The 70,649-nt window shown below is 47.5% G+C and overlaps 3 protein-coding genes across 5 annotated transcripts in view; 1 reads left to right on the top strand and 2 right to left on the bottom strand.

The window, feature by feature from the left end:
• LOC149340290 (endothelin-converting enzyme 1-like) overlaps positions 1–20,947 on the top strand; it is a 21,142-nt gene extending 195 nt beyond the window's left edge. The window contains exons 1-9 of the mRNA XM_089550712.1: positions 1–80; positions 242–440; positions 3,092–3,810; positions 11,378–11,745; positions 13,852–14,218; positions 15,052–15,333; positions 16,471–16,730; positions 18,386–18,686; positions 20,207–20,947. The exon at positions 1–80 is cut by the window's left edge and continues 195 nt beyond it. Of these exons, the coding sequence (XP_089406838.1) occupies positions 365–440; positions 3,092–3,810; positions 11,378–11,745; positions 13,852–14,218; positions 15,052–15,333; positions 16,471–16,730; positions 18,386–18,686; positions 20,207–20,605 (2,772 nt within the window). The 5' untranslated portion in view covers positions 1–80; positions 242–364 and the 3' untranslated portion in view covers positions 20,606–20,947. The remainder of the gene's footprint in view (positions 81–241; positions 441–3,091; positions 3,811–11,377; positions 11,746–13,851; positions 14,219–15,051; positions 15,334–16,470; positions 16,731–18,385; positions 18,687–20,206) is intronic.
• Positions 20,948–23,430: 2,483 nt separating this feature from the next.
• Cog8 (conserved oligomeric Golgi complex subunit 8) lies at positions 23,431–44,268 on the bottom strand. Its single transcript, XM_089551098.1, has 13 exons — positions 44,129–44,268; positions 43,556–43,630; positions 42,815–42,939; positions 41,963–42,066; positions 39,472–39,646; positions 38,635–38,796; positions 36,380–36,431; positions 35,788–35,954; positions 34,733–34,932; positions 31,644–31,731; positions 28,864–29,045; positions 25,167–25,335; positions 23,431–23,805 (listed from the first exon to the last, which is right to left on the bottom strand). The coding sequence occupies exons 1-13, from the start codon at positions 44,217–44,219 to the stop codon at positions 23,431–23,433; spliced, it is 1,965 nt and encodes a 654-aa protein (XP_089407224.1). The 5' UTR covers positions 44,220–44,268.
• Positions 44,269–46,639: 2,371 nt separating this feature from the next.
• On the bottom strand, positions 46,640–62,225 carry deltaCOP (coatomer subunit delta). 3 transcript variants are annotated; one of them, XM_089549034.1, is made up of 12 exons: positions 62,133–62,225; positions 61,910–62,020; positions 61,334–61,373; positions 60,178–60,368; positions 58,561–58,773; positions 57,652–57,967; positions 55,015–55,096; positions 52,280–52,445; positions 51,531–51,678; positions 48,446–48,557; positions 47,769–47,979; positions 46,640–46,936 (listed from the first exon to the last, which is right to left on the bottom strand). In XM_089549034.1, exons 2-12 carry the CDS (start codon positions 61,910–61,912, stop codon positions 46,847–46,849), a joined length of 1,572 nt encoding a protein of 523 aa, XP_089405160.1. In that variant the 5' UTR covers positions 61,913–62,020; positions 62,133–62,225; the 3' UTR covers positions 46,640–46,846. The 3 variants fall into 3 exon arrangements, with proteins under 3 accessions (XP_089405160.1, XP_089405162.1, XP_089405161.1); XM_089549036.1 differs by having other exon boundaries at positions 47,769–47,976; XM_089549035.1 differs by lacking the exon at positions 62,133–62,225 and adding an exon at positions 62,077–62,100.
• Positions 62,226–70,649: the final 8,424 nt, after the last annotated feature.

Below are 70,649 nucleotides of genomic sequence, written 5' to 3'. Positions count from 1 at the left end.
AGCCAGGCACCTACTGTCAGCGTCCAGCCTGACCTTGGTTGGAGACAGAGGGGCTTCCAGGGCTCTGAACGACCCGAGAGGTAAGCCTTACGGAGACGAGTTGCTGATCTTACGACTGCTCTAGTTATATGCACTAGCGCGAGTCGTAGCCGCGTATGGTAACCGCCTTGGAGCGAGACAGCACGCAGAAGTAATCCCTCCGAGCGAGAGAGATTCATGCAGCCGCATTACTGCTCTGCAGGCGAACCTCGAAGCCTTCGCCGTACTGTTGCCACCAACATCAGCACGAGCTGTAGCCACGACCAGAGGCGAGGACGGCGTCCTCACGCTATTGCGAGGGTGCCATTGCTGCTAGGAGGCTGCAATGCCTGGCCCCGCCAAGAGCGACCCATCGGCCGAACATCCCCGAGCATCGGCCGATGAACGGACCCAACCTGCAGGTTTCGATTTTTTCGAAAAGCACGCACTATGTGCTGGCATGTTCTACGACAGGTTTTAGTGCGAAAGCACCACTCCATACGTAGCAACCCTGAGCAAGAATCTTGTCATCTTCTCTTGTCTTGTGCTCCGAACTAAATCGAGCTTACTCGGGTAAACCCGGGTAAGTTCGGAGCAGCGTCGCGTAAGCTGCAGGCAATGGGAGGAACCTCGGGTAAGTTCGGAGGAGCGTCGCGCCAGCTGTATGGGAGAAGGCTATCGCGCCACCTAGGTCACGTGACCTTGTGGCACCATCATCACAACCTGCTGTGGCAGGTGGTAGTTAAATTAGTCATTGGTGTCGAGAGGTTGCTCGGGAAGAGCAGCATGGGTCGCGCAATCCCTACCGGTGGCTGTGACAGAAACAGCCACCTGCCTGTGCAGTGGCGCATCGCTTAACCGCTGCGCCACTGCACTGGTAGTGGCGATCTATGAATTGTGAGTACAGAATGACCAGTTCTGCATATATGGGCATTAAACCACTAAAGCTGTCGCGTCATACCCTTAAAGCGGGGCTTAAATCTCTCATCCACTTGAAGAATGAACTGCTTTGGCACGTCTACTAGGTTTAACCACGTTAAATTCTCACCAATTTTTCTGCCTACGCGAAGCAAATGGTTGTGTGAACTTTCTGCACCCGTAAGCAGCAGCCCTGAGAACTGTTTTGACTGTTGTAACGTTTCTATAGTGTACAAGATAGATAGTTCTATAATAACACTCCTCTTCGAACCTCCTAGACAACTAGGATCACAACGAAGCCGCTTATTCGTGCCGTATTATAAGGATATACATTAGAATGTTCACATCTTATGTAGCATTGAGTTAGAGAAATCGGTTCATTTCGCCTGCTTTTCAGTGCGATGCGCCCTCGCATCAAAATGCATATCGAAGGAAAGCAACGGCATACCACTTTTTTGTGAATTCCCCGTCTTTAAGCAAGAACATAATGGAAATCATTCCGTCTGACGAATAAAGTACAGTTGCTGAAATCGGCATCGCAGTGCGAGGTCTAGCAGACATTTTGAAGTTTGATAGGTGTTTAGCAAGCAGTGTTTCTGTTGTGCGTGCCAACAAATTTTTTAAACCTCACTACAAAGCTACTTAATATGTCTAGATACAACGGCTAAAGTAAACTGCCTCATCATGCCGCATTTTCTCATCTCCAATCTCGCGTTTTATCGTATCCGCACCCGGAATTTTTTCTTGTGGACATGGATTTAGGCAAGTACAGTCGCGAGCAAAAAATATTAGCACAGATAATTGGTGATCAGAATTCATATATCTCACCATGCGGCGCTGCGGTACGCAGACCTGCCTAACAGGCCGTTTCCATGTTTGCAGCGTAGAGGGGGGGGGCATGAATTAAGCTCTATCCAGCGTGCACCGCCCGAGCGTTGAAGTGCCGACCCTACGTGACTGTGCTTGCGGCATTTGTTTTAGCTCGGTTATCATGAGCAAAGATGGCCTCTTTTTGTTACTGTTTTTTTTATGTCCGCGATGGTTTGTCAAAAGGAACTCGCGGTAACAATAGATGATAGCGCTGCTTTTAGCCAGTAATTTTGCTGGTCCGTGACAGTCCGCTGAACCCCCCTAATACTGTAGAATGGGAACGGCCCGGCAATCTCGTTATCAGCCTCTTCGCCATCCGCAGCGTCACGCGTTTTCATTCAGGCGCTCTGGTGTTCCGTCATGTGTGCTAATCTTTTTTACCCGCGACTGTACATTGTCTACGGTTCCACGAATATTTGTTAATAAACTTCCACAGACCTCCTTCATGCGCGAATTAGAACCCAGTGTGTGTGTGTGTGTGTGTGTGTGTGTGTGTGTGTGTGTGTGTGTGTGTGTGTGTGTGTGTGTGTGTGTGTGTGTGTGTGTGTGTGTGTGTGTGTGTGTGTGTGTGTGTGGTTTGGTTTATGGGGTTTAACGTCCCAAAGCGACTAAGGCTATGAGAGACGCCGTAGTGGAGGGCTCCGGAAATTTCGACCACCTGGGGTTCTTTAACGTGCACTGACATCGCACAGTACACGGGCCTCGAATTTCTCCTCCAAAGAAATTCAACCGCCGCGGCCGGGATCGAACCCGCGTCTTTCGGGACAGCAGCCGAGCACCATAGCCACTGAGCCACCGCGGCGGCTGTGTGTGTGTGTGTGTGTGTGTGTGTGTGTGTGTGTGTGTGTGTGTGTGTGTGTGTGTGTGTGTGTGTGTGTGTGTGTGTGTGTGTGTGTGTGTGTGTGTGTGTGTGTGTGTGTGTGTGTGCGTGTGTGTGTGTGTGTGTGCGCGCGCGTGTGTGTGTGCGTGTGTGCGTGCGCGCGTGTGTGCGCGCGCGTGTGTGTGTGTGGGGGGGGGGGATTTTCAAATGGTTCAAAAATGTAAAACTGGGAATTTTGCAAGAATAGAGCTGCGGATGGCACAGGGCAGGGCTGATTGACAGTTATTTCCAGACGCCTTTGTCCTGCAGCTGTCATCTAGCTGCTGATGATTGCGGTGAGAGAAAATTATACAAAAAGTCTGCAGCCGTAGATTATATACAGAGAGCCATTACAACGGTCCCGCACAACCGGTGCAGACACTCCAGCAAAGAGCTATCAGCCGCAGCCCTTTCTCTTCTCCACAGGGAACGCTGTGCCCGGCCACCAGCCGCAGCTCCATGGCGTCCGCCTGCCATCCGATCAGCTGCAGCAGCCGCCGCACCATGGTGCCCAGCAAGACTTCGATCAGCTTCAGCAGCCCTCCCACCACGGTGCCCGAAGAGCGCCCGAGCAGCATGCTGCCCGGGGAGAATCAGACAAGATTCAGCATTCCTCCCGCCACGGTTCCCGAAGAGTGTCTGAGCAACATGGCGGCCGGAGAGATTCAAATCAGCTTCAACAGCACTCCCACCACGGTGGCCGAAGAGTTCCTGAGCGACATGGTGTCCGGCGAGAATCCGATCAGCTTCAGCAGCCCTCCCAACACGGTGGCCGAGGAGTGCCTGAGCAGCCGTCCTACCATGGTGAACTCCATGTGTCCGAAGATCCCCAGCGGTCCTTACACCACGGTGTCCGGCGAGTGTCCAGCGAGGCTTCTCAGCACCAGCCCCAACGCTCCCGCTCCTTGCCGACCACACTAGATTCTTCAGCTCGTTCCGGAGTCGTAAACGACTCGCACGTGCGCCGGAGCAGCGTGGCCGCTTTCACGCCAGCCGCCCTAGAGGCTGCGCGTAGGGCTTCGCACTTGCACTCATCCGCTATGGAGCCTGAACGTCGCATACCGGTAGCGCCCGCGGTAGCCGCCGCAGCTATGGCCGTCCAGACACCGATGTCCAGACGTCGGTTATCGGAGCACAGTACCATGGTATGCTCGCAAGTTCTGTGTCGGCGATAGTGCCATGTAGCCGCGTAAATATGCATGCGTGTTGTGTTGTGTTGGGTTTATTGGCGCATAAGCAGCTAAGGCTATCATGCGCCAAGAACAAGGTATGAAAAAAATATGTTTGAGCAGAGTTTGAAAACAAAGTGGATAAAAACGGTGGTGTAAAGGGCCTAAAAGTTATTTTTGCAAACTAGCTGAAGAAAGACAAGAATTTTAAAAAATGTCTGATAGCAGAAACTTTTGAAGGTTGGGTTACCTCCGCAGACATCCTTGGCTCGGCAAGGATTTCGAGGCTCCCAACAGCTCAGATAAAGACCTCAGCCTCCTTCTCGTGATTGAGAAAGTGGCTGAGGTGTATGATTGTATGTAGCGAAGCACAGGGTGAGTAGATTAGAGTTGATGAAGAATACTGGCTTCCCTTAAAAAGCTAAAAACACACGGTATACTGACAAGTGCATCTTTGCCTAAAATCAATGCTGGATGAAAAGGAATGTGTTCTTTGTAAAAGGTAGTAAAATGTTTTTTTCTTAGTGATTCAAGTTCTGTACATGAGAATAATATGTGGTTTACTGTTAGTTCATCTCCGCACTTTTCACAAACAGGTTTGTCTTCTTTTGTAAGTAGGAAGTTGTGTGTGAGATGTGTGTGTCCAATACGGAGGCGGCATAAAATAACTTCGATGAAACGTTCTTGGTGGGAGCATGACTTCCATTCTTCTATAAATGGTTTTACTAAGTGGAGCTTATTATTACCTTCAATATTCCATTCAGACTGCCATTTATCTCTGAGCTTAAACTGTACTAACTTCATGCCATCTTTGTAGGGAATGTTAACTTTCTTTATTTCTTTGTTGCGAGCTTTTCCAGCACATTCATCTGCTTTCTCATTGCCAGCGATTCCAATGTGGCTGGGAACCCAGCAAAATTTTATGTCTTGTCCCTGTATTGTGGCGCTGGTTATGTTATGTATGATATCCCCGATTAGTGGCATCACTGCATTGTTATGGTGAAGTGAGGTTAGTATGCTCAGAGAATCAGTGTAAATGATACTGTTCTGAATGTTCTCATTCATTATTTTTTCTACAGCCAGTAAGACTGCGTAACACTCGGCGGTGAAAATGGATGCACACTCAGGTAGCCGTACTATTTTTTCCCAAGAATTCTGAACTACAGCACTTCCCACGTAGTGCGCCGATTTTGATCCATCGGTATAAAATGCTTCGTATTCTCTGTATTTTTCCTTGAGTGCTAAATATTCTTGTAATATCTGTTCATGTGGTGTATGTTTTTTCCGAAATTGTGTTAATGTGAAGTCGCACACAGATGGTAGGCAGTACCAAGGCGGGAGTGGATCAGGTTTTCGGGCAGTATTAGGTAATATGTTCATTATGTCTAGTTCTTGGCATTTCTCTTCAAAGCGGAGAAGAAGTGGTCTGATTGCTAGAGGTTTGTTGGTAAATATTATTCGAGATGGACACTTTGTAACGAGTGGGTAACAGATGTGTTTAGGCTGAGAACGGATCTTTAAAATGTATGAGCATGTGAGCATTGTTCGTCTGTCTGCAAGTGGTGGTTCATTGGTTTCTACGTAAAGGCTTTTTATGGGTGATGTCCTGTAAGCACCAGTTGAAAGACGCAAACCCATATTGTGCACAGGGTCCAGTCGCTTCAAGTACGACGGCCTTGCTGATCCATACACTATGCAGCCATAATCTAAAACGGAACGTACTACAGAGCGATAAATCTGTAGAAGGCATACCCGATCAGAACCCCAGTGTTTGCGTGAAAGGACTTTAAGTATGTTCAGTGATAGCGACGCTTTCTTCTTTAGTACGTTTATGTGAGGCAGGAAAGTAAGCTTTTTATCGAAGGTGATGCCTAGAAATTTGTGTTCCTTTTTTAAAGGCAGTGTGGTTTGGTTTAGGTGTAATGTGGGATCTGTGTGCAAGCCTCGTTTGAGTGAAAAAAGTAAGGCTACTGTTTTCTGTGGTGAGAACTGGAAACCATTCTTGTCTGCCCATGTTGCCAGTTTGTTGATTGTAAGTTGTACTTGTCTTTCACATGTAGATATATTGGAAGATGTGCACGCTATCTGAAGATCGTCGACATAGACTGAATATGTTATGGACCTTGGTATAATTTTGTTAAGAGAATTCATTTTTACAATAAAAAGAGTTGTGCTTAAAATACACCCTTGAGGCACTCCGTTTTCCTGAACAAAATCCCTTGAAAGGGTTGAGCCTAGACGAACATTAAATGAACGGTTAGTCAAAAAGTCTTTAATTGAGTTCAGTATTCTGCCACGGATGCCAAGCTCAGCTAAGTCCTGGAGGATCCCGAACCTCCAGGTAGTATCATATGCTTTTTCTAAATCAAAAAAGACGCTAAGACAGTGTTGCTTGTGTATAAAAGCTTCTCTGACAGTATTTTCAAGGCGGACTAGGTGGTCTGTAGTGCAGCATCCTTTTTTAAATCCACACTGATGGATATCAAGAAGTTCAGCAGATTGAAGAACAAAGGTTAGTCTTATATTTAGGACACTCTCGAAGGATTTGGCAAGGCAACTAGTCAGGGCTATGGGTCTATAACTGTTAGGAGAAGTTGGGGGTTTACTAGGCTTAAGAAGCGGTACAATAATAGCTTTCTTCCAGGCTTCCGGTATTTTCCCAGACATGAATATTGTGTTAAAGAATCTTAAAAGTGCGTCCACGGCTGGCTCGGAAAGATGCGCAAGCATTTCATAGTGTATTTCGTCGGGTCCTGGAGCAGTTTTTTTGCCGGCAGATAGTACTTTATTGATTTCTTGGAGGGTAATTAGACAATTGTATTTTTCATTTGTGCCTCCACTTGTTGGGAGCCTCTGTTTTTCAGCTGTGTTTTTGTATTTTAAAAAAGACTGTGTATAGTGAGATGAACTTGAAACTGCAGCGAAATGTTCCCCTAGTATGTCTGCCTGTTCTTCTATGCTTGTTTGTGTGCCGGGTGTTGTTAAAAAAGGAATTGTGAAGGGTGAAAAGTTTCCATTTAATTTGCGAACCTGCTCCCACATTTTTTTAGATGTCATCTGACTGTTAATGGATGAAACATAACTCTGCCATGATGCTTTCTCGGCACCCCGACGGACGTACCGAGCTTTGGCTCTTGCCTTCTTAAAATTAACGAGATTTTCATGTGTAGGATACCGGCGAAATTTACCCCAAGCTCTGTTTTGTAGTTTTTTTGCATCCCTGCACTCTTTTGTCCACCATATTTTATGTTTTCGTTGCACCACTCCTGACGATTGTGGAATAGCTGTGAGTGCGGCAGTTATGATACAATTAGTGAACCTTTCATTTATCTGGTCGATGGAGAGATTATCTAAAAGTATATTTTCTAAATTTGCCTTTGCTCTAAAAAGTGACCAGTCGGCGAGGTGAAGCTTCCAGCGCCGTGGCCTTGTCGGGATTATTTCCGGTGGGGATGTTAAAGTGATTAGTATAGGGAGGTGGTCACTGCCATATGGGTTGTCAATGACATCCCATTTAAAATCATTAAAAACAGAAGGTGAGCTAAAAGACAAATCTAAAAAGGTTATTTTCCCCGAGGCAGGGGAGCAGTAGGTGGCTTTTCCTGTATTTAAAAGACATACATTGTTTGTGAGGATAAAATCTTCGATTATTTGACCCCTAGAGTCACAGTGCTCGCTTCCCCAAAAAGGGGAGTGAGCGTTAAAGTCCCCAACTACTAGATATGGTTCTGGAAGTTCATTGATAAGTTCTTGTAAATCGTGGAGTGTTAATGTAGAATGTGGAGGAATATATACAGAACAGAGAGAAATTGTTTTATGGCTGACGACACTGACCGCAACAGCTTCAAGCTTCGTTTTGAGTGCGATTTCTCGAGCAGGGACGCCGCTTTGCACGACAATCGCGACGCCTCCAGAGAGTCTATTTGCCTGTTCACGATCTCGTCTAAAAGTTTTATAATGCTTCAGGATGTTCATATGTTGTGGACCTAGATTGGTTTCCTGGAGACATAAGGCTACGGGTGACATTGACCCTAAAATGTTTTTTATGTCATCGTAATTTCTCAATATTCCTCTACAGTTCCACTGAACTAGAAAAGCTATATTTATGTTTTGGGGTAGGAGCAACGAGAGGTTTACTTATGTTCTGGGGCCGTTATGGTAGCCCTGCCTTTTTTTCGCTCAAGAGAGCTGTTCCGCCGCTGTAGAGCAGGCGGGCTGGGAGTTTGGTCCATCACCTCGGAAGAGGTGCTGGACGACCGCGAAGAAGCCGCGGGTGTGTGGGTGTCAGGCCTCCCCCGACGGGGGGAAGTCCTGCGGGATGCTGACTTGTGGGCCGGCACTCCCTGGCTTGTAGTTGGCAGAGCAGCTTTCGCTGTCTCTGCCTGGGGCGTGGATGGCACTGCCACAGGCGCGGTGGAAGTGGCCGCGGCAGGTGCCGGAGCGCTGTGTGGTGCTACGCCCCCGCGCACCACATCAGCGAAGTTAGGTTTCGCTGTGAAGGAGAATGTGTTGGTAAGCGCAAAACGCCTCCTCGCTTCTTTGAATGAAATGTTTTCTTTGGTCTTAATGGTGATGATTTCTTTTTCCTTTTTCCAGGACGGACACGCCCTGGAGTATGCAGCGTGATCTCCTTCACAATTCGCGCAGCGTAGGGCTGCGTCGCATTCCTCAGAAGGGTGGTCCTTCGAAGCGCATTTCGCGCAGGTTTTGCGGCCGCGGCAGCTCTGCGAGCCATGGCCAAACTTCTGACAGTTAAAACAGCGGCGGGGATTGGGTATGTAGTGTCTGACGGTGATTTTCAGGTATCCAACATCGATTGTTTCGGGCAAACTGCTGGTGTTAAACGTGAGGACCATGTGTTTGGTGTCTATTTCTTTGTTGTCTTTGCGGATTTTGATTCTGTGCACGTCAATTACATTTTGATCAGAAAGTCCTTCAAGCATTTCGGTTTCTGTTAGGTGGATGAAGTCAGCCTCTGAGATAACGCCTTTAACTGTGTTAAGAGATCGGTGGGGAGTCACGGAGACAGAGATGTCCCCTATGGAAGCAATGTTTGAGAGTTTCGAGCATTGGATGCTCTCACGGAGTTCGAGGAGTAGGTCGCCGCTGGACATTTTGGATACCTTGTAGCCAGGCCCTAAGGTATCTGTTAAGCATTTAGTGACAAGAAATGGAGATATAATTCGTGCTTGTTTTTCTTCACAGTTGCTGTGTATTACGTGATACTTTGTGAAAGTTGGTTTCTTTTTCATGAAAAAGTCTGATGCTTCGGTCCGCCCTCTCTTGAGAGAGCGATCAAGTTTTGAAAGGGGGGGAGCCATAAAAAAATGTAGTTTTTCGGTCATGGTGCCAGCCACCCACCATGGAGTCCAACAAGGGGACGCGACAGGAACTTGAAAGAAAGTCCTGCCCACGCCAGCTGTACACCTTAACTATAACCTAATATGACTCAACACAGGGTAGTTGGTCACACACGGTTAACCCTCGCCGCCAGGAAAAAGAGGAAAAAACCAAGAAGGGAGGAGGATACAGGAGAGTTGTAAGAAAGGAGATAGGAAAGTGAAAGATGGAGAGGAGAACAGGAAAAGGCGACTGCCGATTTCCCCCGGTCGGGTCAGGCCGGAGGTGCCGTCTACAGGAAGCTGGGGCCAAAGTGGTGTGTTGCCTCCGCCGAGGGGCCTTAAGGGTCCAAACGCTCGGCATCGGCTCAACCACCAGGATCCCCTTTTCCCCGGACACGGCGATGCCACGCACGGCTAAGCGCGGATGCTCGGGTCCGTGGTGACGCATTGTTCACCATCATCCCCCTGCGGGGATGTCCCTGCGGATGCTCGGGTTAACCCCGTGGTGTCGCCACTCACCAACGTCTGCATGCTGCAGACGCCTCCTAAATATGCATGCTGCGTTGCAGGTTACACGTTACAAGTTACAAAAAATGCCAAAGCACAAACATGGTCTAGAGGACACGCTGAGGTCAGCTAGGTTGGCGTGTTTTGCAGCAAGCTGCTTGAATAGATACACAGGGTGCACGCGCCAGGTTTCCAGGTCATAAGGCCCGCTTTTTAATAGTATATTCCGGCATTTAAGACTGCTATGAAGCTATAGAAGTTTTCAGCGATGAAAATTTATACTTCTTCTATCCCCTGTTGTGATTTTTAAGGTTCGGGAAGGTTGTAAATGTCCCCTTTGCAAGACTCAAAAGCACACTGTGTCTTGGGGACTTTTTGACACAGCTCCGCATCACGCGCTCGGACAGACAGCCCAAGTTGTTGCCCTTGTGTTCTAGAGGCCAGATTCACAAAGGTAATTTTACTTGTAATGCTGCTCCTCTACTGAATAGTGTACCTGAGCTGGCCAATCATGACAGACGGTGCAAGAGTTTTAGGATGTACATTAGTTGTAGCAAAGCCGACGGACAGTCAGGAACTACCATTACGTGACAAACTTTTTGAATTTCGACAAGGTTTGTTCCCATGCGAAAAACGCGTCCGTCGTAATGAGGTGGTTGCTCAGGTCCAAGTAGAAGCGTATGTGCGTCCGATAATTCCGCAAACAGGCACTGTGGAGCCTACGCCGCCGTAATCATCCTTAACTCCTTCTTGTCGTGAACTATTGCGATATATTGTTTGGAGCTGATCACAAAATGATTGAGTGTCTGCGTGCAGTGTCCACTTTGCCCTTGGAAGATAATCGCCATCAAGGCGACCAATCTCAGAAACGAGGAGTCTTCTCATTGAGTCTCAAAGAATTGTTAGCTACATATTTTTCTTCGGGTCAGGTCGACGGCATCGCGAGTCGAAATACCGGTGTCGCCATCACCGGCCAATTTAGCAAGTAAAATGCGTGCGTCAACACCAATTTTTGTGCGCGGATCCGAGACGCTACGCTGCATTATTACACCGCGACTCACTTCAAAACGGTGACAACCTGCCCTTTTCGGTAAGGACGTCACTAGTTTGAATCGACTGGCGGGAACATTTTACATCCAACTTTTTCGCCAATAAATGACGGTTGATGCAGGAGAAAGGTCAACATGCCGGAAAGAGGCCGAGAATCAATTTTTACTGCTCCGCGGCGGTTGAATTTCGATGGAGGCGGAATTCTAGAGGCCCGTGTAATGTGCGATGTCAGTGCACGTTAAAGAACCTCAGGTGGTCGAAATTTCCGGAGCCCTTCACTACGGCGTTCCTCATAGCCTGTGTCGCTTTGGGACGTTGAACCCTAATATAAACCAAACCAATTTTTACTGCGAACAAAAACTGGACGGAGCTGTCTTCAGTGCCCCCTTAATCAACGTGCATTATATTCCTCGTTCCAACTTGCTGCAGGTTTTGTAAGGCTTCGACTGATTGAACCAGACTTCAGAAGTGATTTTGCTGCGAAACACAAGTGCACTTCACTTTCAGCAGTTTAGCGCATATTCGTGCAAGCGAAAACAATTGTCCACAGAGCCGAGATAAATGTGCCTTCCCGAAGCATATCTGCGGTTCCCGTTGACAGTATACGTCGGGAATCACCGCTTACGTGCCATGCTCTTTCTCAGCCGCAGCACCCGCTGGTTCCCCTGTGCAACTTCCTGGCGTCCGCGATGTGCGTGACGGCGGTGGTGGCCGTGCTCTTCTGGATTCTGGTCGCCTACCTGGACCGGCACAATAAGCACCCGACGGCTGCGTGCACGAGCCACGCGTGCCGCGAGTACGCACAGCACCTGCTCGCCTCGCTCAACCGCTCGGTGGACCCGTGCCACAGCTTCACGCACTTCGTGTGCGACGGCTGGCGGAAGCGGCACATGTTCGGCGTCCACGAGAAGACGTTCAGCGCTGCCACCGAGCGAATAACGCGCATCGTGCACACCATCGACGTGCCCCGCTCGGGGCAGGATGTGCTCCAGAGGGCAGCCATGTTGTTCAGGTGGGTGGAGAAAAAAAAATGACGGAAGATTTAACGTGGTTAGGCCAAATGCAAGTCAGGTGCGCTAGCACTTCGGTTTTCACTTCGGTTTCGGTTCGGGACTCGGTTTTCAAGGTCAGGCTTCAGATAAAGATCGGTGAAATCGTATACTTAGGCTCCGCCTTGAGGTTATGGTGCGATAGCGTGAATGGGTTAATGCCCACATATGCGGAACTGAAATGGAAAATTGGTTTTGAGGAAAGGAAATGACTCAGCAACTCTCTCATGACATTTTTGGACAGCCGAACCGTGCCGTGAGGGAAGGGATAAAAGAGGGAGTGAGAGAAGAAAGCAAGAAAGAGATGCCGTAGTGGAGGGCTCCCATGCGGAATTGGTCATTCATGGCCTCGGGCGGGTCCAAACCGCAACTAGCAGATTTCTTTAAATATATAATACGGATCAATTCATGTTGTTAGCAGACTATTATTCCCACCTTTGAAACAGGTGGCAGCTTTCCAAAGCTATGAAGTTTTCGAAATGTCACTATCAAAAAGGGAGAGGTGGGAAATTTCGCTGATATTTTGCTTCACGCACAGAAAGGTAACCCCTGAGGTTTTAACCAAGTTAGAAGCAGTGAGAAGAAATATGCAGCACAGTCTTTACATGCATGAGCCTTGGACTCCCAATGCTCAAAACAATCGCACGAGGGCTCGTTGCTACGAAACTATCCACTGATCCTTTCAGCACCCCAAAGACCAATGCCGCGTTCTTAAACGTTTTCGCGCCAATTTTTCATACACGGACAGACGCGAAGGCACTTGTTGTATGTCAAATTTTCTTGCAGATAAATCCTTACGTGAACGCAGCTTCGATGGTTCCCAGGCGACCACAGGAATATGTGATGGACTATGTCATAGACCTTGAGGAAATTCCGCTGTGACCACCGTGCCAAGTGTTACTGCTACTCCTCTCCCCTCCGCGAAATTGAACACCGAACAGAAGTGTTCCCCGGAGTTTCTTCAGAACTACCACCATTAGCGCCAGCACTGACTGTTGATATTAGTAAATAAACGTATATGACAAACGATGCACGACTCTAGTTTTAATTCGCAGCATATCAAAGCAATACCCGGGTAAATTGGCTCCTGCATAAACTGCAGCAGCTGGCCTGTGAATTGCTCTAAGAAACAACTTGGAAACTCTGAGATTAAATACGCTTTAGCGACGTATACGCGTTAAAACATTGAGTAAAAGATAAGTCAGCATGTACAGAACTCCGTGACATATCACAGTGACGAGCATCGCATCGCACTGATCACATGAGAATCCATAGAGTGACATCATTAACAGAACGTGCAGTAATTACTCAAACATAGCGCCCACTTTGTCAGTTATTTTTCTTGCGCCATATCAGACATCTCTCATCTATTAGGCACAAGGCTGCTTCATACGCTAAAGCACACTATGCTGTCTCTGGCAAGTCGCTAACGTGTTGTAAATGGTACGACATAAAACCCATTTACTTATCCCAAAAAAATTAACCGCCGCGGTGTCTTAGTGCTAACGACGTTCGACTGCTGAGCCCAAAGTCGTGGAATCGAATCCTGACCCCGGCGCCGCATTTATATAGAAGCGAAATGAAAATACACTCGAGTGCTGTGCGTTGTAGTGCACGTCAAAAAACCCCGGTTGGTCGAAATTGATCCGAAGCCCTGAATCACGGCGTCTAAACCATGTGCGGCTCTGGGACGTGAAACCATACACAACGTAACTTCTCCCTAAATTCGAAATTTTTTTGACCACGCTTGAGACCTTTCCAAGCCGACCTTGTGCCGAAACCTGCGTCAGTACTGGACTCTTTTATGTGCACGTCTGGACAGACAAGGGACCCGTCTTCTTTGTTCTAGCATTTAAAATAGGAATTCAATAAATCGATTTTCGAGGAAATGAAATGAGGAAACTGCCTCACTTCTCAGCGGCCACCTGAAGCGCGCCGTGGGGAAGAGGATGGTAGGAGTGAAAGAAGAGAGGTGCCGTGGTAGAAATAGAGAAATTAGGGATCTTTAACATGCACGGACATCGCACAGCGCATGGGCGCCTCGGCTAAAATACGCGTACACAACGCAGGACATGCACTGCCTTGCTGAGGAGTCGGACAGGCGAGTTCGCCGGGGTAAAGGCCGCGCTACGCGAGGCCGGAGTGATGTGGCCCCACCGCCCCAGTGCGACCGAGCGACGGGACCTGGTGCGCATGATGCTCCACTGCGACTACGCCCTGGGTTGGAGCGCTGTGTTCCGCGTCGACCACGAGCAGCAAGACAACGAGACCAAGGCGTACGTGCTCACCGACTCGGCCTTCAACTTCGTCGTGCGCAAGCACCACGAGAGGGGATCGGAGCCGCGGCGCCTCCACTACTTCACCGTGCTTCGGGACTCGTTTCGGGACACGGACGAAAGCGGAGTGGCGGGAGACGCCAACTTGGTCACCTTCGAGGTACACCGCGTGAAAAAAAAAAAAAAAAACATGGACGATTAATGCGATTCATGCAGCAAAGTATGCCTTAACATTATGTACCCCTCGGACGGAGGAGCCACTGCCGCTGAAGGGTTCAGACCATGCAAGCAGATGGAGCCATCCAGTCCATCAATCACTGGCTGGCATGCCGTATTCCGCTCTGCTCTCCCTATTCATACGCTGATTGGCGACGTCGGTGTCACTCTCGCCACACGTCACCTCCCACCCTCTTTTTTTCTACTTTTCCTTGTGCTCCTCTTCTAGGAAAGTGGAGAGGACATTTTCCTCTCTCCACTTCGCCTCCTGTCCACTGATGCCGACGCCGGAAACTTTTTGCGATAAAGGGTGGTCTAAGGCTAACGCAATAATGAAACATAAGAGCCGGAGCCTGCTAGGGTTTTCTGAAGAGGATAGGCACCACGACCTATTATAGCTTTTCGACAGCCTTTTTTTATGCCACAAGGAAGTCTCCGAATTAAAAAGTAAACATACGGAAGAAGATTCTCGTGAAAGGAGGGGTGAAGGCGTGAGTCAGGTGCTCACGGAGTGTTTTACTACGACATACAACACCAAACGCGACGCCCTTTGCCCCGGAGAAAGTCCCTCGTACAAATATAGCTACAAAAATGTGACTACGGAAGTATACCATAGAGTGTCCCCATTAAGATGCAGCGCGCACACACAGGAATCGTCGTTTGGCGAGGCGACCGCAGCCATATTCTTTGGGACAGCTTCAAGGCTCGAGGCATGTCTGAATGCCCCCTGCAATGCGTCGTTGCAGTACCGTGCAACTGTGGGCTCTGATCGCGCAGGACACGCTGGTGCTGGAGAGCAAGATGCTCGAACCGCTACTGGCCGAATTGCACACGACGGCGCCCCGGCTTTCCACAGTGCCAGCAGAGGTGGTGTACAACGCTGCGGCCAATCTGTCCATGCGCCGCTGGAGGGATGCGCTCGAGAACGAGGGCGTCAAGGTGCAGCAGCGTCTTAGCTTCCACGCGTGGCACCTGCCGTTCTTCGCCACTTTCATCGGCCTGTGGGCGCTCCACGGCGAGCAGGAAATGTACGCCTACGTGTCTTGGTGCACGGTTCAGGTAAGCGGCCAGCGTGATGTGCGACGCGATTATGTCTCCTGGTCGCAGCAGTGACGGAAGGACCTTTTGTTATTGGACTGACCTTTCGGTTTACAAATGCATGAGAGGCAAGCTTCACTCATCCTAACTTGTTTACGCACCTGCGCCTCTTAATGAGGTTAATGTATTCGGCATGTGAATTAATGTTGAAGGACGAACCGGTGATCTATAGGCGAAGCTAACTACAACTGTCACAGCCAGCTTGCTACTGAGTCGTCCTGCCTGAATGCACGCTGTTAGCTGCATATCCCCGGGAAATTCAGCCAGCAGCGAGGTCCGATGGAATGCCCGCTATTTTTCTGTGCTTCCAGTTAAATGCACAGAAGTATATCCGACGGATATCATCAGTAAGAAAGCATGAGGCTGGAAAGAAGAAAACGAAGCTGCAACGCTCGACTGTTGGTAGTGCGCGTTCGTCTAGAAAAATGTTCGCCTATCGTTTATTCCACCAGTCGCCTTCCAGCTAGGGATTTGTAGTGTCGCGTTAGTACGCAACAAGGAAGTGAAGTATAACTAATCGCATTTACCACCGTAATATACATGGCCAGTCTAACGCAGTTATTTTTTCTCTGTGTCCATTTCATTCTTATCAACGGGCCGAGTGGGCTGAGTGGGGTCAGCGACGGTGGCTGAACGTTTTTCACTGGCGAAAGGCGGAAATAAACAGTACTGGGCGGAATTTGATATGCGGGAAGTGCGGGATTCGATCTCCAATGGTGCCATAGTACCCAATGGCTTCTCTAGGTATTTAACCCCACCTTGTGGAGTCAAAAACACCTATGTGTCATGGCTCTCTCTGGCCAAAGATGCCCTTCAGGCATTAAAATTAACCATCGCTATCAACAACAACCAAGTGGAATTGTGTGATTCTAAAGTCTCTTTGCCTAGGCATCAGCTTTTCGAATTCCTGATGCTGGGCACAAGGTTATCAGCGTCAGACTGCATGAACGAACTGGTAGGAAGCCGAACAATGTCGCACCTTTTAATGCTCACATTTCAAAGAACCCCAATTTAACTTTCTGCTAAAACTAACAAGACATGCAAGGTGTTCGACTGCGGCCGACTACAGGTCGGTTTCCCAATACGACGCATGTGCAGGTAGCAGCGCTGTTCGCGAACGCCGACCTGATTGAGAACTTCTACGGCCACAAGCAGCGGGCGACGATCTACCACAACGCTTTCTGCCTAAGCCGCGCCTACATCGGCGCTGGCAAGCCGCTGCTGACTAGCTATGCACACGAGGTGCTGCCCAAATCGACACGCTCCAGCGCCGAGTCCCTCACTCTAGCGGTGCGCGCTGCCTTCATGAGACGCCTGTCCACCTGGGCCGACTACAATGACACCGTCGGCGTGTTTCGGTGAGCATCACGCAGACAGTCCATTCGAACTCATGCACTTCGGCACAATAGTCTGAAGCGATATGAGGCTATCTGCCGAGTCAGGGAAGTCCTTTTCCTGGCAGCTGGCACTATTATCATTGGCATCCCTGTGAAGCTAACAATGTGATGTGGGGGAAATGAAAAGAGAGCTATAGTGAAATATTAGTGTGGAGCACTACTCCAGTACCAACCACGAGCAAGGCTATTTATTGCCTTGCCTTGCGCTCTTGTGCCAATGGGAGGAGGCCACGTGACCTTGAGATATTTCTCGGGATAGGCAACCTGGGTCGCAAAAAGCCCCACCGGCGGCAGCACCTGCCATCGCAGGGCAGCGGAGCAAAGCCTAACTGCGGCACCACTTCGCCAGGAATGATATGAGGACTCTAAGCGGTCCATGAATGCTAAGAAGACAATGACGAATTCTGCCTACGTGAGCATCAACACACTATCGCTGTCGCGTCATACTCCTAAGGGGAACTCAAGTGTCCCCTCCATGAAAACATATATGCTTTAGCACGTCTACTCGGTTTAACCAGAGAAAACAGACACTGCTTCATGGAGCACATTTTGATCAGTAACACATGTATACCAGGAAAATGTTCATGATACTGTCACGAGGCAGGGAGCGCGTCAAAACAAGACGCACAAGAAAACCATTAATTCCCATGGGGAACAGAGCACGTGCCTAACCAGACACTTCGTTCGCGACGTCTCCTATCACACTATCCGTTACACGGCCTCTCGGTCGCAAAAACGCCGTCTCGGTGTAGATTAGGGCGTTTCAAGGCACGGCGAGTGGTAGCGCTTCATGCGCGAGGCGTGTACTATGCACATTGGGCTGGGCGGGAGGTGGTCTCTGGGAAGGTCAGAGTGATCTCGTATAGGTCCCCGCGGTGACCTGGCGCAGCGCACGGTACGGGTCAGCTTAATGGGAGATAACTTTTTTGGAGAGTATAAAGCGGTTAGATGGCGACAGAGGCAAAAACGAGAGATTCAAGGAAGAATGTGGCCCTGCGGTGGAGACGGTCATAGTTGTCCTGCTGTGAGGCCTGTGAGGCTATTGGGGTTGTAGAGAATATGGGAGAGCTATATCCCAGTCACGATGGTCTGATGAAACATACTGCGAGCATATCGGTGAGTGCCGTTGGGCTGCTCTATGAGACCTTTCGTGTAGAATACCGTCGACAGCTAACAAAAAAAGAAAGCAGTGGCCGTATCACGGCACCGAGCGGCATTATTAAGCGGATACTTGAATTTGTTTAAATCTGCTTACACTTAAAATTAAGCGGTTGCTGAAAACGGTGAAAAGCAACACGGCTGGACGAAAAACAATCTCAGGTCTTGTAGACCTCGCAGGTCACGATACACTGCATTAAAAAAAAATAGAAAAATTGTCGAGGCAAGGGACCATGAAAACCTATAGCTCTAAACGCTCTCCTCAATGGAGATTTTTTTTCGTGCTGCATTACATCATAACTTTATTTCCTTCTCTGGGTCTTTGCCCTAAAATTATGCGCGGGATTGTTAATCTTATGGCTTTCACAGGACATAGGTCTTGTGATGCTAAGTTCGAGTTGCTGTGATCTTTGGCCGCTCCCATATTAATGCTGTGGTTCACGTCCCCTCTCCTGCAGGCTGTGGGACTCAAACTGGATGGCTTTTAGCATCTTCGAGCCGAATCCCAAGACCAAGTTCGACGTCATCGTGGGCGAGATGGGCGACTCGTTCCTGCAGAACTGGCGCAACGCGTGGCTGTCGCGCACTGGCTTCCGCAACGTCGACATCAAGGTAGCCGTCACGGCCATCGAGGCCCTGGCCTTCAGCGCAGACGTCGAGTACCGCAAGGACTTTATCCTGCTGCCCTACGCCTTCTCTTTTCCGTACTACGACGCGGATGCCCTGGCGGCCATCAACTACGGGGGCTTTGGATCAAAGGTCTCTGGGTCCTTTAGCATATTTGACAGCAGCTTTTCCTCCCATTTTAGTGTGAACAGATTGCATGGAACTGCAGTGCAACTCCGATTATATCAGCTGAAGACGTTGGCAGGAATACAGAAGACAGACGCAAGGGTGACAACCAGTGAAAAAAAAACAAACAGTGGAACCAATTGGACATTCCAAATGGAACCAAGTGGACATTCCCATTGGTTCCAATTGGATTTCCCAATTGGAACCAATTGGTTCCAGTGGTGTTTTTGGACACCCGACCAATTGGACCCAACTGGACTAGCCAACTGGACCCATTAGGCCAGGCAGTTATTTCACCCAGAAAATATTCACAAAATATGTTATGTCCATTGAGAGAGGTAGCTAAATGTTTGTGAATAATATGCTCTAGAATCTTGGATAAATATTTCTACAACTGAACATATTATAATAAGCAAAAGGAAAACTCATTTATGAGGACTGCAGGGAGATGTCGTGCCTAGTGCCAATCAACATTGCTCTACGGAATTCAGATTAACACGTTTTTATGGAAATCAAAGTCAACAGGCACAAATACATCACACCCAAGCAACATTCAGGCACTAGTAGCATATATTAGCTCAATATGTACATCCAGAGAACATACTTCTGCTCCAACTTATATACTCCATTTGTGAGGCTCTCATGCTGGGGCCAGTGGCGCTTGCCCATTGAGCGCAGTTATTTAATTTAATTTCAGCTGCAGTGGTGGTGCAGATGATGAGTACAATTCAGTAGGTTAAGCTGCTGATAGCTCTTATTATAGAAACCATATTGGTTCTACTTTGTTTGTCAAAAATGCAAACATTCATTGGAAAAATTGGGTGCAGTTGGGCGGTCCAATTGGATGTAATGGGTAAGACCAATTGGGCCCACCAATTGGAAACCCAAATGGTCCAATTGGACCATGGTCCAATTGTAGTCTAAATGGACCATCCAATTGGAACACCATTCCAATTGGAACCAGTTGGAAGCTCAGCTAGTCCAATTGGAACCATTTGAAACCAGTTGGAAATCCAATTGGTTCCAATGGTTTTTTTTTACTGGGATCAGTCTTGTATATGGGGACTTTTTTTTAGTGCGCCGCGCAGGTGCACCGCTGATCCCATCGGAGTTAAGCAGCAGCAAGCTCATTTACAACGAGCACAGCGGAAGCCCGACCTTGAGCGTGGCATTTTAGTTCCTGCCTCTGAGTTGATGCATATATATGCATTTAAGGCGTAGGTGTCAGGATCTGTACTCCACAGGCGCATTTGAACCGATCTGAAACCTAACACCATCCTTCACATTCTGTTGCGCACAGCAAAACTGGGCAATGGCACAGCAATGAAATCTTTAGCCTTTGTTTTGTGCACTTGTCCAGCTTTGTCCAGAAGACTTGCCCACTTGTCCAGAAGACGATACTTATCTTTATAACGCACGTAATAGCCACATGCAATCTTGAAGGATGTCCGACTCACAGTTGAAACTGTTCGCTCCTTTGCGCCTAGGTGGCTCTGGCAGCGGGAGAGAGGTTCTACAGCTCGTACCTGAGTTCGGGCGCCAAAAGCGCTTCCTTCGACGAGTTCCGGTCGTGCCTAACGAACGATTCGTTGGGCGCCGATCGGGGCGACGAGGTCTCTTTCGTCGCTGAGGTCGCCTCGCTGGGCTCCCTGGTCGACGCGTACCGCAACACCAGCGACAACCGGCGCCTGGACGTCCTGGAGCGCCTGACGGGCGAGCAGCTCCTGTTCATCGCGAGCTGCTACACCAAGTGCACGGGCAGCTACTACCCCGTCAGCGAGTCGGTCTGCGACGCAGCACTGCGGCACGTGCCAGAATTCGCCCAAGCCTTCAACTGTGCACCGGGCACACCTATGAACCCGCTTCGCCAATGCAAGCTCTTCTGAGCGAAGCGTGACGAAGTGCTACGCATACGCAATGGCGGGCCTGCTGCTGTTCGCGGCCACATATCAGAGCTTGACTTCGCTAAAAAGTTCTTCTGTCAAATATGCGAAATTTCGCTGTTCAAACATCGAACCTTATTAGTGAGACACAGTGCGCAATATATTTTTGCTTGGACTGTGATGCATACAACATATGCATACGGCATTCAGAGACCTTGCATGTGAAATGTGGCACGTAATGACGTGCATATATTGTAGCAGGCTTCTTTCCAAAAAAGCGTGACATTTTTCCTTATTTGTGGTACACATATATGCTCCTCAATATTCAGCTTTCACAGTAGAGGTTCATGCCGATATATTGGTTCTTCATGAATGAAACTGACGACAGTGCTACAGCAGCATTGAAATGAACACGTAGACTATGCCCGACTTCGGCTCACTGACACCCAACGGCTGTTTGAAATGTGACGTCATTATTAACAAAGCGAGCAAAAGGCTCTGGACTTGATATAAGTCGTAAATGCGCATGGCTGGTCTGCCGATGGTTACGCAGTCATTAGTAAAGCGTTTTCATCCTTGCAGCACAAGCCAATGCTGTGATCATCAGCAAGATGTCAGCTACAACATTCACATGTCACCAACTGGGTGTCAGTTTGTTTTTCCTTGTATGAGGCTCGCGCAGAGTAAACAATTTAGTATCGGCTGTTTTGGTTTCTGTCTGCGCCGGCGCTTAAGTGCACTTTGACGTCAAGGTCGACCAGCCACCCTGGACCATCACATTCCTGATGACTAGGATCGCCTGCAAGCCCTGGTTGTTACAGTAAACGTCTACTGGGTTCGGTGACGTCACAATAATTGGGGAAAGTGCACCTAGACCTCACTGGATGCGGGTGGATATGTCGAGCGGCTCCTTGGACCGGGAGCAACATTTGAATTATTCCACTCAACATCTGCGACTGAAACTTGCCCTGAAACACTCCCATGAAACATATCATTTGTTTGCGTTAGATATTTTGTATATGTACCCCTCTAAAAGCAATCAAAACACAATGGAATCGAAAAAAATCTACAGCCACACTTTCTGAAAAATATATTCAAATACGGGAAATAAGGGGCTCATTACAACATACATATGAAGGAAGCCAACAGCCGCCAAAACCAAGGAGCATAGGCGAATGTTTCTTTTTTTCTTTAAAATTTGTGTTGTTGGTCAATTGGAGATTATAACATGCTGCTGGTGGAATCCAAACCCGCGACCTCCGAATTTTTATTCGTATATAGCCGACAAGCGAAGGGAAATGAAGGGCTCGTTAAAACCACTAAAACCAAGGAGCGCAGGGAATTTTTTAAAACATTTATGGCGTTCATCAGTGGGATTATAAAGCAGAAAAACAAACCACATGCCACCAGTGGGATATGAACCGACGACCTCCGAATTTCACACCCGGTCCTCTACCAATCAAGCTACGGCGACGGCCCCGTCCAAAATTCTCGGACAAATATTTTGAAAATTGTAAAATTGTAAGAGATTGTAATGGAAATATTGTGGGTGGTGGTCCATTCTTCTGATATGTAGCAAAACTTTCTTTTAAAGTGTTTCCATCGATCGCAACGAACAGTTAAGACTGCCATAGCAGCTATATTAGTTTTCATGCCTCACATGACCTAACACTTCTTACACATCACTGCTGTCATTCAGTTGAAGAAACTGAAACAGCATAAGAGAAGAAATTCATTTGAAATTATTCAGCACTAGCAAGCAAATACCACGTGATGATCTATGCATCCTAATGCCTCATGCACCATTAAGAAAAGGTGCAAATAAGATGGTGTTTATAGCCCTTTCAGATTAAACTAGTCAGCACTTGTGTCGTTTCTCCATCATCCTCTCGTCATGCTGTTCCTACCTGATACTTTTTACTGCAAGACCCGCACACACAGGCAATAAATTTCTCCTCCCTCTGTGGCCGACAATGAGCTCAGGATAGTGAGTAGTGCACTTCGCACATGAGATACTTCGAGTATACATTCTAACTTTGAATTTTTACCATCCGCTGAGCTAGTGCTCTCCGAGTGATCTATTCCCCCCTTATTCATCGGCCAGTTCAGCACAAATGCATGGCTGATGTCACTGCCTTTTGCGCTGCCTGTAGAACATGTGAAAATACCAATCCAGAGAGTGCGTGAAAGGATAGTTCAAGCACCCTACTCGAAAAATTGCAATCAATTTTGGTAGACAAATGCGAAGTCACAATGTTCTTGAAAACTACACTGTGGCATGGGCCAAGCTTGATGCAACTCCCGAGGCCTAGGGTACCGCACGAGTATGGCTTGAAGAGCCGGAGCGAACGATTTGCATAAATGCGATCATACTTGAAGTGATGCAGTATATTAACAAAATGTAATAAGGCCACAGATTCATAATTGTACTGATTTCGCCTGGTTGCAGTGTTTCGTGGGAATTGTACAGTTCCCTTGTTCTTGTACCGCTTTATCTTCAAACTGAATGCGCACTTCAGTGGCTACTCTTTGACAAGTGTTTGCAAAAAAGAAACCCAGCAAGCTCGTTCGTGCCCTGCACTGAGGGAAAGTCCTCTCAACACCAATGAGGGAGGCAAGAGATGAGAAACGTAGAAGGTCCAAGCATAGCTCACTCTCGCAAAAAAAAGAGCTCTTTCTATGATTATGCGACAGTCTTCGTGACATGGGTGCGGTAGGCTGAAAATACTAGATCACAAGGTGATGAGAATATTGAAAGCAACCAACTATAATAGACAGTGTTTATTTACAAGACAAAGTTCTTAATTTAAGTTTGTCCTATACATTCATTATCTCTGCAAAGCATTTTGGGGTACACTCTCTGCTGAGGAATCAGCGACCAAAGCTTCAGGGATGGCAGGGAGAACGTCAGCAGCAGCAGTCTCCACAGCGCTGGCTGTCACAGGTGAGTCCAGTGTTGCCTCTTCTTCATTCACAGTGCTGGTCTCATGTACTACTTCTTCTACAGTGGCATGCTCCTCTGTTGTGTCTCCATCAGAATGCTGCTGCTCTTCTCCGACAGCAACCTCTGGCAGTTTCTCACTAATACCATCTGCTTCATCCAGCTCTGTGCTCGCGGGAACAGAGAAGTCTTCCTCAAAATCCGAAACCAGGTGTTTCATAGGCTGCACAATGTCCTCGCATTTCAAGTGGCCCATGTTCTCCTAGAAATCGAGCAGATGGTGTTGTGTTAGATTTATGCTCTCACTCACGCATTCTGCTTTCAAACACAAACAAACTGATAGGTCAGTTACCACACTTCAACACATTTCAGTGACAGCTGTTAACAGATGTTGTGACAAAGTACACATCGAGCGGCGAACTGTACTAATGTTTATTGCTACGAGCAACCAATGAGCTACTTTGGAGCCTTCACTTTCAAAGGCTCGTCGGTGTTTGTCTAGATCAGGGGTTCTCAAACTGGGTTCCGCGGAACACAGGGGTTCCGCGGGCTGTCTTCTTGTGTTCCGCGAGAACCCTCACCGGCCCTGACCCGGCAGCTGATATGAGACTGGCTCTGAGTGCTACTGAGCCACGCTTTGACTTGCTCTTAAAAGGGAAGCAGTACCACCCATCACATTAGTATTTGTATTAATCTGTGCAATAAACATTTAACTTTTGCAACTCTCTCTTTGCAAAAATGCACTCGACAACATTGCTGGTAAGTGAAAGGTTATTGAACTTATTGAAGGTAAGTGAAAACTTATTGAAGGCTTTTGGGGTTCCTCCAAGCAAAAAAGTTTGAGAACCCCTGGTCTAGATCTTCAACATACATAAGATCAGAAGTCAACCGATGATGCAGTCGCGGTGAATGTAGTGCACTTGTAAGCCCAATGACCCAACAATGAGTGCTGTCACCGAGAGGGAATGGGATTCACGTACACGCGGTCGTGCACTCTAGACAGCTGACTTTCTAGGGTGCTTTAGCATGGCACTCCCGTGTACTACTACAGTAAACAGATATTGCCTCCAACAGCGCATAAGCGAATGGACATCAGGCACCAGGTGCACTCGCACCTAGCTCCTTGGGGTCACCTGCGCATGCACACTTGGTGAGTGGCGGATTGGCATACAGCAGCGATACATGGTAACACTACGCTAAAACATTCTTTTAAGTGCGTTCAGTTTGTTTTGCTGAGTTTGCAAAATAAAGCTAGACTGAAAGCTCGAATTTGCAGAACGCACTCAAATCTGAACACAAATATTAGGTATGTGCTTCGCTTATATCAAAACTCTCTCTAAAATTAATTTTATATTGCTTTTATGGCTAAAAGTTAATAAGGGTTCATTGGACATGTGAAACATGTGTAACTGCACATTTATGGCAGAGAAACAAATCAGGCAGTGGCATGTTAAAGGTAAGGACTGTTATGTGTCTTGAGTAATGAATCAAGTAGACTGCATAACACCAACTTGAGGCAACAAAAATATGTGACTGCCAGAACCTCCCTGCTCTGCCTCTTTGGACAAAGTAAGAGTAAGCACTCAAAAACAAAAGGAGACCGAAGGAGAAAACGCAACCAACCAGCTTGACAACATAAGTGGCCGGTACCCCCAGCTGCTTTCCAATCTCAGCAGCAGGGAAGAGCAGCGATAGGCATGTGTTCAGAAATGGCACCAGCTCATTGGCAAAAGAACCACAGAAGCGTGAAAATGTTTCCGCTTCCTTTTCTGTCAACGTTGGCTCCTCCGCCCTGCAAGCATGAAGGAAAAGAAACGATCCCTCATGCTGGCATGTCCCCTGACTGATAGCAGGTTGTTTCATGTTCACTAAAACAAATTCTGTTCTTGAAAAAAAGAATGTTCACACTGTAATTTAACCCACAATGCAACATTTTGGGAGGCAAAGAAGTAGGTACTACTGGCTCTCCTTGTTCACCCTAGTTTTGAGAACTGCTTTAGTGTTATTCAAAAACCTGTGAGCTACTTCTTCAAAGGATCCTAAAGCAACCAGAAGCTATTGCAAACAGATAGACAACACTGGGAATACAGTAAAAGTTCATTAATTCAAACCCTGCTCATTCGAAATTCTGGATAATTGAAACTGCTAGCTCAGTCTCAGTCAACGCCCATGAAATCTATGGCATCGCACGCTAATGCGGACACTACTACGGGTCTTGCACCAGTTAATTCGAATGGGCTCCAGAAGGGAGGCCATGTCCCAGAATGCCCAGCACCGCAAGCTATTGTCCAAATAGACCTACTGAAATTTGAATTCCATGCTGCCGAGTCGCTCGCGTAACTCTGATGTGTGTGCAACGGCAGGTGTGAAGACGAACAGACGGCCCCAGATCTAAGAAGTCACACAGCATAGTTTCGGTTTCGCTTTTCTGAGTGGCCGCATCAGTGACCAAGCCCAGCTGGGTGCAGTTTAGGCGTTGATTGGCGTGTCTCACTAGTCTTTTATACACCACCTTTTTAGTGCGAAAACACTACTTAACACAGTCAAACCCAACTAATAGGTAATATTGTGGCTTGCATGACCTTGAGGTTGACCTTGGCCAACCTGCAGAAATGAAATAAATATTGATATTGTCGCAACCGGGTTCCGAACTCGTGGTGTGAACAGATCAGCATCGCTGGCCTCCACAACAGACCACTGTGCTATCACCGCAGCTGCTCACACCTCATGTTAAAGGGACACTGAGGAGAGCTCTATTAATATTTTTTTTATAGCAAAATCCGATAGTTCGGCATGTCATGGCTTTGTTGCCACTTGGCCGGCAGGGAAAGATGCATTTATTTCTAGGAAATTTGGATTCGAAGTTGAAAAAGTTTTTCCCGCTGCTCTGATTCAAACTTGGGATTCTCCTATGACGACACAGGACTAAGTGACGTGAAACATGACGTGCACATGACGTAACGCAGACTCCGTGATTTCTGGAGGCCAGCAGTGCGGCCCAGCAGCAGCTGGCCGCACGTTGAAGGCATCTATCGGCTATTGCGGCCGTCGCTTCGTTTACGTTTGCACCGGCGTTTTGCCAGCGTTACAATGGATCCCGTTCTCGAAGTCGTCAACGAAGTTCTCGCAAATAGACACCTTTAGCATACCGTGTACCTTGTTTACCGTTAGCAGAATACCAGGAGCCCGCATACCGCTGTGAGCAGGCGCTGATTGGTCCCGGCGCTGCAGGAGCACGCGTAGCTGTCGGGTACGTGGCGCCATCTGGCGACGTCAAGAAGATTTGCGCATGCATTTGCTGCGCCTCAGTGATTCGTGGCTACGATTTGCGCATGCATTTGCTGCGCCTCAGTGATTCGTGGCTTCTCGTGTCCTAGTGTTGCTAGAACTATTGGTTCTAGCAACACTGTTTTGTCCTATGACGTCATCACGCTTGTACTTGCGAGTTTGGCCTGTGGCGGCGATACCTGTATTTTGGCTCTTGCTCTTTTCTACGTTACAAGAGCTTTGTTGTCAGTATGAATGGCATTTTTGTAATCAGGAGCTGGTATTCTGTCGATGCAAGTCAACTTCAATTTCTCCTCAGTGTCCCTTTAAACTGCAACACACCCTCACGCAGTGCATTGCACACAGCCATCTCCATCAACTTCCATCTGTGCGCAAAAGCTTTTGCACATCCTGCTTGGTTTAACTATGTTAAAACCCTAACATTTTTTTTCTACTCGCCGCTTCACCGCTTCCGAGCGGTTCTGTCCCCATGGCTCTTCCGTTCTTCCAGTGTGCCGAAACTGCATGCTCGTCACATGCAGTTCACACTTTGTGCGTCGCAGCCTCCTTACACACGACGCTACCGCTTGCGAGGTGTGTGACACAGTAGTGGTGAAGCTTCACCGCTAAAAAACAGTCATTGTTGCGCCATTCTCATCTCAAAAGCAAGCAACCATTGCCCAGTCTTTCACCAAATTAATTTACCATGATGCAAGCGGTTCTCGTTAGCTTTTCGGGGTCATTCAGTAATTCAATCTTTCAGATAATTGGGACATTTTCTGTTTGGTCCTATAAAGTTTGAATTAACGAGCTTTTACCGTACTAATAGTGCAAAATGTGCGAGCAGAAGTTTTTTTTTTTTTAAATCCGGGTAAAAAGATGGAGGTGCGCAAAATACGCAAATAAATATGGTATGTCATTGCTACAGCTGTGAGGATGCTTCATCACTTAGGCAATGTGGGCCCTAAATATGACTGATTAAAGATGCAGAAGTAAGGCAGAGTAGTTTAATATATGTATATGCAACCGTTTGTATTTAGTGGAGTTACTCACAAATGAGATCACTGTTCAAAAGGCTGACTGGGCGAACTCGCCATATCTTCTCTTCCATTTTTTGCTCATCAAACCAATTTATTTCAGGCATTTACAGTAGAACCCCGCTATAGTAAACTCGGTTATGTTGAAAATTCGGATATAGTAGTAAAGCAAAGCTGCGGTCACTGTACATTTTTTTCAGTTATATTAAAATTTTTTTTTTCGAAGAAACAGCTATAGTAAAGAACGTCTGACCATGGCGATGCACTTGCCGTGGAATGATGACATCGCGGCCTGCGTGAAGTCTAGGATCGCGCAGCAAATAGACACCGAATATGATAAAACAGCGCTTTTTCAAGTGGCTTCATCATCACGCTTCAAAGCCGCGAGGAGACTCCAACTTTCGAAGACATTGAGGGCATGAGGCAAAGCGTGCGGCGCACATGGAAAAAGTAAAGCTGGCTATGAACGTAGAATGAATTCGGCTAGGGTCGCTGTGAAAGGAAAGCCAGTAAACGTGCAGTGAGGAGTAGAAAACGGAAAAAAGGTGTGTGCTTGTAGCATGGCAGCATGAAGCACCATGCAAACAACAAGTAGCCTGCCAACTCGCTCTTCTAAATAGTAAAGACCCTGATACAGTTTAAAATTTTTGCTGGCCCGAGGTACTTTACCGTAGAGGGGTTCTACTGTATTACAATTTGAGCACCTTCACTGGCTGCCTCTTCACTCATGCAGTAGCAGTCTTATTTGCACACGAGCAATTTACCTCTTGAGCTCCTGCCGGAACAGGCCTGGGCAAGGCCTTATGGTGAGCTCGGTGGGCTGGGCCCAAGCTCAGTGGAGTGAAAATGAAGCGGGGCTTGAGCCAGGCTCGAGGCACGTACAGTGCTCCAAGGTGAACTACTACGACTCTTAACTTTTATACAATTTTCCAGCTAATTCAAGCTCTGTTCCAGTAAAAATGACAATCTCTTGACCTAGGTAACAGCTTTGAACACGGTAATAGCTGCTTGCTCACGTGTGATAGTCGACAATGGTGGCCACGACAGCCCTCAGGGAGCCATCCAGCACCAGTGTTGTCTCACGCACCAGCGACAGGCAGGCGCACAGCCGCAGCTCATTGAAAGCACTGAGCATTGCATTGCAGTACTGAGACAGTGGCTCAAACTCAAGCAGCGAGAAGGGCGGCTGCACATTTTCCTGTGTAGAGGAAACAAGGCAAAACACTGTCACTCAGGACAAAGTCTGAACATTGCCACCTTAACTGCCATAAATGCTTACACATGAGATGACACAAATAATAACAAATGCTCCTGCTGTACATTCAAAACATGATTTAAATAATTTTAAAAAGTTCACGAATGCTGTTGTCTTAGAACAGCTTCAATAGTGCAAGAATATTCAGTCTGGCAGTTAAAGGGAAACTGCATAGGATTTAGAAATCAACGAGCTTAAGAGGGTCGAATGTGTGAAACTTGCAGGTAAAGCATGCGAAGTCTTTTTGGGCTAGCACTTGAAATAGTCAAGTAATCGCCGATTAAAATCCGGACGCCGTTCAAGCTTCTCTGCAGCGCACAGCGCCAATTTGGGGGCGCTGGTGACGTCATCGAAGGTATGGGTACATTTCCAACGCACAAACGCCTGCTTTGAAGGAAAAAAACCAACGTCACCGAAGGTGAACCCTGCCGAGAGTTGTTTGGCAGCGTCTAAAGCGTCAGGGCAGGGTGTGGCGCACGACAGCGGTAATTTGAAGTCATACCTTCCGTGACGTCACGCTGAATTTTCCTGCACTCCTCCGGTGCATTGAGGAGAAGCGCAAAATTCAATCGTCGATAACGTTACTATTTTAAATGCTAGTGCAAAAACACTTGCCATGCTTTACCTACAGCCTATATAGATTTGAATCCTTGAATATCCCGAAATTCTCAGAAAAGTGCTGCAGCTGCCCTTTAACTTATTTATTCAATTAACAGTGCTGTCAATCACATGGGCGATAAATGCAAAGAGGATACATGTGAACAAAAATACAGTTGAGCACACTTATAGCAGCCACAGTTATTACAAACGCACGCTTACTCTGAAAGAGGGTGGCGCTACCGTGAAAATATGTATTAGGGATATGGCACTGCATCTTAGATACAACAAATGCCTGTGGCTGCACAAAGCAGTTACAGCCTGTGAGCTTGCATAATGTACTCTTCCCTCAGACCTGGTGAAAGCTGTGTGCATGTGGCCCTGCCATAGCTATATCACTTATAGTTATCTCATGACTTCACCCCTCCGCAGTTTAGGCTGGCCACAGCAAACTTTCATTTTCCACCACGTGATATAGTTGCCATTTCTATTTTGCTAGCTGACGGCGTCCCTGTGCGGCTGTGATTCGGTCCTGTACTGTAGCACTGTGACATTAATGGCATTTTCATGGATTGTGCGTGTCCGACATCACGCTTCCCGAGTGACATCACGAGCACTGTCGACCGCCGCCAGTGACGACGCCTGTAAACAGCTCTTGGCAGAAGTGTTACAGCGGGAAGGTGGCATAGAAACTGCTGCCTCTTGCATGTTTAGAGACACCGACAGCGCAGTTAATACTTCTTCAGAGTGGTCTGATAGTGACATTGTTGCCCCTATCACTGGCAAAGCATGCATCCAATGCAAGCGACGCAGACGAAGAAGTTTTAAAAAAGAGCCAGTGCCCTACCGTTGGAGAAATTTCATGCACTCAAGACATACTTCACTTGCTTGCTATAGAACAGGGACTAATCGGGATGTCTGGAGACGGTTTAAGAGCCTTTGTGGCTGCTACAAGGCTGTGCTTCAGAAACTAATGGGTTTATTCCATGAACATTCTAACAATGGTGAGAGAAAATTTAAGATCAAAGCTGCGAACGCCTCTCAAAGAAGTCCCTCCAGACTACAGTCATGACTAAGACCCCTAACTTTCTGTGGCCGAAATTTTTAAATTCCACGAACTGAGAACAAAAAATCCTTAATATTCCGCTGGAGGCATCAAATAATTGTTCAAAACGCACCTTGTGCTACATTTGGTATCAAGGTATAAATATAGTGTAAATTTTTTTCGTTTTAGCTATTCAAGCTAGCTAAAGCAACCTTCGCCACCAAGCTCAAGAGCCGCTGGGAGAAGCCAGATTTTCAATGACCTTGGGGGCAAAGCATACTGCGTGCAAGTGCAAAGGAGAGGTGCAAAATCGCACCACTGAGAAAGAGATGGCAATGAAATAGTTGAGTGAAGTAGAAAACGAAAATAAGGGCAAATGGGTGCATACACTGGGCCGCAGCGGCACAAGGATGCTACCGGATTTCAGCCTGTCGTCGTTTTTTGGCCGGAGCCCTCAGATATTCTTGGCATGAACAGTTTGAGATTGCGTTATAGTCGCAATATTATTTCTTTCATTCCCCCTTCATGTTATATCCATGCAAATAAGGCAAATTAGTCATTTTACCATTGTTCTGTCATTCCTACTGATGCCCATATCAACTTAGCATCCAAAGAAAGAAAATGTTGCTCCTAACAAAGAATTTCGCGAAAAATGCTGAAATCCATGATTTTTCGAGGAATCACAGGAAACTAGGGGCCTAACATCATGGTCAGTTGACTTGCACCTGCTACAGTGGGTATCGCACGTGGTTGGCAGATGGTTGACCACAATGTTGTCGTGACTGGTTGGGAGGCCTCCTTAGAGGGACACTGACCAGCGCGTTGTTCAGTCGCGTCCCACTACACCAAACAACATGCACAAAGCCAGAGTAAGGAGTCCTCGGCTATCTCCAACTGACCTGAGTTGTCAGGGTGGACATCAGCATGGCAGCAGGGGCCATGGACGGTAGTGTGGTCAACGTAAATGAGTGCATCATCTCGCCAAACCTGTCAGACAGAATGGAATGTGTCTGGTGTACACACATAACGCAAGACACGGCTGGCTACCAAAATGAGAGCTACTCCTTTATCACTGCAATCACCACAAGTTATAGTTTTCACATTATAACTGCGCCATCTTTGTCAATGTTCAGCATTTCATTTGAACCTGTTCAGCCGCCCAACACTCATGTAAGTCTATGGCGACAGATGCTCTTAATTCGGATGCTAGGGGTCTCGCACCAGTTAATTCGAACAGGCTCCTGAAGGGCGGCCGCGTCCATGAATGACCAGCAGCAATCCCTTATCAGCAAGGCAGTCGAAGTAGCCTTTATCAAACCTGAATTGCATACTGCAGTTGTCCGCGCGTCACAGACGTGCATTCAGGGACAAGCGTGATGAAAAATGGACAGCCTTGCCTCCGAGATTAGTCCGACTACATAGTTTCAGTATCACTTTTCTGAGGCCATGGCAGCCCGCGTTGACGGCGGTTACTGACCACACGTCAGGCAGCCAATCAAACTCGGCTGTGCATTTCCCTTGCTTTCATCCATCTAGTTCTCGTCATATCTCACAGCGGATGCAGTCTTGCTCCCCCGCTAATGCTTCGCACCATGAAGGATGCCGGAAAGACCCTTTCCATTTTGAAACAGTTCTGCTTTGTCGCTCTTGGCCTCCAGGGAGTGCGCACACAATAAGGCATCGACCAAAATGTAAAAAAAATACTAACTGCTGCACTGTTCTCCCCTCAAAATCAGGTGATCATTGCTAAGTCTTTCACCAAACGTATCCGCTGTGACACAAGTGCTTCTTGTCAGTTTTTTTTTTTTAGATCATTCAATAACTCAGATAATCACTTCGGATAATATGGACATTTTTTCCGTTCCCTTGACATTAGAAAGAACGAGCTTTTACTGTAATGAGTGCCTGCTGTACATTACTTCAAGCAGCACACAGACCCAACAACACAAGCTGCCTTTACAACCACGTCAAATGGGCAAGTTTCGAGCCACTTTGAGTGAGCACTGCTCCAACACTCACACCAGAAACCCGTTCACTAGTAGATATGCTAAATACACCTCGCTTTGCTGAAGCAAGTTGCTTTGGCACTGGCACTTCAAAGTAAAATAAACACAATACAATGCAACAATGCAACCTTTTCCATGCAGTCTATGTAACTCTGTCATTCGGACAAGGTTCTTGCTTGCCTGAGTTTCTGATGTTCGATTAAATCAATTAACCTGCAACAGTACAATGAGCATGCCAGAATAACTGCCTCAAATATTTTAGGAATACGGATTACGTAGATATAGGTACTGGTTTATTGATCGTATTGTCACCTATTTGAAACAATGGTCTTATTTTTGGTATATAACCGTGTGCAGCTAAAGTGATGCTTGTTAAAATAAATAACATAATATCAATACTAGTGAGACTGAAGGTACAAGCATTAATTCTGTTCTTGTCTTCTTTTTATTTCAGTCCACATTTGAGCCACAGTACTCTATTACTAACTAGCTCAATTCAGATTTTTGGTTTACTTGAACTCATACATTGGCAGCATCAATATAGGCACATTAAAAAGTACCCATTAATTCAAAATCCATGGAATTCAAACAAATCTGCTGTCCACATCAAGCTCTTCTTCTTCATCATCACCATCATCATCAGCTTGACTACGCCCACTGCAGGGCAATGGCCTCTCCCATGTCTCTCCTATTAACCCTGTCCTTTGCCAGCTGCAGCCACCGTATCCCTGGAAGCTTCTTAATCTCCTAACTTTATGGTGGCCCCTGCTATGCTTGCCTTCTCTTTGAATCCATCCATTACCCTTAAGGACCAGCGGTAATCTTGCCTTCGCATTACACGCCCTGCCCAAGCCCATTTCTTCCTCTTGATTTCAACCAGGACGTCATTAATCCGTGTTTGTTCCCTCACCCACTGTGCCCGCTTGAGGTCTCTTAACGTTACACCAATCATTTTTGTTTCCATAGCTCGCTGTGATGTCCTTAAAGGGACACTGAGGAGAAATTGAAGTTGGCTTGTATCGACAGAATACCAGCTCCTGATTACAAAAACGCCACTCATACTGACAACAAAGCTCTTGTAACGTAGAAAAGAGCAAGAACCAAAATACAGGTATCGCCGCCACAGGCCAAACTCGCAAGTACAAGCGTGATGAGATCATAGAACAAAACAGTGTTGCTAGAACGAATGGTTCTAGCAACACCAGGAACCGAGAAACCATGCATCACTGAGGCGCAGCCAATGCATGCGCAAATCTCCTTGACGTCGCCAGATGGCGCCACGTGCCCGGCTGCTACGCGCGCTCCTGAAGCATCGGGACAAATCAGCGCCTGTTTTCCGGCGGTAAGCGGGCTCCCGGTATTCCGCTAGCGGTAACAAGGTACACGATACGCTAAAGGTGTCTATTTGCGAGAACTTCGTTGACGACTTCGAGGACGAGATCCATCGTAACGCTGGCAAAACGCCAGTGCAAACGTAATCGAAGCGACTGTAGCGACGGCCGCAATAGCCGATAGATGCCTTCAACGTGCGGCCGGCGGTAGCTTTCTTTTCGGCTGCTGCTAGGCCGCACTGCTGGCAGCCAGAAATCACGGAGTCTGCGTTACGTCATGTGCACGTCATGTTTCACGTCTCTTAGTCCTCTGTCGTCATAGACGAATCCCAAGTTTGAATCAGAGCGGCGGGAAAAACTTTTTCAACTTCGAATCCAAATTACTTAGAAATAAATGCATCTTTCGCTGCCGGCCAAGTGGCAACAAAGCCATGACATGCCGAACTATCAGATTTTACTATAAAAAAAATATTAATAGTGCTCTCCTCAGTGTCCCTTTAACTTAAGCTGAACCCTTTCCGTCAGCCTCCATGTTTCTGCCCCATAGGTGAGTACTGGTAAGATACAGCTGTTGTATACTTTTCTCTCGAGGGATATTGGTTATTACAGTTTTAATATAACACCATGCCTGTCCATGCACAACAAACACACCTGTCAGTGGCCCGGCTGACAGCGGAGCGATAGCGGGTGGCTGCGGCTGCCTGAAACTTGCGTGCCAGCAGAGGTCGGAAGTCGGCACCAACCCGGCTGAAGGAAAGCCCAAAGTACATGCACTGCGACAGCACCGAGTCCAGCCGACCGGACAGCTCCGACGACAGATCACGCTCCACAATCTCCAGAAATCTGGTCACCTGGATTCAAACAATGTCAATAATGCACCACGGGGAACACACGATGAGGAACACAACAAAAGCTCCTTGTATATGGCTGTAATCTACAACACTGATTTGTTCAGTTTTGTTGAGCATTACTCGGACAGAACGGTGGAAACACATGGTGAAATAAATCTGTGGGTGGGGACACTTATCGTGTCATCACTTTGAAGCGTAGTTAGCAGAATGGATTCTGTGATTTAAGGCAAACTGATTATGAAGCAAAAAAAGACAACATGCCGACCCTTTCTCGTGATGTCAAAGCCTTGCCCCAGTAACACAGATCTCCAACGTCTTCCTCTGTGGCCAATGTGCCAAGAAGTAGCTCCTTGACTGACTATCTGGTTGCGACATAGTAGATAGCATGGAAGACCACAATGGACAGTTTGTACAACACGAAATGAATGAAAAGACAAGGAAAGATGTCGAATGTCTTTATTTGCACTACGAAAGTGATTCCTTGTTGTTTCATTCAATAAGAGGATGCCAAACTGGGCAAGTTGGAGATAGACTTTCTTTAGTCCTTGTCTTTTTGCACTTAAAAGCTTTCATTCAGTCCAAGTTTAAGTTTTGCTAATGCTTTTTGAGTATGAGGATACGGTTGTTGCAGCTTACACATAATTTTGACACATCTAACACCACGCCAGTAAAATGTCAAGACGACAGCCACAAAGCAAGGATCAATTCAGTGGATCATATCACTACGTAGTGAGTTCCAGTGCTGGCCCCAGCTTGTGATGCAAAAAGAAGGCCCTTTGCACCTATTCAATTTGAGCAAGTTCCGGGAATTTTTTGCAAACACCAATTTCACCAGAGTGGCCCAGGTCTTCTTACCTGGCTCGTGATCCAGCTGTAAAAGATGGCGGCATCGAGCGTGTCGGGGTCCCTGCTGCCGAGACCAGCCAAGGGGTCGTCGTCCGAGAAGATAGCCCGGTACTGGGTCACAATGTCAAATAGGTGCACACGGCAGGCCTCCACCACTCGTGTGAGGTGTGTGTAAGCTGTGACCGCAGTGGGAAAAAAAATTGAAAAATACTGATATGTCCCACCACAAAAAATGTAAAGTACAAGGTTCTTTCAAGGTTAGTTGCCTGGTGTCGCATGGTACTGTATAAAGAAACTTCTCACTGCTGTCTAAGTGTTCATATTGTCTCTACTTCCAATGTTCAGTCAAGTCAGCAAAGCTGCAATAGCACATTCAAGAATGCGAAATATCTGACATCACCACTATCTTGTAGTTAGCCTCCATAATGTGTTAAGTTTTGTAGAAAGCAACATCCTGTTTCAATGCTGCTACCTGGAACTTTCTTGCGGTGAATACAGGTGAATATATGAGATGAATACAGGCCCCCCACCCCCCCCAACACCCGCCCCGACCAAGAGAGTCTCGTATACAGCAATCTCCAGAAAACACAGGGCCAGTTACCATCTTTCGTGGGAATGTTGTTCAGGACACTCTCAAACCAGGAACCTCTGGCCTGCAAGTGAAGAGAGAGAATACAACCAATAAAAATTCAGATGTCAATATAGCCTGCTTTACCCTTTTCAGAAACATAGCCATAGGGGCCACTGCTCATGGCATTTTTGTGCAACTGACTAAATGACATATAAGAGCCCCGCTGTCGTATATGGATGGTTTAAGAGGGAAAACAAAGTGCATGCAGGGCATGTGGTCATGAACATGTTGGTCATGAAAAGCTCAACATTGTTAACACCTTACAAGAAGCTGAAATATCTAAAACAAAATCCGACAAAACCAATCTAATTTTTCTACATAGCCAGCATGTAATAGCTGCCAGCAGAAATGCCATACCCTGCAAGAAAATTAGAAAAGGATGATGGTTCCAATGGTTAGACAATGCATGATGACATCACAGCCCGGAGCAAGGAGATTTCTCTGTTTCATACCCAGCGTAAAGTAGTAGCTAGTATAAAATGCAGTTCGTTCAGAAAAGTGTAGCTCTCGTTCTCTCCGGCAGCGAAATGTCAAAAACGACACAGTGCCTGAAACAAAATGTGAAACCTTACAATAACTGGTGCCTTAAATGACATCACAGCATACAATGCCTGCTTTTTCATTGTTATAAGCTTGTTCAGTCACTGTCTTGGTTGAATCAGCTGTGTTTCAAGCACACAAGATGAACAGGAGCACCAACACAGCTGAAAATGGCGCATCACCATTGTTGCTGCAACGACAGCTTCACCACTCATCGTAGAAATGGCAAAAGTGCAGAGTGCACTATAGCAGCTGACAGAAACAAGTTTTCCCATCATGCCTCTGGTGCTCATCGGTCATCTCTGCCCGCCCAGCAACCTGCTTCTTCAGCTCCTGCTCCTCAGTGCTGCCAGCCAAAAGATATGAAGAATGACAAAGCACTACCAAAGGCTCACACTGGAGAGGGAAATAAGCAGAAGCAAAGAGCACGCAAAATTCTGTGAACATAATTGATGCTTGGCTTCGCTCTGACACTAAAGAAGTACTGCAAGTGAATAGGTGAGAGGTGGAGCCAGTGCATTTGTCTAACTCTATGGTATAGTTTTTTGCTTTGAACAGGTGATGAAATACATGGTCTGTTCTGAAAGTAGTAGGACTGATTTTTTTAAACAAAATCTATTCGAGAGAATAGTACAAACGATTACAATTTTTCAAGGTAGCACCCTTCCGCACCTACACGCTGCTGCCAATGAGTTTTACAATTTTCGTACGCCTCCAGGAACGCCTGGACCGGAATGCTGTTTAGCTCCCTCATCACGGCCTGTCGAACCACCTCTACCAATCCGTGATACTTCCCCTCCAGCGTCGATTTTATTCTCGGGAATAGAAAAAAGTCTGGCAGGGCCAAGTCGAGGCTGTAGGGGGGCTGAGGCAGCGTTGCTGCCTTGTGCTGGACAAAAAATCGGGGTCCTCATTCAGATGATGAAGAAGATCCTACCGGTTGGCCTTTTCCTCCTCTGACAACACTCCCGGCACCAACTTCGCGCACGCTTTCCTCATGGATAAGTTTTCTGTCACGATCCCAAAAACTTGGGTTTGAGGAATGCTGAAGTCATCAGCAATCATTCTGATATCATTCTACGATCACTGTTAAGTAAATGTTTCTCTAGCTACACATTTTCGTTGGTCTCACTGGTCGAAGGGCGTCTGAAGCGGTCGTCTTCCTCCGCTCTTTCCTTACCTTCTCGGAAAAGCTTGTGCCACTCAAAAACACCTGATCTACCCATGGAAGCGTCACCGTAGGCCTCCTTAATCATGTTGTGAGTCTTTTTGCCCGTTTTACCAAGATTTGCTTAAAATTTGATCGCGTATAGCTGGTGCAGTAAACGCTCGACGATTCTGCGTGACGAGACGTTTCGACAGGGGTTCACAGTACAAGCGACCTCCTCTCTTCAACGGCCGAGAGCCGACTGCCGATTTTCCCCTGCATTCCCAATATCCCCCTTCAACGATCCTGCATGAGCAGACCACCTCTCGTCCGCCCGTTCGTCCAGGAAAAAACCAGTCCTACTACTTTCAGAACAGACCATGTATTCCTTATGTGGAACTTAGCCACACTGCCTCCGGTTTTGACAACACTGTACGCAGGGTTAGCATGAAACAGGATACAAAAGCATTTTGTGCACAAAATCAGGTCAGTGTCGCCAACAGCACTCCCTAGTAGGTGCGTAAACTTGAGTGCTTACCTGCAGGAAGCGGACGCGCAGTTCAGCCTCCGAGTATACGTCCATACGGCGCAGATAGCCAATGACCTTGAGGCATGCAGGAAGCTGGATGTTTGAGCGAAGCTGCCCCACCAGCTGGCTTAGCATAAGTTGCTGGGACTCACGAACTTCAGCACCAAGGCTCTGTAGCGACAAATGCATCCCCATCATAAACACAAACCTCACCATCACTAGCATAATTATAGGCCAGATCACATCCACTGCAGCACAAAAGCCAGGCAGTTGATTTGTGGCGAGGACTTCTCAAAATTATCACCCCAGTGGACTATGAGAGCAAGACGCTTCGTTCCAAACTTACAAGTTCAGCTGCCACACGACAGATAGAGAGCCCTGTGGCCTTTGCCTTGAAGGGACTTGAATGCTAAGGCTGTAGTAAGAGCCTCTGATGCCCAGATGACTACGATTTCTAAAGGTTGCTGATCGCTGAATCACGCCTGCTCTTTGTACAGCAAATTTCTAAAAACTTCTGTCTCATTCGGTCCCTTGTGCTGATTTCAACAATTCAATCACTTTTATGATCAGTCAGTGAAGTGAGTGACTGGCCATAACATACCATAGCATCATACCATAACATCACGGCTATGAGAGACATCATAGTGGAGGGGTCCGGATGAATTTTGATCAGTTGGGATTTTTAATTGTGCGCCGACAATGCACAGCACACGGTTGTTTTTGCATTTCGCCTCCATCAAAATGTAGCCATCACTGCTGAGATTAGTCAGAGAATAATGTTTCAGTTTGCCAACACAACATGAAGAAAGCTCTAGAAAATATCTCCAGCCCAGCAATGAGACTTACCGCAATGAGGGGAATGGCAGCAGCATGTTTCTTCTCAAGTCGTCGCACGTAGGCTGACAGCTCCAAGGCTTCATCGTAACAACCATTGCGCACGCATGTTTCCATCAGTTGTGACAGCTCAAGTACCTCCAGCAGCTGTGGGTGCTTAGAGAGCATTTGTGACATCTGCCGCCACCTGCAAGAAATGAATGAGGATGAGGACTAGTGGCTTAAAAGTACCAGGAGCAATTTGCTGGGTACCAATTGCAGCCTGATCCAAGTCAGACACTATGTGCTCTAAACTATTTATTTTCTTGGGGTCATATTTTAAAAAATTTTAGCAATGGCCCGCAGAGGTCAGAAAAAAATTAATCATCTCAATATCAAAGTGCAACACTTCCCTAGACATCATTCCTAATTAGCTAAAAGGTGCATTCACAGGTAATCATCACCTTATGACAAGGTAGGCCCTGTCATCGACATAACTTACGTGACAAAAGCAAGGTCTGAAGGTTATCTGAGGGGCTTCACCATTGGTGCAATGTCTACCGAAGCATACTACATTTTAATTGCATCCTCCTCTATGCTCCACATTAACCTGCACCTCAAAAAACCATGCAGTGTGTAGGAGTCCAGTTAATCTTGACAACGGCTGTGTTCTCTCCTTGTACTATGCACACTTTTGTGTCATGCAGCATACCAACGTATAAAACAGTTATCATGGTTATCCCGCAAGTGTTGTAAATACAGTGAAGTCATTTGGTTGCAAGATTCCTGTGCAGTTGATGGGATGCAAACATGACAATCTGAGTTGTTGGTGGCCACCTCCTGCAGAAGCTGGAACTGCCTACCCACCCTCTGTACCTGTACACCCCTACCCTACCTACCCCATACCTTGACCAACTAACCCCTGCCCTTTCATTGCATCTACAGAAAACAGAATTCATTTGCAGAATTCTGCAAAAGAAGAATCCATCAATGAGGCTGTCAAGCCTCAAAGACATACCTGCACTAAAAGCAGGACAGGAGCAAAACATCAGTGCTTTTGTCGGTCAGGAATTGCACGTGAGTCGCAAAGCCTTCATTTCTTTTGCAGGTAAAGCGACAGATGGGATAATGACACACTGGTCTTATTCAGACCATACTGCCACTGATTAGATAACCATTTATGCACATTACTATGTGGTACAACCTACAATGATACACTCATCAAAACACATTGTGATCCTAAAGCTGCTGCAGTGTAGTGAAGACCTAAGTCACCTTCCCTGGTAACGAACCTGTCACGGACTCGTAGTCTGTTATCTCCGAGCTAAGATAATATACCTCAAACAGAAGAGAAGCGTGAATTCCTGCATAAGACACAATGCATGAAGAAGGGATACAAAGTGGTTGATCACGCAGCTTCCTTCATACAGTTTAAAGCTTCATCAACCCAGCTGTAACAGCTCCCTGGTCACTGCAGTGACACCTGCAGCATCTACACTTGAAGTTTATGAAAAATGTCATAAAATTACATATCGCTGCTTTCTTCTTAAAGTACTAGCTTTTAATGTAAAAGTGTCTGGGGAAATTGTGTTGTTGTTGTCGTCACTGAAGTAGTAGCAGTCAAAAAGCATCCTTGCAGCCGAGCGTGACCAGGAGGAGGGGGAATTGGGGAAGGAAGTTTTTTTTTCTTTTCCCTCGGGCAAAATGGCTGCTTCTGTACAGATGGCAAGATTAAATCTTGGCCATATATAATAGACACAAGGCTGATAATGACCATAATACTGTAAACATTGCTATTGTATCTTATGCAGAAAAAAAAATCAGTAAACCACCAGCAAGCATAAAGCAGCGCTTCCCGGTGGACAGCAGCCGATATTCTGGGTTAGTTTCTTGAGGTCTTTATTGCTCCAACCAAGACCAAACTATCTGACATCCTCCTAAGGTTCACTGCTATTACTAGCATCAAAAAAGAATAATGCTGAGGCCCAAAAAAATCATGACACCAAAGTCATTTTTAAGAGCACTTGGCTTCCAAGGAATTTGCTGTGCTTGCTAAGAAGAGTTTTTCATCATGCTTTTCAGTCCTGGACCGAAATTCATCGCTTCACAGCAAAGTTAAAAACGATTCAAAAACTGAAAGCTGATTTCTCAGACTATATAGCTGCCAACTTAAAAAGTCAGAAAGTGGATTAGTAGCTCTGATACAGTGCACAATGTGTATGGACCACCGTTGGCCCATGCTCAATGGCCACAGTAAGGAGAGTTCACGTACCCAATTTTCAACCCGTTATGATGTCACGGCAAATTTCAAGCTCGCAGCAGCAAAGCCCAAGACCACTCCACAGAAAAACATTAATTTTACACTACATTCTATGATCTGCAGTTGTGTTCTTAGAATTTGAAGCAAGAAAAAGAAAATCTCAGCTAAAATTTTGGTGACTGCATTCCTTTGGGCTGTTAAGACATGAAGTGACTATGCCAGCCAGGGCAAGAAACAGGAGCACCAAATAAAACATTAACCTACCTTGTCGTGATCTGTTGTGACTGCTGGCTAAACTGCTGGCATTTCTTGGCAAATTCCGGCAGTTTCTCTTGAAGAGCATCTAGCCTCCCCTCCACAACGCTGAACTGCATAGAAAGTTATAAAAACAACAAAACAAAAGCAACACCATTATCAACATCAGTTCAGCATTAAGCAAGTATCATGTAACAGATTTTTAAACCACTGATGCCAACATGACAAACAGGCAAAACGCTATACACACCCTTAAATTGCCAGCATGAATGCTGTATCACAAAGCCCCACAGTGTCAATCTTGAACTGTAGGCACTTTAGGAAGGTGCGAATTTAAGCAAAACTGAGCAAGCTTTGACGGCAAACTTAAAACGTATCTATATCTAAGGCTCTAAAATTCACAAAAGAGAAGAGACATCCGGTTACACCAGGAGCCAGCAGCATGTTACAGCACATAATGGACACAATGAATGGTTGGTTGGTTGGTTGGTTTATGGGGTTTAACGTCCCAAAGCGACTAAGGCTATGAGAGACGCCGTAGTGGAGGGCTCCGGAAATTTCGACCACCTGGGGTTCTTTAACGTGCACTGACATCGCACAGTACATGGGCCTCGAATTTCTCCTCCAAAGAAATTCAGCCGCCGCAACCGGGATCGAACCCACGTCTTTCAGGCCAGCAGCCGAGCACCATAGCCACTGAGCCACCGCGGCGGCACACAATGAATGGCTGAACATAGGTAATAAAAATGCAGCCTCAAAACCTTCAATCGTAGGACATCAGTAATGCAATGTAAAATGTGGTTAAATTTATTCTGAATTCAAACATACTTTCTGCTGCTTTGCTTTCCAAGAACCACTCACCTCCTTGAAGATATCTTTGGAGCACTGTGCCGTCTTTATGAAGGTTTTGTAGTTCTCGAAAGCCAACTTCTGCGTCTGCTCCAGGACAAGTGCTTTCTCCTCAGCTAGCCGCTCTGGTTCCTGGGCTGCTCGAAGCAAAATGGGCAATGCAATGAAAACAGGAAAGAGAAAGACTCATCACGGAGTTGTAATGAAGATGCCAACAGCCTCTGATACAAACAAAAGCAAAGGAGAATGAACTGTCAATGTGTAACGTGGAAATAACTTTTTCTTGATTCCTTGCAGAACTGAATAAAAGTGGAAACAAACAAAAGACGAGTCCATAGCACTATGATCCATAGCATAGCATAGAATCCATAGCATTAGCATATCATGCGCACACAGTGCTCTACTAAGTGGGCCACGCTTATGTGTATTGAGGTGAATTCGCGTAAAAACCTACTTCTGAGCGGCAAACAGTGCCCATTTCTGCGCGTGATCATAAACCTGGAGTTCAAATCTACTCAAGTTTTTTCAGATCATGCTCGTAATTGTTATCCTCCATTTTTAATGCACACCTAACGATACCTTTACTTGCACATTCGGTCTCAGGCGCACACATTTCGGATCTCGATGCTCTTTCCGTGCTGTTGATACTGAGTGCGGGTTACTAACAAAACTAGCAGTGAACGAAAGATGGAGACAAATAACACCTGCGTTGCAAGGAAAAGAATAAAGGCAAAAATAATCACGCATCCATACTCAGCCTTGGGACATCGTAAGAGCTCAGCTCCTGCACGTAAGCGGTGATGTCCGCGTTCTCCCTCCATGCGTCCGCTGAAAGTAAACGAAAATAGGATGCTGACAATTAGAACACCTTTGGTTTCGGTTTGTGCGCTTGCAGAAACCAACCAGCACAGCTATGACACGAAGGTGTTCAAAGCACCACAACACCAGTTTTACTGAGGCCTTTCTTTCCCCTTCAGACCGTCCAGAAGCACGGAAAGTTTAAAGAATTAATGAATGCTTTTCTCTATATCCTGTTCTGTATGAGCAGCTACCCGATCATTCAGCACAAAAACAACAAAAAAAGCTCGGCAAGCAAACACACACTTAAAACTTCTTTCCCTGATGCTCTACCGTATCTCCACAAGTGTAACTCTCTTCCAGTTAATTAGAATGTCTTTTAGCACGATATTCTCTGCTTTCACTCAAACTGCGACAGGGTCGACGTGGAATAAAAAGAGCGGACACACTGCAAATGACAGCGCATTCGTGTCTTCAGAATTAAGCGCAAAAAAGCGAATATCTGTTCAAAAACTCCGCATTCCTTACCTTCGCCTGGCGGGGCTATTACAGAAAAGAGATCTCGATTAGAATAGTCACTGTCACCGAAGTCAACTTCGAGGTTCGCACCGGCTGCCATTTTCACAACGCTGCCCTGTTTGACTAGCAACTAGCAATGGATTGAAACGCCCTTCAGGCGAAAGTACGAGGAAACGGGCAGAAACTACCGTAACTCTACTGTCACCGCCGCGGGGTGCGAATTAAATAGATGCTGTAATGAATAACTCGGGAACAGTTATAAACGAACTTGAAAGGATATGGCAAAATAGCATCTGCTCAGCCGCAGCATTGCTCAGCGAACGCTTGTTTCTGGTTTCTGTTTTGCCAGCATGTGATATAATCGCGCTCGTTTACTGTTTCTGGCATCTAAATGCACAAAACAAGTCTGTCTGCTGCTCAATGAATTCTTTACAATATTTCGCGACATTTATCGCACAACCTCAGCCGGGCAAATCCCTTATTTTATGCTCTAAGCGGCTAAAAAGGAATGGTTCCGGAAAACCAGTCGTCGCCTTTACTGCGTGCACTGGAACGGGGTATTAGAGTGGCAACTTATTTTTGAAGGAAAAGCGCTTCTGTAGCTACGAAAATGGGAAGCGAGTGAAGCGCTACGCAGAAATTATGCTTTGATTTTATATTAATGCAGAAACCCACAAAAAGTCATGTTCCTCTCATCCATCACCCCACTCATGCTTTTCGAGAGCAGCAGCTGAAGCTCTGCCTTTGCAGACCTCCAGTGGCTGTTCATCCGAGTAGGCAGAGAGAAAGAGAGAGAGAGAGAATAAACTTTATTAATATAGAGTAATTACACGGTTGGTACACCCAGGTCCGGGAAACCATTGGCGAATACGGCCCTAGGCATGACCGATCGGCTGGCACTGAAAGGGGAGCTCTGTGTGAGCCAGCTTCGCCTCCCACTGTTCATGGCTGAGTTCCTGCAAACGGTACGCTTTTCGTTGCTGGGGGCAGTTCCAAACCACGTGGAGGATGTCTGAAATCTCTCCGCAGGCCGGGCATGCTTTTGTTGGGTATTGCGCGGGCCAAATCTGTGTCGAGCTAAGTTTGGAAGTGTGCGGGCTTACATGTTTCGCCATATAGTGGCTTCCTGACGAGTGAGGTGTTTATGAGGGGTTGCGTATTTCCTGCGTCTAAGGCGGTGGTAGTCTATAATTTCACCGTGTGTTAGGGGAGACGAAGGTTCAGAGGAGAATGGCGACGGGGATCTGAATGTATGGCCGCGAGCTCTGTCAGCTGCCTCATTGGCCTCTACGCCTTCGTGGGCAGGGGTCCACAGAATACTGTGACGAGTGTGTGTACCGGGAGTGCGATTCCTCATGATGCGGCCAGCCGCTTGGCAGAGTTCCGCATTGAAGTACGCCTTGCAGGCTTGCTGCGAGTCGCTCATGACAGAAGTCATTTGCTCGGCGGTGTGAGCATGCTTGATGGTAAGCGCGATTACAACTTCCTCAGCTTCCGCTATGCTGTTTCAGCTTTGAACTGTGACATGGCTATCTCATCTCCAAGAGCGGTTGTGACGGTTGCTACCGCCGCCGACCGACCTTGGTAGGGGCTGGCGTCAGTGTAAAGTGTATTTGCTTTGTGACATATGACCTTATGTAGTATTTACTTGGCTCGGGCCTTTCGTCGTGCACCATAGTGTATGGGGTCCATATTGGTTGGAATTGAGAGGACGTGATACTCTCCGCGGGTGGCCAAGGGGGTAGCCTGGTCCTGTGTGGGGGCGACGCCCTAGCCGCTGAAGTGTCCTGATGCCTGTACAGCTGAGGCACAGGCGGCACTCTTGAGCAGTTATGAGGGCTTCCTTGTGCTCTGCATAGGTACCGAAGGCACCCATGGCGTTGATGGCATCGGTTGGGGCAGAGTTCGGAAGACCGAGTGCGATTTTACAGGCCTTGCGGATTTGGGCCTCTTATTTTCTCCTCTTCCGTCCTAGCAGTATTGTGGAAGTAGGTAATTAAGGCGGCAGCAGCCATCGAGTAACTAACTTGGGGTCCTGAATTTAGTCTGTGGAGGTTTAAACATTCATGACCATCATCATCAGCCTGACTACGCCCATTGCAGGGCAAAGGCCTCTCCCATTTCTTTCCAATTAACCCTGTCCTTTGCCAGTTGTGGCCACTGTATCCCCGCAAACTTCTTAACCTCATCCGCCCTTCTGCCGCCCCCTGCTATGCTTGCCTTCTCTTGGATTAATCTCTTGGATTAAACAATAATCTCGTATCAAATGTTTATTCACTCACTTTAAAAGATCGGCTGTCAAAGGATTTTGAAAGCAACTGTCACATACATAGCACACAGCTGTGCTACCAAATAATTTTGCTCGGAGACACCTTGATGGCTTATCTATGCCTGTTTAATGGGTTCAAGGAGACAGCTAAGCACAGAAAACATAACCAAGCTAGCAACAAGCTTAACAGAACAAATACCTAAGCATAACTAAATGCAATAACAACAAATAAAGAAAAAACCATGCCAGGAAGCCCTCCAAAATAAGTTGTTTTTATTTCTTCTGACACATTTACTAGCTCATCTGGGTTGACACAAGCAAAAAAAAAATATCAAGGAAGGAATGAAGAAAGCTTGTCTTCTTGTACATGGTGCCAAGACTTGCACTGTGGGTATTCACGGCCCTTGCTAGTACATCTTTCTCAACATTGCCTCATGGTGACCAATGTTCTGCTTCTCTCAGATGACTTCGTACTTGTCCACTATGAGGTATGTGTTGAGAGAATGCTTCACAGGAGACTCGTCATCCACAGAAACAACGTTGACAACCTGCGAAGAATGAGTGCAGTAAAAGCAATGTAGGTTAGATGGGTTACTGCTACTCTTGATCAGGACCATTTTTTCAAACAACAATTTTCTGCAATACGCTTTCTAAATGCACCTACTGGATGCATCAATGGAACCGAATCCAGCAAAGGAGATTTGTGAACAGGCACACTTCTGGTCATCATTGATAACATGTTCCACAGTTTGAGAGTGCTGATAAGGTGCAAAGAACGAAACTATCTCGTGCGGGTCTAGATACTCAGACTTGTATAAACCAAGTAATTCTCAAATTTGGTTCTGTGGGCTGCTTTTGTGGGTACCCTGAGCTCCCACACTATCCGGGCACTCCTTTCTGGTACACTTCGTGCAGGCATGTGCAGACTTGACAAGGTACCTGCAGTAGTTTTTAAAACTCCTTTTTTTACTGTTGCTCAACTTCGAAATGCTAAACTATCTCTCATGTCACACTAACAGAGTAGTGCCTGCCGAGCGTTGGCAATGGGAGCATTACATCTGACGTCGTTTCACAATCAAGCTCTCTCTTATCCTGCACTTGCACGAGTCTTCTGCAAATAATGTTGCTTTATAGGATACACAAATTATCCAGCTGTTAAAAATTACTAAAACAGTGACTGAAAATTTGCAGCAATAATGAAAATTCCGATACTAGCAAGAATGAAAAAATACTCCATTCAGAGTAACTTGCCAAAATTTCTAAGTTCCCTTGTGATTTGCTATTGGGGAACGCAGTGTACAAGCGAGAAAACCTAGCAGCAAGAGGTCCCGCAGTATAACAACGAGCTGGAGCGGAGTAGCAAGCTACAAAGGTACGCACCCGCATGTCACAGTAGAGTGTCTTTGAGACGAACTGGACCTGGACTGGGTAGAAGTCGTTGGGGCGGCCGGGTGCCGAGAACTCCATGCTACCCGACTTGTTGGAGGCGTCAATGAGTGGCAGCTGCCACTCAAGGACACCCCGCCTGCTGTCGTGGTGGTAGTCACCGTCACACTCGTTCACGACCACCGATCCACTCCCATGGCTGCTGCTTGGAAAGTCAGAGACAACAACAAAAAAGTCTTTACTCTGTTTAAAGGTTGCAACCAGAAAATGAGTGGCTCGAAGAGAAACAAGAGAGAATTTTCAAAGGTTTGTTAGCGAAATATAAGCGAACATATCTAACTGCCCAGAGAATCACAGTCAACTCTAGACATTCAGCCCTTGATATTTTCGAGGACCGGAAATTTAAGACATCTACGTTAAGTGAGGTCGAAGGAACAATAGTTGACGGTATTCGGGTGTGACTTCGACAGTTACGATGCACAGATAAATGAGTTTCAGTGAGAAGGTTGCTTGAATGCAATCAGACACTGGAAGGAGGAGATTGTCTTTCTGAGCATATCAAACCTAGAGAACAGGTGCCCTTCTTTGAGGCTTTGAAGTGTTAAAAACCTTCTGTCTATGGCACAAGTTGCTGCCGCTGATGAACGTGCTAAAAGATGGTGACGCCTTACCTCAACGGAATGCTGATGACTACGTTGTTCAGCTCCAACTGCTCCTGTTCCAGCTCGTACTCAATGTTGACATCACAGTTGTTTCCACCAGCTTCGGATACCCAGCAGTTGACTGCACAGTCATGCACAGAATGATAGCAGAGGTGAGCTCAGCAGGACAAATTCTGCACTCTGGACTGCGCTTCTAAACATTCCAAAGTTGCAGCAAACATCACTAAAATGAGTGCAACATATTACAGTATACATAGAACAAAGCATGCTACAGTTGGATGAGCAGAATGCAAGGGTACACAGTGAGGCATCACTTGGTGTCGCTTTCGCATTTTTTTGCAGCTGCTTAGGAAACAGACCATAGTAGTAGCTTCACCTCTGCACATACAGTCAAGCCCACTTATAACAATACTGGTTATAACAATATATTGGATAAAACAATGGTCAGTCACCGCACCATCAGCTTTGCCATGTGTTCTATGGTAAAATAAACTGCTTATAGCAATGCTGTCAAGGCACATTTTTGGTTATAACAATTAAATGGTAACATTTAACAATTGGTTAAATGTAAAGCCCTCATTAGGGCCATTGAGGTATGTGTAATAAATAAATAAATAAATCTGGTAATTGAGTGTAAACCATTATAGAAAAAAGAAAAAGGAAATACTACAACCACACCAGCAAATCCCCCGTTACAACACAAAAGCGCGCGCGTGTGGGGCTGACCAATGGACTGAGCTGGCGCAGCAACGCCACCTAAGCAAAAGAACCCGTGAATGCGTTCCCCTGAGCAAAAGGCCCATGCAGAGAAGAAAGTAGGGAGCATGGTAGGGAGCCTTGGCGGAGCAGTCCATTATTAACGTTTCTGAGGGGTGCGCCGCTCGCAGAAAAAAATGTGCAGATGCATTTTTCTTTGCTTTTACACTCTGAGCTAAGGCTGGCACCGGCAGCGCGTAACGCTGTCCCATCTTCCACTGTTCTTCGCTAACTTCCCCACGGTCCCTGCTTCACAAATTTCCCATGTCCCAGGGGCAGGTGTCATCGCGTCAGGAGAGCTGCTGCATTGCTGCATTGGCTACGCACGCCATGCGTACCCCCAATCAGTTGCAGTGCGCACGCGTGCAACCAGTGCAGTTTTTCCCACGTCAGCTGTCACCGCACCCTTAGTTCTGCATGCTTCTTGAATATCCCATAAGAATCACTTCCGGAAAGCCGGCTTGATTCCTGTGATGTGAAGGTGTGCGAAGATCCTCGTGGTAAAGTGATGGCGGTGCTTTGGTCATCGGTGAACGGTGAACATTGTTCCGGTTCCCTGAAGTTCGATTTAACAAGCTTTTACACGTATTAGGACAATCAAACCCCTCCAGGTATTTACTGTCAGTAAATGCTCTGAAGTTTCTTCTTTTTTTTTTTCGGCACAATTCTGTTACAGTCGAACCCGGATATATCGAATTCGAAGGGGATCGGAAAATAGTTCGATATAGCGAAAATTCGATGTACAGATATAGGCTAAAACTGCACTCCCGATCATAACAAATTGTGGCTTACCGTTTGGAACAGCCGCGAATCACATAGTATGGGCGCGCAATGTGAAAGCACTTTATTTCGCGGGGAAAAAAATAACTAATTTTGGGCTGCTTTTTCCCCTGGGAAACGAAGTTCAAAACACTGGCCTCGATCTTCTCGAGACTGTCCAGGTGCGAGAGCACAGTGCCTTCCATTTCGCCGCAACAGCGCCGAATCAGGCTAACGCTGACGCCAGTTCAGTGGCTGCGCACGGACGCGTTTCTTCGACAACACAGTTGCCCTCGTCGTCGCTGGAGTCGGCGTCTTGAACGCCAGCTACCGCTTGAACTTCGCTGTCAGCGTTAAAGTCCTCAACAGTCACTTCGGACGGAACGGCGCCGAGAAAATTGGACAAGTCGCGAAACGCGTCGTCCAAGCACTCATCGTCATCTAAATCTTCCGGACATTCATCTCCGGCCACTTCAAGGCCTGCCTTGCCAAAACAGTTGGCTACTGGGGCCTGCTTCACGTCGCGCGTTGAAACACAGCACACACAAAAAAAAAAACACGCGAGGCGCAGATGGAGCGATAAGAGCGAAGCCTATGCGAGCGGCAGTCAACGTGGCTGCGAAGGAATGACAGAGGGAAAAGAAAGAGCAGGGAGAAAGATCGGCGCTCTGGGCTTCGTTTTTTTTTTTTTTTTTTTCTGAGCTCTCTCTTTTCCCCAGACCCACGATGTGCCCACGAGCGCCCGTTTTCTCTCTCTCTCTTTCCCCAAGAAGCGTGGTCGCCGCGCGTCTCCATGCGGCGCTCTCTCTTCGCTGATCTCCAATGACCTTGACGGAGCACACGCCGGCGGTACAGGAGGAGAGGAGGAGCGGGAAAGCTCGCGCCGGTGGGGCGCAAAAACGGGGAACAAAAAAAAAAAAAGGGCCCTGCGCCTGCTGACTGCGGAAATGTTCTCCGCTGAGGCGGCTGAGGACCGGACAGGAATGTCTTTGGGGAAAGCGCACCTTCCAGGGGCGCGGCGCGGCGTTCGATATATCCAATGTCCGGCGAAAATGGAATTCGATATACAACGCAACTGTCCTATACTTTTACATAGTATTTTCAAGGGGGTAATCTGTGTGTTCGATATAGCCAATAATTCGAAATATGCGGGTTCGATATATCCGGGTTCGACTGTATAACAATTATATTGGTTATAACAATGGTATTTCCATGGCACTTGAATATTGTTATAAGTGGGCTTGACTGTACCTGGCATTCAACCAGCTGCAATTACACATTATACAGACCATAGTAGTAGCTTCACTTCTGCACGTACCTGGCATTCAACCAGCTGCAATTACACATTATGTGCCTCATTTCTAGCAACTGAAACAAACTGCTTGGTAGAAAAAGCTAATAAACAGAAAAAATATAGCCTATGCTTGGGAACTTTTGCAATATGGTCTGTAATTATAATGGGAAAAAATCTGTTACACTGAGTGAAACAAGCGAAGCCTAAAATTTTGGTGTGCACAAGTGCAGAGAACTGAGCCGATACAAATTTAGGTGGGCCACCAAGAAAGGCAGCGGCACGCACTGGAGAGGGGCACCATCTTCTCATCTTGGGTCTGGAAACGCCACTTGAGCACGCCCACATCCGAGTTGATCGGGAATGGCTTGGCAGGGTTCTTGAGAGCGACCTGCTGGGCGCTCTTGAACAGTTCCTTGTCGATGTTAGGGTGGGTCTGCGCATTGCATGCAACAAGAATGGAGGCGACGAAAAGGCCCTTGTGCTCCTAGATCAACTCAACTATTGTTCTCCCAGGCATAACTGAGTACAGGGGAATTTCTTCCCAATTAAAGCCCAGGTGAACCGTTTCAGAATAAGCTACCATCTGCTGAATCAATAATGGAGCCTGCTATAAACACTTTTCCTGCCCGAGAAACTTCCCTGCACTAGCAATCATATTCATAACGCACTATCATAATCAGCGAGTGTGTCCAAAAGCACAACCCCCCTCCCTCACCCACACACCACAGGCAGCATTGTGTGAGCCGCACGCTGTCTACCATGAATGCCCAGGCTTGCGCGCTTAAATTTAGGGGCTTTATGCGCTACTCTTTGTAGGCCACTTCAATGGGAATGAAGAGTGTGCCATTAACAGAGTGGCAACAATGAGGAATACAAATCGCCAAACCTATCAAGCCAATCCATCCACTTGAATCCAAGATGTCACTTTCCAAGCTTTCAAATTTGATACATACAAGCCAGCACAGTAGTTGATGCAAGCATTCTGCTTACTTAGGCCTTGATTCACTGTTACTGAGAGAGCCCACGCTGCTTACCTGGATCTGGACACCCTTGTCATCGTGGTTCTCAAAGATGAGCTTGATGCGCCCATACTGCTCATCTGTGATGCGAAGTGTCACCAGTCCGTGTACTTCCAAGTTCTGGAGGCCACCATCCCGAAGTGCCGTCAGCGTCACCTTCTCCTCCACATTGAGGCTCACACTGGAAGAGGGAACACAAAAATTCATGGCCAATGCCAACACTAAGACTAGGATTAACACTTTCTGGCCAAATGACACATCAGAAATGCCATTTCAGTCATAAGTTGGAAAGTGCGTCCCAAGACCTCACACGTCTATTCAAACTATAAACTCCTAGCTCTTTTGCCCTTCTTGCTAGAGCTGCAATGCTATCTTCTGAAAGACCCTCCTACTATAGTTTTGCAGTTTTTTACTTTTCTTGCTCGTATCTAGGAGAAGGCACAAATGTTGAATGGTAAAAGCTGCACTGGTTGAATGGGGTTTAATGTCCCAAAGCGACTCAGGCTGTGAAGAACGCCATAGCGGGGGGCTCCAGATAACTTCGTCCACTGGGGCTTTTAATGTGCACTGACATCACACAGAACATGGGTTTCTAACATTTTGCCTCCACAGAAATGCAGCCGCCGCAGTCGGAATCGAACCCGCATCTTTTGGGCAAGTAGTGGAGCACTACAACCACTGATCCACCTTGGGGGGCCAAAAGCTGCACTTCTTTGGAAATTGGTTGGTTTTTCAGGAAAGGAAATGGTGCAGTAATCGTCTCACATATCACGGTGGACACCCAAACTGAGCCATAAGGAAAGGGAGAAAGGTGGAAGTGAAAGAAGAGAGAGAGAGAAAGAGGTGTGGTAGTGGAGGACTCTGGAATAATTTCGACCACGTGGGGATCTTTAACATGCACTGACATCGCACAGCACACGGGCGCCTTTGCGTTCAGCCTCCATCTAAATGTGGCCGTCACATCTGGGTTCGGACCCGGGAACTCTGGCCAATTAACAATTGCAGTGCTTGCATTTAAAGGAAGCACAGATTCAGTGAGAGTGAAGATGTTTTTGCGAGGATCAAAATCAAGTACCCATCTGAGAAAGCACAGAAAGATGACCTGATGAACACCACGAAGGTTAGGTTGAGAAAAAAAATATGGTATTCCACTGCAGGACATGTACCAACCATTCCAGCTTACATCCAAGAACATGCTTTGAGCACTTCCGGAGTCGAGGTATGGACGAAGAAGTAACACACTCAGGAGCTTAGCACACACAAATGTTTTCGCAAGTGTATGAGCGCTACTGTGGTGTTTGATTGCAGCTGGAAATGGTTAAGCACAAAATGCTTGCCAAAGTGTGTTTTGAACTGGACACCGCATACCTAACGGCAGCCTGATGACGGCACACTGCACTTGAAATTTTTGCCACAATTCACTTGATGGCACCTTCACTCGGGCCACTAATTGGCAATGCAGTAATTATTATGAGCGCCACTGATTACTCTTAACATTAAATGCAAATGCTGCTCAGGTATTCCAAGAAAAAAAATGAAAATGCGACAACTGCGCGCGCGCACACGCATACATGCACAGAGAGAGAGTCTTTCCTAGCCCAGACTAACAGTTCATCGTCATTAAAGCTACATCCACTGGAGTACAAAGGCCTCTCCTATTGATGATTTCCAATGAACTTTGATCTGCACCAGGTGCTCCAACCCTATTATGGAACACTACCTCGCAAAGTTTGCTGGCAAATGCTTTGCTGAAGTGCTGCCTGTATCCACAAAGGGAGTGTCCAGAGCAGAAAAGAAAAACTTATTTGAAATACCTCTTTACTTAAAGGGACACTGAGGAGAAATTGAAGTTGGCTTGTATCGACAGAATACCAGCTCCTGATTACAAAAACGCTACTCATACTGACACGGTATGCTAAAGGTGTCTATTTGCGAGAACTTCGTTGAGGACTTCGAGAGCGGGATCCATCGTAACGCTGGCAAAACGCCGGTGCAAACGTAAACGAAGCGACAGCCGCAATAGCCGATAGATGCCTTCAACGTGTGGCCGGCGGTAGCTTTCTTTTCGGCTGCTGCTAGTCCGCACTGCTGGCCGTCAGAAATCACGAAGCCTGGGTTACGTCATGTGCACGTCATGTTTCACGTCACTTAGACCTGTGTCGTCATAAGAGAATCCCAAGTTTGATTCAGAGCGGCGGGAAAAACTTTTTCAACTTCGAATCCAAATTTCTTAGAAATAAATGCATCTTTCGCTGCCGGCCAAGTGGCAACAAAGCCATGAAATGCCAAACTATCGGATTTTGCTATAAAAAAAAATATTAATAGTGCTCACTGTCCCTTTAAGCAGTGAATAACAAAGTTTATAAATCAAGATGAGGCAGGCCAGACAGAAGTCAGGCAATAGATCAGAATCTATGCAGTTTGACCACCCACCAGCCCCACCCGGGTCAACTCTGACAGTAGGACCTGGAAACAGGCATATTTTTTTCAAGTTACACTGCACTGGCTGGCCATGCCCGTGGCTGATGAAAAATAGGGGTAACTGAAGATTAGTGGCTGAGAATCCTTTCCTGGTATGGAATTTAACCCCCCTGTAGATGACAACAACAATCAAATTTCACTACATTTTATCATATCTCAAAGTTTTCGTCTTCAATATCCACAGAATGCCGCGTCCAGGTAGTTCAAATTTAAAACACCAGCCAGCATTCCACATCCCTCCATGGCAATTCGCAAGAATGAGTGCTTACGCTTCGACGGCAGCCGGCTGCGGAATGTTTCGGGCAGCTGCTGATGAAGACGCAGACTTGGCTGATGCTGAGCTCGCAATGGCTGCAAAGAGAGGAAGCGACGAAACTAAGACTACAAAGGCACCTGCTTGGGAGGGGCACGCAGGAAGAATGGTTGCAATCCACCACCACCAGGAAAAGAAGGTGAAAAGACAAGCAAAGCAAACAATTCGTGAACTAAAAAGTCAATCCACTATATCTAGTTAGCAGACTGGTTATACATTTGGTGGCAAATTAAACAGAAAAAAAAAACAAATAAATGAATGAATAATCAAGCAATGAACTGAGTGAACAGCCAATAAATGACACAATCAGCCGGTTACTTGATAATCGGTCAGCCAATGTCACCGATCAACAAACCAGTTTGTCAAGCGAGCAGACAATCAGTCATTAAAGGTGCACTGAAGAGGAATCTGAACTTGTCTTTTTGCCACGGGAACTCGATCTACACGTTCCGAGCTTTCTTAGAAAACGTGATTTACTGCCCTGTGTGGCCGATTTCCCTAATTAAATCGAATTAACGTCCGGCTCCCACCTTTTTTTATTAATTCTGCCTCGTACGGTGGGCGGAGTCGACCAACGCGTGGAGCGCCTTTCACCCAGTCCCGTTGCGGCTTGCCGCTCTGCCATTGGCGGAGTAATACGTAGTAGTCCGTAGTAGCAAATAGTCCATGCGTATTTTTATTTCTTCGGGCTTATTTTGCGGCTATATTATCTGCGAATGAAACTATTTATTCATGGAAACCTAAAAAACAAAATAAAGCGAAAGCAAAGCCTCCACGGGACTGGGTGAAAGGCGCTCCATGCGTTGGTCGACTCCGCCCACCGTACGAGGCAGAATTAAAAAAAAAAAAGGCGGGAGCCGGACGTTAATTCGTTTTAATTGGGGAAATCGGCCACACAGGGCAATAAGTCACTGTTTCTAAGAATGCTAGGAACGTGTGGATCGAGTTCCCGCGGCAAAAAGACATGTTCATAATAGTGCACTGCACGGGCTCGGGCCGGCCCGAAAGCCCGGGCCCGGCCCGGCTCGCGGGCCGGGCCGGGCCTGGACAGGATTTGTTTTGCCGGGCCTGGGCCGGGCCCGGGCCTGAAGTTGCGGGCCCGGGCCGGGCTCGGGCTTAAAGCTGCGGACCCGAGCCGGGCATGGGTCCGTACAGAAACGGCTGGTGTCCGACTATTCATCGACTATTGTAGAGTGAAGTACACAACCGCGGCATTGGAGCAGCGACACGGATGAGCTATGAGTTATAGTACGCGCTGAGAAAAAAAACTAAGCTTTATTCATTGACTTATTTATTTCCGTATTTCCACGCCGCGGTTGCTTAGTGGTCAAGGAGCTTGATTACTGAGCCGGGGAAACAGGGTTTTCTCCTAGCCTCGGCGGCCGCATTTCTGTTTCGGCGGCAAGCATGACAGCCATATACTTTGTGGTATCATTGCTCGTTGAAGAAACCCAGGTGGTCGAAATGATCCGGAACGCTCTGCTTCGGTGTCTCTCACAGCCTGACTCCCCCTGGGCCCTTAAGCCCCAAAAACATGGTTTTTTTTATAGCTATATTTTTCTCATGCAAGAAAATTCACTAACTAAAGCGCGCTTGGTTCTGTTTCTGACCAGCTGACCGGAACGTCTCATAAATGAAATAGCCACAAAAGCTCGCGGGAGTTTGTAAATCCCATCTCATAACCACATTTATCCCTCCTCGCTTCTTCAGCCTGGTTGTCATGACAAGTGTTTTGCCCTGCAAGTTATCACGTGGTTCGCACGTTATTTTCTGCTCCACCAGCAAGAGTAAAATTCAACCGGTCTTAAATGGCCATTGATCGTTTGTAGTCCGAAAACATACCTATACACTATCAGAAATGCATTCGGGAAGAACATATTAGTTTAGGACGCTTATAGTCTTCAAAACACACACTGTCAAATGCTCAAGCCTTTTAGCTTTCACTTTCTGCTGAAAGGCGACCAGTTCGGCTATGAGTTCCACCTGTGAGATTGCGTTCATTAAAAAAATATCATCCCACTGTTTGCTTGTCAGCTTTAATGTTTATACTTCGCGGGCGGCAAAATATAACTGATTAAAGTCATGGGTGGAGTGCGAAGTAGTCTATTACGTGCGTATGCAGCCCTTTTTATTTGGCTCTCGGAACTTCCGAGTTTATCTTTGTGCACCTACACGAGATCACTGTCCAAAAGACGGGCCTGGCGAGCACTGCTCTTAATCACTTCCTTCTGGATTAAAAATAACCAACTCTCTGCAAGCCAGACTGTGGTTTCAGAACCTTTCCCGGCCAGTTCCTTATCGATCTAGTAACAGTCTACTTGCTCAGAGTGAGCAGTACACCTCCAGCGTTACTTTGAACGGGCCGGGCCGGGCCCGGGCTGCGCTTCACTCCGGGATTCACGGGCCGGGCCGGGCTCGCCAGAGTGATAACTTAGCGGGCCTGGGCCGGGCCCGGGCTTGAAACCACGGGCCTGGGCCAGGCTCCGGCTTCAGGTCTCGGGCCCGGGCCGGGCTTGGGCCTCAGATTGAGGCCCGTGCAGTGCTCTAGTTCAGAATCCTCTTCAGTGCACCTTTCAGTCAGTTAATCACTCACTCTCGCCCTCCTGCTTCAGCTGGTCGGCAAAGGTGTCCCACTCGCGATGTTTGCTGCCCAGCTTGAGTGCCTTGGTGGGCCCACCAGCGGCAGCCGACCGGCTGGGCGGCAGGTAGGTGCTGGGCTGCTTGGGAGTCGATGGCTCACTGAGCGTGTCTGGCGACACGGCCGTCGGCGTGAAGCCCCCAGAGCCCGAGCCAAAGCCTGAGCCAAAGCCGCCGGGACGCACACCGCCCCCCTTGCGTGCTTCCTGCCGGGCCCGCTGCAGCTCCTTGGCTTTCTCCTTCATCTTCTGCTTGGCCTCACGCTCTTGTGTCTGCACAAAACACACACTTGGTGCATTTCACACTCAAGCAACAGCTTAACCGAAGTTGATACAAACAAGAACTGGGTTAATTTATTCTCGTAAAGCAATGTGATGCAGTAGATCAGACACTCAGAGTAGATCAGAGAAGAAATGTCTACAATGATGGCCGAGCCCATGATCTACATGGTTAATAGCTAATACGCCTCTCATTCACATCCTTGCTTGGGTGAAAAGCATCCATCATTGTCTGACTCTTGCCTGCATCTCTCAAGACACTTGCCCTTCATTTGATGTGAATGACATTTCAGAAACAATCAGCTTATACTGCCATGTGCTGATGGTGATTCTTCACAACTACAGACTGCTCTGGATAACTTGAATTTGAAAGAGGTAAAAAATTTGTCTGAATTATGGGGAGTTCAAATTAAGACAAGCGTTTAGTACAGTTCATGTCATTAGGACCTAAGTGTGAGTTTGAACTAACTGGCCGTTCAAATTAGGCAAGTTATAATTAAGAGGTGTCCACTGCATGATATGTTTGTACGGACGACTATGCACCAAAAACCATAACGGAATCTGTTCCACGAAGTGCCTTCACTCACCTGACGCACGGCTTGGTACACCTTCTCTTCGTGCGAGTCCATCTCAACGAAGGTGCGAATCTGGGCCAGGTTCACGCTCTCTCTGTAGCCGAGGGCGACAATTTCATCGAAGGCGAAGATGAGGTTGAACGCCTGGTCTGCCACCTCCTGCTCGTCCAGGCCCCGGCAGTACTCAGGCAGCACGCGTGAGAACAGCCGCAGAGTCTCAAGGTCCTGGTGTTGCCAACCACACCACAAAAGCATGGGTGCATGTCGACAACAGCCAGACATTTGGCGATGATACGACATGAACTCTGTGCTCTCCACAAATGACATTGTTTCTCACAAGCTTGAGCAAACTATGTTCTGCGCCATGATTACAGGGTTAATAGGTACTGAGTCAAACCATTAAACGATTAAAATTATGCAAGAGTGCTCTTCACATGAATGACATGCAATGCCCCATACACTCGCGTGAGGCCACACACGTAAATTGTTTATCAGGTTTGTCGCCGTCAACTTCACACTTAAGGAAAGTTCAGGAGTGCTGGAGGATTGACCATTGAAAGAAGCACGGGTACAGGATGGTTACGTACATAAAGAAGTTAACCTGAAATTAAATTCAGTTGGTAGCTCAGTGACTGTCTGCTTGCTTCTTTCTCTCAGTCATCCCCCAACCACATTTCAAACTATGTACTGGTTTACTCCACGTTTGAACCAGTACAGCCTAAACAAAACCTTGATGAAGCAGGTAATGCAAAACATCTGTATTCTGCGTTAGAAGAAGCAGATGACACAGAACAGATGATCAATTTGCCTGTAATTTTTATCACTATGCTTCTTCACTGAAAGTAACAACGGCTGATTATTGTCACAGAAAGCCTTACTCACTTACACCCTTTTTCTTGGAATTTGATGCAGTTATTTATGAAAAAAGGGGGTCTTAAATGAAACCAGTTGTGAAATGACACTGAAAATTGGCCGCCTATGACTATTCCATTCTGGAAGTTAAAATATTTTGCTGCTCATTGCCCACATATATAGGTCTGCATCTCCTATGGTACAAGCCCAACAACATATGGACAGTTAAATGAACATGCATAACTTGATAACATGTCGACCACTTACAACTGAAGCAATCAGCACACCAGATTCAAACATAAAATACGTACTATCATGACTTCAACTAAATTGCAACACAAAATAGCATCTGAACAAATGTCAAACAAAGAATAATTACAAGTAGAATTTGAAGCCACCAAAACAGCATGTTGGCATGCTAGACATCCGAAATTTAAAGGGATGCAAGTGCGCTGGTTGTAACAGGAGTGTATCAATGGCAAAAAACTGTCTATTGAGTACATTGCAAGTGATACGACTAAAAAAAAATCTTGTTCCAACAGGTGCTGGGGTGTCAGTAAGGCCAGCAGCACATCACCCCTGCCCATCTCAATCATGTAAAAGTGACAGGAAAGACCATTATCAGTGCCACCCGTGATATTTCAAACAAGCGCAGCGTCACCACTGTGGTCACCCTGTCTTGGTGCTGTCCCCATTGCAGTATGCATGCCCCACACGCCTCTAATAATGCCTCAGAACAGGTTTGAAAGAAACTAGCATTCCACGGAGTTGCTTTACCTCGAGGATATTGCTGGCACGGGTTGTGAGCAGCAAAACATAGAGCTTGTCATGCGGTTGGTACACATAGCGCACGCTCTCCGTCTCCACAAACGTATGCTGGCGGCCGGCGCCCAGCAGCTTGGGGAAGGCCAGCAGGAGGCCCTCAACGCGCGCACGGCTCATCTCCACAAACTGCCGGGACACGATCACTGCACAAAACACAGCAACGATGGGAGGCAGCAACTACAGTTCCTTTGCAATCTCAGAGCAGAACATGCTCAGTGGGCAGCTACACCTGTCCCTCCTCTGAGCTCTGAACATTACAAGAGACATTGAGAACAACTGTAACCAAATTTCATAGTTATACTCAACTGTTTAGCTTCTTGAAGCTTTGTTGGTATTTGTTTGGCAGCAAAAAATGTATTTATTGCCACAAAATCATGATTCACTTAATTGGAACTCCTGATGTCAATGAAGAAGTCAAGAATATTAGGGAGTCCATAAGTGCTACCTAGAAGAAGATGGTAATGCACTCATGGCTCAGACATCCACAAACAAAATGTACTTGACGTTATCACAGCTTCTTGTCAAAAACAGTGGCAGTGATATCAGTACATTACATTTTGTCCTTTCTCGCTTATAAAAGTTCAGTTTACAGTAACAGCATCCTCTTTGTCATTAGAATGAAGGAATCAACATAAGCTATTTTCAATCTGTCCTCAGTGTCTATCTAAAACACAAAGTATGTTTTATGCTTATCCAAGCAGTTAAAACCATGCTTTTCTGATGCATTTATTGCCACCTGCTCTGATCTAACTAGGGAAGATATGCCAGTGTTACATCTTGGCGCCTGTGTTGGCACATGCAAGCATCTTTCCAGACTCTGTCAACCATGTGAGCCACTGTGAGTCTCTTCTTCCTTCACAATGCCCTCAAGAACGTTTTTCTCTCACTAATGGACCAAGAAGCAGGAAAATGCAACACATTTTTGCAATGTTTCAAAAAGGCACGACACTGACATGAATGATGATGGTGGCTGCAACATAGGGAAGTGCAAAGAACGATTCGGAACACTTTAAACTCCACCGGTGTGCAATAAGAGCCTTAATGACTCCTATCTAAAGCGTAACGGGCTATATAAACGGCTGTCTCGCAGTTAGGCTCAGATTCTTACCCTTCCCGGCTTTTGTCATCACGGCGGCTGCCAGGAGGACCTGAAATCGCAAGTGACACATTACAACGGCGTCCACTGCAAGACACCGCGCAGCGCTCAAACAGCTGGCATGCTCGCGTCAACTCAGCTTTGTAACTCTCAGTAAAGTTCTGCTGTTTCGAAAGTGACTGCTGCGGGAGTATCGCAGTACCACTAACAATCTATATTATAAAAGTCATTTTCTTGCTTTACTAAAAGCAAAAATCGCAACGTTTAGTTCTCTCCATCCATTCGTTGACAGCTTATGCCGGTCTACGCTTTCATGCGGAGATTTAGTATGAACGAGTTAAGGATGCTAGTAATTCCTTGTATGATATAATAATTAAGAAAATTGCCATGTTACCACTTCAGGGTAAGCAAGACACTCAAAATATCTGCTTAGCTGGAAACAGCCAGAACCAAAACTGCACGCAACTTTAGAAACATGTAATAGACACCCATTATAACGCACAGTATAGTTCGCACCCATTACAAAACGGCAGCTGACAGTTGACAACAAAGCACTTGTACACAAATTACCAATGAAAACTACCTCACCATTTTGCTTTCCTTTTCTGCTGGTGTCTCGCAGGGGATCACTGACACCAGGCTTTTTTTCAGCGGAAGCTTCGAAGGATGTCTACCTCAGAGCTCCCTTCTGCGGGTACGCTGCGAAGGCGAGAACAAGTCAGCGGCATATATAGGTATTCCGAAAACTCGCTCACTTCACACAAAATGTCATATAAACGTCGTTACAAGGATACTTGGACAGATACACCACCTGCATTTGCGGCCAGCCCAAAATATTACACGTTTGCAGAGCGAGCGATCGGTTCCGGAACCGGAAAACAGCAGACGTAGCTAGCTCGTTGCCAGACGAGAGTTTTTTGATACTTCTAAACACGGCGATAGTAATAGATATCAATGTCGCCAGTGTGAATTGAAACTTATTTGTTGAACTATACAAAAAAATAATAAATCAATTTTTAAGTATATTTAAAAACAAAATTGTAAGTGCTGCCAACGTCTTTTTATTTTATTTCTTCCGCGGGAATTTTGATTGCCCTAAGTGGTGAAATTCGCTAATCAGTGACGCTACGCAAATGCAGTGATAAAACACGCACTCACAATAAAAAGAAACTACGAAGGGTAGCGTGGCGCTTTTCCTGTTGCTTATTTCTGTGCATGCGCGCATTGTTGTGCTGGTTACATTCTTTCAATCCGCCCCGCCGCGGTGGCTCAGAATCTGTATGAGTGTTCTACAGGCAATAAAGAAAAAAAGAAAGCCGCGGTGGCTCAGTGGTTACAGCGCTCGGCTGCTGACCCAAAAGACGCGGGCTCGATCTCGGCCGCGGCAGCTGATGGAGGCGAAATTCTAGAGGCCCGTGTGCTATGCGATGTCAGTGCACGTTAAAGAACCCCAGGTGGTCGAAATTTCCGGAGCCCTTCACTACGGCGTACCTCATAGCCTGAGTTGCTCTGGGACGTTAAACCTCAATAAACCAAACTCTTTCAATACATTCCTGTGTGCATTCCTGCTTGTCTACATCAAAGATCTTGGACGGCATTACCTTTTCTGGCTTTCACTGTTAGCTTTCCAGGCGTTTTTTGTGCCCAAGCGCATTACCGGCAAAGACTCTGCAGTCGTCGTCGTCAAGAAGCGTCAGCGAAAAACACCGTGAAAGACGTAGCGTGCGCTGGTGAAAGACGGCGAGGCGCTCGCGCGCTTTCTCCGCCGCCGTGCTCGTGTTGTAGATGAAACAGACGTAAATGAGAACCCGCCACGATGTTTCAGCTTTACAGAGCGCGGTTACTGAGCCCGAAGACACGGATTGATTCCCTAGCGCGGTAGATTGCGATGGAGGTGAAATGCTAGACGGCCGTGTAGTATGTCAGTGCACTTTAAAGAAGCCCAGGCGATCGAAACTTATACGCAGCCCTCCACAACGGAACCTCATTATATGTTTCCATTCCCTCCTTCATCCTTTCCCTCACGGCGCGGTCGACGCGTACACCGAGAAGTACTGCACCTCTCGTTTCCTCAAATGCCAATTAAAATATAAAGGAGCGGGGCGGAAGCTCGAAAGCTAGGCTTCCAAGGAAAATAACGCAAGTGGGAGCCAATCCCGGTATTCTTGGAGAATCAACGCACGAGCAGCGACTCAACAGGGAGCTGTAGTGTTCGTCACCAGCTAAGCGCCCTGATCTATAACTAATCTATATTTTCATTTTTAGTTCTAACCGAAAGCCGCTGAACCCACTTTTTAAACGTTTTTGGACATACCTTCTGGACGTCGAGACTGTTGAGTGGATTTGCAGTGTGGCTGCAGCGACATGAAACACTCGGAAGAGTGATGGTCGCGTCAACCACGAAGCGCTCAAGCCGGCTGGCACCGGCGAGCACTCATGTGGCGACAAGAAGCTCGTACGGAACTGCTTTGCAAAAATTTATTCCCAGTTCTTGTGTAAGAGACTTTATGCAAAGCACAGGAGATTTTCTTGTTTGTTTTCGAAGTCAGGGATAGTGATGGGAGATGAAGGCGAGGGAGCACTTGGTGGTGGAACCTTTGGGATATTTTGGGGAGCGATACAGGCTGCGGGTTATGTTGTCAATTCGTGGGGTCACTCTTGGAGTCCAGGGGGAGAGGTAGACTTGGGTACGTTTGGGGGGGGGGGGGGGGGGGGGGATCGCTGTCATTATTGTCACTGCTCATCTCGTAATCCAGAGTTCGTGAGGGACAGCTGGCTGCCCAAAATCAGCAGGTCCACCGCAGACACAGCATCAGCTCTGGGAAGGGCGGCTTGCTGGAAGGCTTGCTGGAGACAAGCAGCATGACCTTGACCAGCCGCAACGGTAGCCAGGGGCGCAGCAACGACTGCAGGTCAGCGGTGGCTGTCCGCAGGCGGCCGCCACGCCGAATAATCCACGCGGCAGCAGGTGAGGACCGCATGCAACTGTTGCAGGGCAGCAGCGGGGGATGTTGAATGCCGCCGTTTCTGGCGGCGCGTAGAGTTCTGCACGCACAAGTGCGCGCAGAAGTGACGTCGGGAAGCTGGCGCCACGAGGTCCGCGGTCGTTTCAGGAACGCTGGATGCGAGCCTGGGAGGGCCGCTGGGAGCTGCAGCAGGGCAGAAACGTGGCGGTATCGCTAGAGACCACCGTGATATGCGGTGCGAAAATGCCCCACGCACACCAGTGTGCGCTGGGTGGACGAAGGGCAGCAGGAAGGCCGCTCTCGCGCCAGGGTACAGCACAACAAATGCTGAGGTGGTAGACGAGCTGCCGCCGTCGGTATTTGCGTATTTGCTGTGCCCGCTGCTGATGGTTTGCACAAACGCAGGAACATGGGCCATCACCGCTGCAGCTAACGACCACGGCCCGAAGAAATTCTCCCTGTAGGCGCACACGACCACGCGACCGCTGAAGCAGCAAACGGCTTGGGAGGCCTATTTGAAGTAGGGACGCGGCCACCTAAGCGGCCGACGGCTGGTGGAGAAGCTCTGTAGCAGGGGCGCGAGAACACCGGGCGGCGCGGGACACGACCGGGGTTCCTCGTAATCGTCCGCAGGCCAGGAAGCACAATGGACCGGGCGCAGCGAGGGTTGAAGCACGACAGTGATGTCGGCAGGACCGAACACTTCGCGGGAGGAGCAGCCAGAGGCATCCGTTCTCCTCGGAAGTCGAGATGGGAATGGAGCACTGGCTCGATGAACCCGCTGAACGCCGCAGCGATGGCGATGTAAGATAGAGAGACGCCACAGAAAGCGTAGAAAAGAAAGCGAAAGAATTCAAACAGAATAGTTCAGTCTTTTAGGCCCTGTTGCAGGCTGTAGGGCTGGCTGTGGTTGGCGTTGTCGCCGTCGTAGGGCGGTCATTTGCAGTCGGTGTTCACTGTCGCTATGGTCGAGTTGGCTCTATCTTGGTGTTCGCTTCAGATTTTCTGCCAGTTTTCCGGCGTGCCTGCCCGGTCGTTCCCGCTGTTCTAGCCAGGCCTTTGTGGCCTCGGCGTGCGCGACTCTGTCCTGTTCGGTGTATCCGGTCAGCGCTAGGCTCTCGACCAGGGCGCACGTGCACTATCGGGGACCAGCGGAAAGTCGTGGGCATTGGTGCAGGACATGGAGGAGGGTCTCTTCCGGTGCACCGCAAGAGCGGCACGTTGGATCCACGCCGAACAGCTCGTGGCGGCGTGGGTTTGTGAAGAGAGCGCCTATGCGGGCTTGAAACAGAAGGGCGGCGCCGCCTCGGTAGGGTGGTGATGGACACGGTTCCGGTTAGTGGCGGGAATATAGTGCCAGGCTTTTTTTTTTTTTTTTTTGCGAATGCCATGCAGCGTATAGTTCCAGCTTCACCAATTTCCTTGAAGTCTGCCTTGCGCCACTCGGGCTCTGTCTTAGTTTCGTGGTGTTTTGAGCTTCGGCGATATTTCGTGTCTAGGTACGTGTACACTTCCGAATCCAATGTATGCCGTTCATGGCAAGAGGGCGCTGAATGCAGTCATGGTGTACATTCCAGGTGGAGGAGGACAATGAGGTTCTGGCCCATCACAGTTCTCGTAAGGAACAGTAAGAAATCTTGCACGACACGTGGCTGGCACTGCAGGGCCGGATACGAGGTCAGAAGACGCCACGCCTGATACATGAAATAGCACGTTCACTTGGCGTGTGTAGTACGGGAAAGCCAGAGCCAGCGCACCTGCAGATACAAAAGGCGATGTAAACAAAATGACACAAACAGGGAATTCGCGCGCGCACTTTGACAGCATTCAACCAATGTTGCTATAGGCACAGCGAATCTATTCTGTAGAAAAAAAATTAAGCCCCCTGACATCTGCTCTTGCTGGTAAGGCGAATTTCATGGATAGCTGGTGTGCGCGGTCGACGACGAGTGACCGGACGTTTATCCCTGGGGCAAAGGGTAGCGGTGTATAATGCCATATACAGGAATACGTCACGCATGGTCGCTCATCCATCGATGTCATATGTCCAGAGACATAAGCGGGTGTGGGAATGCTGCGTTTGTAAGGTAGGAGTGACTGGGTACATGAAACAATCAACGGATGTGAGGATTAGGGACGCGGGGTTGGATTGGAGTTTTCGTGCGTAAGAGAATTTTGCGCCTCAAGTTGACATTAAGTGTGGCGGCTGTGCAGGCTATATGTACAATACATGAGTGCAAGGGCATGCGTGGACGATGACGCGACCTGAACAGAACGACACCCAAACGACTATCGCTGAAACAAAGTAATTAAAAGCCCTTTGGAGCGGGCGTAGTCTGCAATCAAATAAAAATGAACTAACGAAGCGCAGCAATATCTCAAACGTAACCGACAGAAAAAGAAAAGTAAGAGAAGAGTGAGTGAAAAAACTCACGTAAAGAACGAGACATGCAGTTGAGGCACCGCCACTGCACGAGCCGGCTTCAAAGGGGAGAGAGCCACGATGAGACGAAGGCACGGCAGCTGTCTGAAAGGAAGAAAAATAACGTGGAAAAAGTAAGGCATGCAAGATTGGACAACACTGAAACACTACAGAAAATATCAAAGCCGCGAAAGTGTCACGGCGGTTGCAAACGACCCATTTTATACAAAGCAGAACTCGCAATTATAAAGTTCGCACATACATGGCAAACGAAACAGATGGCGAATTCTATCAGTAGCTGATAAGTTTGGCCTAGAACAGAAAACCAAAGTCCAAAAACAGTTTGCTCACTTGGGGTAGACACCCAAGGCGTCGACGTGCCGCCTTGCGTCGTTGATGGCCGAGGACAGGGACAGATGAAGGCGGCATTGGCAGCATGTCGACAGAAGCTCGGAGCTGGCACACTGGAGCTCCTAAAGCGGCGACGACTGTTCGTAAGCAGCAGGTCACCGCGCCGACGTCCCAGAGGCACTGTCTAGGGGCTTTCATTGCGTTTACTGGAAGCAGCAGCGTGGAAACCATTGGTTGGTGTCCACTCAGGCCCCAGGAAGGAGCCGATAAAGCCCGCTTGCAGCGTTGCACCACCGGCGATTAGAGCATTATTCTGCACATGGCCAAGTCGTTGGGCCAATTCGGGTTCTTTCTTTTACAATCCTTGCTTCGCCTTTCTCTTCTGAGCACGTTCCACAAGTTTCCTTGGCTTCTCTTTATAGTACTTTTCATCCAAACTCGTGGCAGAAGGAAGCATCATGAACATCTGTATACATTCGAATAGAAAGACTGGAAGGCACAGAAATAAACATACAGGTGAAATACGTAAGGAAACGAGAAAGGCAGATAGATAAGGAGCAAAGTAGACAAAGAGAGACGACAATATTTTAGACTGAAGCAACCTTGCACACAGCAAAAGAGCCGGACTGAAGTCCACCTTGCCTGGTCAAGAGGCCCACTTGAAAGTATGCAAAGGCAGCTGCAATTAGCATATACAGGCGATCAAGAATGACTCCCCTGATGAAAAGGCCTGTTTCTTTTTGGATTGCACAGGTAAATAAAATCGCGATATATAAGAGAATGAGCGATTTGGATGAAATTGTTGGACAGTTCTGGGAAGTAATGCCAAGCATCTGGGCATTCGACCGCACGTACACAAAGAACGGTGAAAGGCGAAATATAGGAAAATGAAAAGGGAAACTTCTTTAGCCTGTAATGGTGTTACCGAGAGGTTTGCTGGGAGCAAAGTATTCGAAGTAAAGCTTGCTGTCTGAATTATGACAATAACTTCAGCTTATAAGGGCAATACATGTGACATGTGCGAATTTGGTGATGTGCAGATAAACTCTGAAGTGTGTGGCCATAAATTTGGTGAAATTAGTGCGACATCGGTGACTGGTAGCAACACGACTAAGCAAGACAGAGGCAGGCACGAAAAAAATTTATACTGATTAAAAGATGAACAGAACAAGTGTTATGTGGGCCTTCAACTGTTGTAGATTCATAACACAAGCTTGTATTGTAAGTAGATGAAGCTCTTGTGGAAGGTAAGAGGCATCATACGTGAGGCAGGAATGGAATATCTTGAGTGGCGCATGGATACCGGATCAGGCCAGAAATCCGAGCTCGCACTTGCCGAGACGCTCCGAGAACCCAAATCGCCGTATCTGGAAAGACATACGTAAAGCATGGATGTCGTGCGCATTTATAGGCATCCGACGGACACGCTGCGCACTTTCCGTGCTGTCCGAGAGAAAAATGGCTTATGTAACGCCAGCTTCGATTCAGTCGTGCTTACCTTCCTATTCTCGGTGACAAGACAAAAAAGGGTCTCATCTGCAGCCATGTCCCTTATCTCGCTTCGGTCCCAAATAGTCGGCATTGCAGGCAACGCAAACTTGACGCTGCGATGCAGTGCAAGCCCTGTGTGACGGGAGACAGTAGCAATGGGAGGCAGGAAGGGATCTTGCGCTCAGCATGGAAGCCGGACCGGAGCCAGAGGGCCGAGCTAGGGCATGCCGAGTCGTCTCCGTGCTGTCCATGTCCAAGGGAGACTCTTGGCCGGCAAATCTGCAAAGATAAAAAGCGAACCTTCGCCAAATGCAACCGCGGATGGAAACAACTGACCACTGCTAACAGACAGGACGAAGAAAAAAATGCGCTGTGCTCTGCCGTCCTGTCTGCTAGCACTGTTCAGTCATTTCTACCAACACGCACTAACCAAGCCCACTAAGCCCTCTTCTTGCAGGCAAGTATGTCTTGAGCATTCGAAAGGCGTCCGAGGATCACGCTGTACACTACCTGTACTGTCGGGACTTCGACTGAACTGCATCCTCGACCCCCTCCAGCGGAGCCTCGCGTTGCTGCAACCGTTGAGGGTACAGCTTTCATCTGCAGTCATGCCAGTCTTCTCGTTTTCGATAAGTCACGTTCCTGCATATTGAAAACGCAGAAAACTGGACGCTGCGATGCAGTGCAGTCGAAGCACCCGGTAGTACAGTGTTTGTGGCGAGAGGCAGAGGGTGCACGAAATGGACCTTGAACGACCCGCAACTGACATATCGGGCCAGATGTCAGCGCGGGCCGAACGCACCAGTGCCCTTGGATCAAGTATGACAATGCCAGAGTGAGCACATCTGCAAAGAAAAAAAAACGGTGTCAGACACGCAAGCATATCGTAGCTGCACATACTCACCGTTTGAGCGAAGTAGACGCGACTGAAGCCCAGCGCCGCGGGCCTGAAAAAAGTAGGAACAGGTATACCCACCTTGGCTGCAGCGGAAACACGATGTGCCACAGACCGCAGGCAGCGTCCGTTCTTCGGAGTTGCTGGATGAGGCTGGCGAGAATTTCCGAGCGCCGTGTACGGCCACAAACCGCATGTCGCTCAAAAGCTATCCACCCCCGCGCGTTCGGTGGCACGACATGGTGGCTTGGTCGCAACGGCGTTCGGAACAGGTTTTTGTTTCGTGACGAAAACGGCAGCGGGCTCGCACATCTAAACCCCCTTGAGGCAGCGAGCAAAGTGGGGTACATTCGCATTTTTCGAAACGTAGCGCGAAAAAACGAGGACACAAAACAAGGCAGAGATGCGACGCGGGCGCTCGTGTCGTGTCTCTGCCTTCTGCTGTGTCCTAGTTTTTTCGCGCTACGTTTCGAAAAATGCAAATGCTCCAACTCACCCAGTTTAGCATACTTGTGTATATATGCAGTTTCCTCGCTGGCTCAATACCTACAGCTGACCTGCCTATTGTAAGCTAAGCCTAAAGCTATATGCATCGCGAATCCTAGCTCACCGCGCTTCCGTCACGAACCAGAAACCCGATGGCGATGGCCCATGAAACCTCTTCTCTACACGCTGCGTGCTGTTTGTTGATTAATATTCAATGCTCGCAGAAACAGCGCGAGTCAACCTTAAATTTGCTGTAACAGCCCAGAGCAGGTTTCAAGGACACGTCACCGTCGCCGCGAGGCTTAGACTCGCACTCACCTTCGACGCCGACGGCCTGGCTCGGGGGTGTCTTTCTCGACTGACGTCGGTCGGTCGTGAGTGCAGCGGCTTCTGCGGTTTTCCGCTGGATGGTGAAGATGACAGCAATCCAATGGCAACGGGCACAAGGTCATGTCAAGAAGCACTGCCGCTTGCAATACTACGGCGAAAATAAGTTCCGCGGTTTGCACCAACGAAGGAAGAACGGCGCTCTGACGGTCGAATTTTTCACTCGAGAGTCAGCTGCTTGCGCATGCGCGTTATTGCGACTACAGGACTTTTCAAAGGCGATCGGGCGATCCGCGTTGTCGCACTTATCAGCTATATAGATGCAGAGGCCGCGGGAACAGTGACATGCGCACTTCGCCCCGCAACTGCTTCCATGGGCAGACGGCGCGT

Source organism: Amblyomma mixtum, chromosome 6 (assembly GCF_055824585.1).
Source record: "Amblyomma mixtum isolate Tamu chromosome 6, ASM5582458v1, whole genome shotgun sequence".
Classification (NCBI taxonomy): Eukaryota; Metazoa; Arthropoda; class Arachnida; order Ixodida; family Ixodidae; genus Amblyomma; species Amblyomma mixtum.
The sequence above is the reverse complement of the archived record's forward strand: the minus strand, read 5'-3'. Positions and strand labels throughout refer to the sequence as shown.

Bases quoted from the DNA above. Each gene is read 5' to 3' on its own strand.
- Cog8 (XM_089551098.1), bottom strand. From the start codon at position 44,219: ATGGCAGCCGGTGCGAACCTCGAAGTTGACTTCGGTGACAGTGACTAT. The intron at 35,955-36,379 runs GTAACTGGCCCT...CTGCGGTCACAG, and splicing joins CAACATTCCCACGAAAGATG to CTTACACACACCTCACACGA. The intron at 34,933-35,787 runs GTAAGAAGACCT...GTTTGAATCCAG, and splicing joins ACAGCTGGATCACGAGCCAG to GTGACCAGATTTCTGGAGAT.
- deltaCOP (XM_089549034.1), bottom strand. The intron at 58,774-60,177 runs GTAAAGCAACTC...TGGCAACACCAG, and splicing joins GTGCCAGCAATATCCTCGAG to GACCTTGAGACTCTGCGGCT. The intron at 52,446-55,014 runs GTAAGCACTCAT...TCCCTCTTCCAG, and splicing joins CAGCCGGCTGCCGTCGAAGC to TGTGAGCCTCAATGTGGAGG.